This window comes from Macaca mulatta, chromosome 3, assembly GCF_049350105.2.
Source record: "Macaca mulatta isolate MMU2019108-1 chromosome 3, T2T-MMU8v2.0, whole genome shotgun sequence".
In the NCBI taxonomy this organism is placed as follows: Eukaryota; Metazoa; Chordata; class Mammalia; order Primates; family Cercopithecidae; genus Macaca; species Macaca mulatta.
In genome coordinates this window covers 73,189,606-73,261,219 of record NC_133408.1, presented here as the reverse complement: position 1 = coordinate 73,261,219, position 71,614 = coordinate 73,189,606, and the positions used below count along the sequence as shown (strand labels likewise).

General features: G+C 45.3%; 1 protein-coding gene, 2 long non-coding RNA genes and 1 pseudogene across 3 annotated transcripts; 1 reads left to right on the top strand and 3 right to left on the bottom strand.

Moving 5' to 3' along the window:
• Nucleotides 1–21,459: 21,459 nt before the first annotated feature.
• Nucleotides 21,460–28,084, top strand: LOC144339841 (uncharacterized). The gene is made up of 2 exons (XR_013415346.1): nt 21,460–25,366; nt 26,893–28,084. It is a non-coding gene; the product is annotated as an uncharacterized LOC144339841 (long non-coding RNA).
• Nucleotides 28,085–29,844: 1,760 nt separating this feature from the next.
• On the bottom strand, nt 29,845–37,589 carry LOC144340147 (uncharacterized). The gene is made up of 2 exons (XM_077997978.1): nt 37,234–37,589; nt 29,845–32,112 (listed from the first exon to the last, which is right to left on the bottom strand). The coding sequence occupies exons 1-2, from the start codon at nt 37,477–37,479 to the stop codon at nt 31,246–31,248; spliced, it is 1,113 nt and encodes a 370-aa protein (XP_077854104.1). The 5' UTR covers nt 37,480–37,589; the 3' UTR covers nt 29,845–31,245.
• Nucleotides 37,590–38,075: 486 nt separating this feature from the next.
• On the bottom strand, nt 38,076–41,185 carry LOC114677113 (uncharacterized; annotated as a pseudogene).
• Nucleotides 41,186–48,560: 7,375 nt separating this feature from the next.
• LOC144339840 (uncharacterized) lies at nt 48,561–51,058 on the bottom strand. Its single transcript, XR_013415345.1, has 2 exons — nt 49,151–51,058; nt 48,561–49,020 (listed from the first exon to the last, which is right to left on the bottom strand). It is a non-coding gene; the product is annotated as an uncharacterized LOC144339840 (long non-coding RNA).
• Between the last annotated feature and the right edge of the window lie 20,556 nt (nt 51,059–71,614).

The window sequence follows — 71,614 nt, the reverse complement described above, 5'->3', positions numbered from 1 at the left end:
TTCTTCAAAAAACCAGCTCCAGACAGCCATGGTGGCTCATGCTGGTAATCCCAGCACTTTCGGAGACCAAGGCAGGTGGATCACCTCAGGCCAGGAGTTCAAGACCAGCCTGGCCAAGATGGCTAAACCACATCTCTACTAAAAGTACAAAAAGTAGCCAGGTGTGGTGGTGGGCATCTGTAATCCCAGTTACCTGGGAGGCTGAGACAGGAGAATTGCTTGAACTCAGGAGGGGAGGTTGCAGTTAGCTGAGATCAGGCCACTGCACTCCAACCTAGGTGACAGAGCAAGACTTTGTCTCAAAAAAAAAAAAAAAAAAAAAAAAAAAAAAACCAGCTCCTGGATTTGCCTGGATTTGTTTTTTGTTGTTGTTTTTTGTTTTTTTGTTTTTTGTTTTTCTTTTGAAGGGTTTCTCATGTCTCTATCTCCTTCAGTTCTTCAGTTCTGCTAGATCTTGGCTATTTCTTCTCTTTTGCAAGCTTTCAGGTTTGTTTGCTCTCAGTTCTCTAGTTCTTTTAGTTGTGATGTTAGGTTGTTGGTTTGAGATCTTTCTAGCTTTTTGATTTGGGCATTTAGTGCTATAAACTTTCCTGGTAACACTGCTTTAGCAGTGTCCCAGAGATTTTGCTACACCCTCTCTTTGTTCTCCTTAGTTTCAAAGAACTTCTTGATTTCTGCTTTAATTTCATTATCTACCCAGGAGTCATTCAGGAGCAGATCGTTCAATTTGCATGTAGTCGTGTAGTGTTGAGTGAGTTTCTTAATCTTGAGTTCTAATTTGATTGCACTGTGGTCTGAGAGACTGTTATGATTTCAGTTCTTTTGCATTTGCTGAGGAGTGTTTTACTTCCAATTATGTGATCAGTTTTAGAGTAAGTGTCATGTGGTGATATAAACAATGCATTCTCTGTTGTTTTGTTGGGGAAAGTTTTATGAACATCTATCAGGTCCACTTGATCCAGAGCTGAGTTCAGGTACTGAATATCTTTGTTAATTTTCTGTCTCAATGATCTGTCTGATATTGTGGGCAGGGTGTCAAAGTCTCTCATTGTTATTGCATGAGTCTAAGTCTCTTTGACTGTCTAAGAACTTGCTTGATGAATTTGGGTACTCCAAATATGAATTGGTGCATATATATTTAGGTTAGCTGCTCTTGTTGAATTGAACCCTTTACCATTATGTAATTCCCTTCTTTGTCTTTTTTTGACCTTTGTTGGTTTAAAGTCTGTTTTGTCACAACTAGGATTGCAACCTGTGCTTTGTTCTGTTTTCCATGTGATGGGTAAATTTTCCTCCATCCCTTTATTTTGAGCCTTCGTGTGTCTTTGTACGTGAGATGGGTCTCTTGAAGACAGCATACCAATGGGTCTTGACTCTATCGAGCTTGCCATTCTGTGTCTTTTAATTGGGGCATTTAGCCCACTTACATTTAAGGTTAATATTATTATGTGTGAACTTGATCCTGTCATGATGATGCTAGCTTGTTATTTTGCAGACCATTTTATGTGGTTGCTTCATAGTGTCACTGGTCTGTGTACTTCAGTGTGGTTTTGTAGTGTCTAGTAATGGTTTTTCCTTTTCATATTTAGTGCTTCCTTCAGGAGCTCTTGCAAGGCAAGCCTGGTGGTGACAAATTCCCTCAGCACTTCCTTGTCTGAAAAGGAATGTACTTCTCCTTTGCTTATGAAGCTTAGTTTGGTCAAATATGAATCTGGGTCAGAAATCATTTTCTAAAAGGAAGTTGAATATTGGCCCCCAAAATCTCCTTTGGCTTGTAAGGTTTCCACTGACAGGTTCACTGTTAGTCTGATGGGCTTCCCTTTGTAGGTGACCTGGCCTTTCTCTCTGGCTGCCCTTAATATTTCTTATTTCATTTCAACCTTGGATAATCCGAAGATTGTGTCTTAGGGATGATCTTCTCATGGAGTATGTTACTGGGGTTCTCTGCACTTCCTGAATTTGAGTGTAGATCTGTCTTGCTAAGTTGCAGAAGTTCTCCTGGATATCCTGAAATATGTTTTCCAACTTGCTTCTGTTCTCCCCATCTCTTTCAAGTACCCCAATCAGTCATAGGTTCAATATTTTTACATAATCTCATATTTCCCAGAGGTTTTGTTCATTCCTTTTCATTCTTAATTCTCTATTCTTGTCTGCCTGTCTTACTTCAGAAAGAGAGTCTTCAAGCTCTGAGATTCTTTCCTCCACTTGGTTTATTCTACTCTTCTATTGATACTTGTGTCTCCATTGTGACATTCTCGTGTTGTGTTTTTCAGCCCCATCAGGTCAGTTATTTTGCTCTAAAAACTGGCAATGTGGTTATCAGTTTCTGTATTGCTTTATTATAATTCTTAGCTTCTTTGTGTTAAGTTAGAACATGCTTTTTTAGCTCAGCAAAGTTTATTACTCACCTTCTGAATCCTACTTCTGTCATTTCAGTCATCTCAGCCTCAGCCCAGTTCTGTGCCCTTCCTGGAGAGGCGCTGCAGTCATTTGGAGAAAAGACACTCTAACTTTTTGAGTTCTCAGCATTTTTGCATTGATTCCTTCTCATCGTTGTGAGCATATCTACCTTCAATCTTTGAGGTTACTGACATTTGAATGGAGCCTTTTTTGTTGTTGATGTTGTTGAACTTTCTGTTTGTTTTTCTTTTAACAGTCAGGCCACTTTTCCATAGGGCTGCTGTGGTTTGCTGGGGGTCTACTCCAGACCTAGTTGCCTCAGTCCCTCCTGCACCTGGAGGTATCACCAGCGAAGGCAGCAAAACAGCAAATATGACAGCCTGCTCCTTCCTCTGGGAGCCCTGTCTCAGGGGGGCCCAACATGATGCTGGCCCAGACACTCTTGTAGGAGGTGTCTGGAGACCCTTCTTGTGGGGGTCTCACCCAGTCAGGAGGTACAGGATCAGGGACCCACTTAAAGAAGCAGTCTGGCCACCCCTTGGCAGAACAGGTGCACTGTGCTGAAGGGAACCTCCCTCATGCAGACTGTCTGGACTCTCTAGAGCCAGGAGGCTGAAAAACTAAGAGTTGGCTGAATGGCAGAGACAGAGGCTGCTCCTCCCCCTGGGGGCTCCATCCCAGGGAGATCAGAGTTCTGTCCATATAACCCTGGCTAGAGTTGCTGAAATTCCCAGAGAGGCCCTGCCCAGTGAGGAGGGATGGACAGGGGTCCCACTTAAAGAAGCAGTCTGGCCACAGTCTGGCACAGCAGTTGTGCTGCATTGTGGGGAACTCCCCTCAGTCTGAACCACCCAGACACCCCAGAACCAGGAGGCTAGAACAGCCAACTCAAACCACAGAGATGGTGGCTGCCACTCACCCCAGGGAACTCAGTCCATCTTAGGCAATCTCCAGCTTGCTGCCACTAGCTGTCTAGAATGTCAAGCCAGTGGGTCTTAAATTGTGAGGTGCAGCAGTGGGGCCACAGAATGATGCCACTTGACTCCCTACATTTAGCCCCCTTCCTAGGGGAATTCTGCCTAGGCAGAATTATCAGGGCTGGAGTATGCAAAACTCCTGGGTCTCCACATGTGCGTGAGTGCCACTCCACTGAGACTCCACACAGCTCTGTGCGTCGGACCTAAGGCCCCAGTGGAATGGGCTCACGAGGGGATCTCCTGATCTGCAGGTTGCAAAGATCCATGGGAAAAACGTGGCTTCCTAGACAGGTTCACACAATGACTCACCACCTCCCTTGGCTGGGTTGGGGGCTCCCCTGACTCTGTGCCACTCTCAGGAGACTCATACCCCACCCTGCTCTGCCTTGTTCTCTGTGGGTTGAGCACTCCACTTCGTCAGTTCCAATCAGTCCCAGTGTGAGAACCTGGATGCATCAGTTGAAGGTGGAGAATTCACTCCTTTTATTTATTTTCATTTTTCAAGACAGTCTTGCTCTATTGCCCAGGGTGGAGTGGCAGATCTCAGCTCACTGCCTCCTGGGCTCAAGTGATCCCCTCACTTCTACCTCCCAAGTGTCTGGGACTACAGGCAGTTACCACCACGCTCAGCTAATTTTTGCAGTTTTTGTAAAGACAGGGCCTCCTTACGTTGCCCAGGCTGGTCTTGAACTCCTGAGCTCAAACAATCCTCCCATCTCAACCTCCCAAAGTGCTAGGATTACAGTTCTGAGCCACTGTCCCCAGCCTTGTCTTTTTATTGACTTATAAAAGTTCTTTATTTATTCTGGATTTTCATTTTTAATTTTCTTATCAGATGGATTAAACGTTGTAAATATTATCTTTGGTGAAATGTAATTTTAAATTTTTTACATCAACTTTATTTTTTGATAAATGTGATGCTTTGTACATCTTGCTTTAGAAGGCTCTTATTTTCCCCATAGACATAAATGTTCTCCCATATTCTCGCCTAGCTCCAGGGCACTTTCATTTTCGACTTCATGACTCCAACAGAAGACTGCCTCTGGCTGCCCCCAATGTGGCTGCTTCTCTCATTCCAGGCCCAATCCTCAGTCGGCATTTCCAGGCCCAAGTCCCAGGCTGCCAGGCCTGCCATCCTCATTGCCATCTGCTCATGTCCACCCTCATAATCGCCTATTGCTCCCAGCATCTCAGCATGTGATGAAAGGTGGATGGAAGCATTCCCAGTGCCCCCACAGCCTTCAGAGTGCAGGCCCTGACTTTCTAGCTCTGGTGAAGAAACGCCTTCTACCACCCATGGCGCCTGGAGCCCGAGGAGCAACCTGGGTCTTGACAGGTGGGAGATGCATGCAATCCCTGGACAGCTCTAAAAGATGCTTCTCTGGTGCTCCCAGGTAGAGCTATGTGTCCCCACAGGAACTAGCAGCAGCGGTTGCTTGCAAGGGTCTGGAAAATCTTGGCAGGCTGGGTCACAGCCTGCACAATCTTTCCCAGAGAATTGCCACAGCCCTGTTGGAAGAACCAGCCCCACGCCCAGGCCTCTCTTCTTCCAGGGTCAGCTCCCTCACCAACCACGGGCCTGGGAACCCCCTTAGGACTCCCCACTTCTCTGGAGCCTGGGCAGGCCTCTTACTACTGCCCCTTTTCCACAGGAGAAAACTTTTCCCTCTGTCCTTGTCTGTCCTTGCTGCGCATCTGTCACGTTCACCTGGGCTGCATCTTGAGGAACACTGTGCCTAAGTCCCAGGTCAACAAGGAAGGGAGAAGGTCACTTAGGAATGAGTCTGGCACAAATCACAGAAAACAATGTGATTCCAAAATGTTCACGCTTTAAACAAAAAGGGGTTAATTTCCTTATTTAGGATAAGCCCCGAGGGAGACAGCCCAGGGCAGATGGAAAGGCTCAGCATCGCCCGGAGGCACCGCCCTGACTGTGCCAGCTTTCATCATCGTACCAGCTTGCAAGGTTGCTGCTGCCCCTCAGCTGACAAGTTAGAATTCCAGGCAGGAAGATGAGGGACGGGGAGAGAGGAATGGCAACTGAACCCAGCCCCCTTGGATCAGGAAACCTAGACGCCTGGTTGTGTATCATCTGCCAGGTCAATGGCCCCAGGTAGTGAGAGCTGCGTGAGTTTCATAGGGCAGCTGCATTCCTCCAAACTGGGCTGAGGAGGTCACCCTCCCAGGATTTAGGGTTTCCACCAACAACCCTAACACCCGGGGCTACTGTTAGCACAAAATAAGACGGAAGAAATGTAGCTGGGCAGACAGTACCCAGTGCACACACAGGAGAAACCCAAGGGAGAACAGCCCACTCTCTAGGGTGGAGGTCGGGGCCCCACCACAGCCTCTGTGAGGCAAGGTGGGAAATGGAGGCTGAACATGAGCGTGCACAGTGGAGTCAGGGTGCATTTCCAGGCTTCTGGGGATGCCAAGGATGTCGCACTCCCGCAGTTCTGTGGAGCAGAACCCCAGTGGGGTATTGGGGGCCCAGAGAGTAGAGTCCAACCCATCAGGAAGGCCCTGGGAAACCGGAGCAGGAGGGTGAGGAGCCGGCCTAGAGAGCAGCCTCGGGAGGAAACTCACAGGCACGGGGCAGCCCAGGAAGGGCTCCAGGCGGAGATAACCAAACCCAGGGTCCACTACTCGCTGCTCGAATCCAAACACACGAGAGAACTGGTGGGAGGAAAAGAGTGCCAGCAAGCCAAGAAGATGGCCAACTAGCATCCTACAGCACCACCTCAAGTCGCTACAAACTTTAGGCTCTTTTATGTTAAGGGCAGGGGACAGAGGAGGGGGTTGGGATCAAGAGGTAATGGAGGACCGCAGACATCTGGGAGCCAGCACGGGTCCAAGAAGGTGAAGAATGGCTTTGTCACAGTGCTCTTGGTCAGGTCACGGTGCTCTTGGAAATCTTTCACAAAACATAGTTGTTTTCATACTTATCCTTTAGTCCCAAAGCTAGTTTTTAAAACTATATGATATGATTGCTGTTAATTTTCTCTGTACTCTAAAATTATCCTCTCCTATGTGCAGGAATGGGTAAAGACCCCTTAAAAATGGAATTAGTTGTGTTCTTTTGCTGTTTCACTGTGACAGCATTACAGAGGAAAGCCGTAACTTTGTAGACATAGAGGGGCTCCGCATTGCTCCCAGGTGCGCCCCAAGAGTGCTGGGAACAAGATCAGTGCGGGAAGGCCGATTCCAGACCCCACACCCGGCGGGAGCGAGCGCTGCCCTTGCCGGAAGTGACCAGGTTGCGGGTTGCGGTTGCAGCTGACCTGCACTGAGGCAGCGCGGCCGCAGAGGGAGCGCCTGGGAAGTGCGGGTAATGCAGTCCTCAGGCCTCCTCCTCACCCCACTTCAGTCATGCAAACCCCCAACCCTGCGGGGCTCTGTGCCAGCGGCTTCAGGCCTGCCCTGGCTCTAGCGGGAAGACTCACCATGACCCCCCGCCCAGCCTCCTGATTTGGGTTTGATTTTCTCCATTGTACCAGACTTGGGCACTCTCTGGCTTAATTATGCATCGTTGCCTCCACTCCATGTGGGAGCGCCGCACTCACAGGGGCAGCCTGGGGCGTGGAAGGACTGAGAGCCCTGCAGACCTCTCATGCTTCAGGCCCCACGGCCAGGACCTGGAACTCCTTCGCTTTTTCCCCACCCCCTTCTTCCCACCTAGAATTCTAACGTTTGCCTGGAGGTGCAGCAGCCATCTTGCAAGTGGGAGGGATGCCAAGCACCCAGTGTATTCGTTTGGTTACCTGGAGCCTTTCCTTAAGACTCCTTAGTCCTTCCCAGCTTGCTCTGTTTCCACTCTTTTCCCCCTCAGTCTCTCCAGCTCCTCCCTCTGGTAGCACACAACAGTGAATAATCACGGTGGTCATTCGCTGCAGAACAAGAAATAACAAGGTGCCAAGCGGCACAGAGCCTCATTTACTTTGGAGTTTTTAATTCCTAAACAAGATAGAATTCAGTATCCTCTTGCTAGTAAATTATCTGAAATCATTGGCATAATGCATCTTGCTTAATAAAGACTGCAAGGCTGCTACAAAGTCAGAAGTTCTGTCCAGAAGTTTGGCATCTTCTTTCTTGCCTACTTTTTAAACTCCCCCCCCCCAATTTACAACCACCACCAATTTTCTGTGCCTCTCCTACACAGCATCCCCCCCCCCGCAGCCCTCTAAACATGGCCACTATCCCAAATTGGGTGTCTATCATGTTTTTGCTTTTAAAAAACAGTTTTATCACAAATGAATGCATTTCTAAACAACATGTTGTTTCATTTTGTTTGATTTTTGTTAATTCTTAGTGTGCGTGGTCACCTTTTTCCACTTGAGACTATGCTGGTAAGATTACCCATGTTTTGTCAAAGTATATTGAATCCATTTCCTGGGCTGTAGTTTCGTTTGCATTTCAAACAAAAGATGATGAGAATTACAGGCCCCCTTCCTCCTGCTTTAGCCTAAGTGGCATTCTGTCCTCCATGGTGAATTTTGCAGATGGCTCACATCATCACAGACACAGTGTCAGGCCTCACTCAAGGATCGTTTTCTCCGACATCAAGGTAGTTCCCCTGCGAGGGAAGCGAGGACTGCCACAGATGTGAAGGCTGCTTAGTGAGATGGGAGCGATTTTAATAGCTCATAAAAAGTGTTATTGCTTCTCTGACTTGGAATTGCTCTGCAGAAAACAGAAACGATCATTTTATTTCTCAGGAATGCATTTCGTTAGTTCTAAAGTGATATCGTCATATCAACATAGCCTGTACTGCTAAGAGAGAGGGTGACCCCACGATTTGCTCAGTGGTCCAACACAGAAGGATCTTGTGGTCAACTGCATTTCTCTTGGTCCTGAATGCATGTAACTTCAGCCTCAAATAGCTTTCCATACGGTCTCAATAAACAAAATTCAGCAAAAAAAAAAAAAAAAAAAAATGAGTGCCCTAAGCACTGCAGGCACTAAGCATCCTCTGGAGCAAGAGCTGTGAGATCTGGCCTGGTCCTAGGTTTGTGAGCCATTCGCAATGTGCCCTGGAGTGGCCCTTCCCCTCTGGCCTCAGTTAGCTCATCTGTAAAATGAGGACACTGGACCAGATGGTCTTCACTAACGTCCCTTCCAGCTCCACAATTCCAGAATCTTTCAACTTAGAAAGAAACCCAGAGAGTAGAAACGTGACTGGCGAATTCCAGGGTGGGAAAAGCGTTCCAGCCGGCGGCCTGCGCTGCATGCATATTCATGGTGCTCGCAGCAGCCAGAGATGCCCCATCGCTTTATTAATCTGCTTCACTGAGCCCAAGTTTGGGTTGGAGGTAGACCAAGACTAACTGGCAGGTGATGGAACGTCAGTTTTCCTTTCTCCCTAACAAAACAACAAGATCCACTGCCTGGTCCAGCCTGCCCACATGCATTCTGCAATAACAAAGACTCTCTGAGACAGCTTCGAAAGCAGGAGTTATGCAGACTCTCCAGATTCTAAAGTTAGAAGGTGAAAACAATCGTCCGCACCTGTCCTGGGATTGAGCATGGCCTCATCTCATAGGAGGACAGGACCACAGCCCCTCCTCCTGATCCGAGGCCGGGGTTGAGCACAGCTTCCTCTCACAGAGGACAGGAGCACGCCCCCTCCTCCTGATCCAAGGAACTCATCCGTGCTCTGCTACTCGCTAACGGATAGGACCTTGGCAAATCCTCCATCCCCATACGGTGAGATGTGGGATGAGAGGGTCCATAAGGCTACCCCATCTCTGATGGATTGAGATCAAACAACCTGTCTATAATAAAAGAAACACACATAGATGCCTATTCAGAGAGATATAAATGTATATATAGGAAAAGAACTTGGAATCCAGATGCTGCCTTCCTCTATGTCTGGGGTATTCATCAAGCACCAGCTCTGTGCTGAACTCAGGCTTTGTGTCCTTCAAACGCTATGCCAAAGTCAGGCAGGCGGTAATATTATAAAACATATGGAATATGCAAATATTCCATTTCACAGATGAGGAAACTGCATCTTAAAGACAGTAGAAACTTTCTTAATAACACGTGTATTAGTCACATAAATACAAAATGTCAATGTTAGGAATTGAACCGGGGCCTGACCCAAAGTACAAGCTACATAAACAGTAGATCTTGGATGTTTTTGCTTGGTGGAAAACACCATGTGAAGAAACTGCTGAGCTCCTCACGGTGGGGCACCACCCGCAGTACCGCCCACAGTCTAGGTGGAGCATGTGCTCTGGGCTCACATCTCCCAGCAAGCCAGCTTCTCTCTCAGCATCCCCCGTCTAAACACTGTAATTAGGAGGAAAAAGACGGACAAGTAACTCAGTTATGGCTGCACTTCTGTGATGAGTTGCACACAGAAGGTGAAAAGAAGCCGTTCTGCTTACTTTTGAATTTTTCTGAAAAAACAAGGAGCAGAGGTGCATGAAGCCTGCAGAAGCACTTCCTGGCACTGCAAGTTTCCAATTCACCACTGGAGCGATTTTTACACACCCACATGAAATAAAGCCCACACGGTTGGGGTGGCTTCGTCACATAGAAAAATCTGTAATGATCCTGTGGAAATTAGCTTAATAATCTTTAAATAACTCATCTAGAAGGAAATTGGACTTTTTAATATGCAGGCACAGCTTTGTTCTCATCAATTCAAGGTAAATATTTTATAGAATGCCCACAGTGCTCTCACCTGTTCCCAAACATTAGAAAAACCATAAACCATAAGGGTTCCCCAATGCCATGCACAGTATTATGTAAAATGCGAGTCTCCTTTATAAGTGGGAAAGAAGCACAAGCTGAAAAGACATGCAGCTGTTTGGATTTCAGTTTGGGGAGCCAAATGTATCTGCCTCATAGGATAACTCAGATTCTGGTGAAAAGCGATAACCATGTTATGGCAGCAAAACAAGGGGCCAGAAGAGAGAAAAAGAAAATGCAGTGGCTGCCTGTGTCTTCCCTCCCTTCCTTCTCCCTCGGTCCACTTGGTCAAGGAGTGGAGAGCAGGTGTCATGAGCAGTGCAGGGTTAGAAATAACCAGGTCCAGGCACGTTTGTGTCTTTCCACAATGTCAGGCTTCTACTGATGCTATTTCAGTCACTAAAGCCAGGAGCTCCATGAAGTACCTAAGGAGGCATTCTCCTTAGTACATCTTGTCCACTCAGCAGTCTGAGCCACGGGCACACAGGCTCAAGCCACTCCACAAGTCAGACAATATTGCAAACCATACATAATAGTATACTTCATCAATCTATAAATGTTATAGGTTCAACATTCTGCAAAAAACAAAGTAACATTTAACAGCAAGAGGAAAATGAAATAATAAAAAGGGTTAATGAACCAGTCCAGGGGAAGTGAAGAAGACAAAAAAGAGTCCTGTTCTGGGCCAAGTGGTCCATCAGTCTTGGAAGGAAGAGTCTCAGAGGTGGCAGAGCCTTCAGTGGCAGATGCCAAGTTCTCACCACGAGTGACTGCAAGACAGTGTCAGTTAAGATGATCATTTGGAGCTGCCAAAGGCTTAGTGTTTGTGCCCTTATCTGGTTGGATGCAGTCTTTATTTTTTAATTTGTGTATTCATGTTTTTGTTTTATTTATTTATGTTGTTTTATTGTCTGTTTTTTATTTGTTTATTTAGACAAAACATCCTTGCTGGCAGAGTGTTTGTGAAGTATGAAATGGAGTGTTTTCTAGGCTGGAGTTAGTTATGTCAGGGATGCTGTATATAGCAGCGGGGAAGAAGCGGATGTCAGGCCAAGTGCCTTCCCAGGACAGCACTAAGCCACTGGCTTCCAGGGTGGTGCTAGACCAGCCACCTAGGGTTCCAGCTGAGACTGTGGAACAAGGTTGAGCTTTATTAGCAGATTTTCTGGAGTCAGAAATGTCTCGGCAAGGTGACAGGAGAGCCAGGTGGCTCTGTCCATGGAGATGCGGGGGGTAGGGAGGGAGCCGCAGGTGTTCAGTCTTGCTGGACGGATGCCAGGCTTGCGCTCGTTGTGCTGTGAAGAATTGAGAAGCCCAACGTCAACAGATCAATCTGCTCGGCCCTCCTGTTGCAAGCCTGAAACAGAGTAAATCATGAAATGCCAGGCAGAGACGCGTGCTGAAGCCTTTTACAGCACCACACCTGAATTCGTGGATGAGGAAGATCCTTTTCTTCACTGATGAAGGCAAAGAAGAGAGACATGACTTCTGGCAATTTCTGGCCAGTCACCCAGACCCCCTCATTTTCATGTTTTCTTGATTGTTCCTCTTCGTCTTCCCTGCCACACCTGCTCAGGTCTTTCTCCTTCTGCCTCTTCTTTTCAGTTTTTCTCTCTTTTAAATATATCTTCACTGGCGTGATCCAGTGAGAATGCTGGCCTTGGGCACACATGGGCTGGAATCCTGACTCAACCTGAGGCAGTCCTGTGATCACAGACAATTGACTTACCCTGATGCATTGTGGTTTTCTCATGTATGAAATGAAGATAATGCCACCAAGGATTGGCGTGACAGACTGCAGGAGATGTGTGAGAGACATTACTGGCTGCGTCACCACAGGGCTGCCACTTGCACCTCCTCAGTCACTGGTGCTACAGCAGCCAGTTCCCCACCGAAAGCCACCGCCCTGTCTTTTGCTCAGGGAGTTAGCCCTAAGTGGTTGTAAGGAGGGGTCTCGGGCACACACCTCGCAGGTTCACAGTGAACACCGAGTAAGAGAGAGTGTGACAAGGCCAGCATGAGGCCTGATCCCAGTGAGTGCTGGTCGGTAGTGCTGTCGCTTCCCTATTGTCATTACTTCTTTGTCCTTGTCCATTCAGATGTCAGTGAGGAATACATAACAAAAAACAAACAAACAAAAAAGGCAAAATCAGAACAAAATGCATGAATCCAATGTTTTCCTCTTCATGTGGATCTACTGTATCTCTTGTCCAACTTACAACTTGGACTCCACAAAGACAGAGACTGCCCTTCTGGCTTGGCAGCTATAGCAGTCAATATATTATCAATGCCCTGTCCAACGTCAGTGCCAAGGAGACTTAAGGAGTGACCCTGAGAGTCCTGCCAGAGAGTGTCTTCTAGACATGCATCTACATTTCTGTTGAGTCTGTGGAAACAACTTTTGAAACAACTTTTCAGTAGCACATGGGCCAAAATTGTATAATATTATAAATATTGTTGAATGTCCTGAAATGAAAATATTGCACTGTGTTACAAACTCATCCCATTCCAGTCAGAGACCAAATGAAACTGAAGGCAGAGAAAATGCCAAGTGAGGAGCAGGACCTCTTCCCTCATGGCTCGGTTTTTCCAGGCTGGGTGCAAGGGGGGCTAGCGGCAGGCCCAGCTACCATATAGCCCTGTGGCTTCAGAGCCTGACACCCGGGTAGGAGCCAGCTGGTGACAGGCACAGGAGGCCTGTCTGTAGCCAGAGGCAGAAACATGGGGCGGAAAGCAGCAGACAAGGGCGAGCTTCACAGGACTTTCTGGCCAAATTCATAACAATCTGAAGAGCCAAATAAATGATGATGGCAAAAGATTATAACCCAGTGCGTAAACAGGATTCATGAGTCCATAGCGACAAACAAATGAAAGTGAAAGCACTTCCTTCAAGTTGAATGCCAACTAGTAATTACAGAATAAAGGGTGGAAAGGTCTCATGTTGCCCCTTACCCTGATGGGCCAGGCCACCAGGGCCTCCGCACAAGTCAGGGCCTCGGTGCCGCTGTTCTGATGGGCACTGCACTCTTCACCACACACGCACCATAGTCAACAATCAGATAGCAACAACAATAGTAAAGAAGCTCAGTCCACTGAAGAATGTTCTTGACAAAGGGCTAAAAATCATTAATTTCATTGTCTTATTTTAAACCATTTTATGGAGGGCTGATGGACTTGTGCAAAGCTGCGCATATTTCATGTGTACATTGCAGTGAGTCTGGGGACATGCCTGCAGCCTAGAAACCATCACTTCCACCAAGGCCATAAATGCATCCATCCCCTCCCCAAGTTCCTCCCGCCCCTTTGCTATTATTATTACTGTTTTGTTGGGGATTTCTTTGTGACAAGACCACTTAATGTAAGATCTACTCTCGTAGTGAATTTTCAGTACTCAGTACAGAGCTATTAGAGAGAGGCACCTTGCTGTAAATTAGATCTCCAGAATTTACACAGCCAGCACAGCAGAAACTGTGTGCCTTTGACCATCTCACCCTCACCCAGTCCCAGTAACCACCATTCTACTCTCTGCTTCTATGAGTCTCACCACTTTAGACTGTGAGATCATATAGAATTTGTCTTTCTGTGCCTGGCTTATTTCACTTAATATAATGCACTCCAGGCTCATCTGTGTTGTCACAAAAGACAGGATTTTCTTCTCCTGAAGGATGAGTCACATCCTCTCTCACGTATGTGCACCACATTTTCCTTTTCCACTCTTCCATTGGTGGACACAGGTGGATGCCGTATCTTTGCTGTTCTAAGTAGTGCTGCAGTGACCGTGGGAGTGCAGGTGTCTCTGAACACACTGATTCCATTTCCTTTGGGTGTAGTAGCAGGATTGCTGCATCACATGGCAGTTCTATTTTTAATATTTGGGGAACCTCCATGATGTTTCCACAATGGCTGGACCAAATGTATTTCCACCAACAAAGTAAAGAAGTTCTCTTGTGCTGCGTGCTTGCAGCACTTACCTTTGTTGTTTGTTTTTTTTAATACTAGACATCTGACAGGTGTGAGGTGATAGTTCCTTGTGGTTTTGATTTGCATTTCCCTGGTGGTCAGTGATGCTGAGCATCTTTTCATATACTCCTTGGCCATTTGTATATCATCTTTGGAAACACATGCAAAAAGTACTTCTACTGAATGCTGAGCCATGACAGTCATCCCAAGGAAAAGTGCTTGTGCTAAATTTTTTTTTTTTTTTTAGATAGAGTCTCACTCTGTCACCAGGCTGGAGTGCAATGGCTCAATCTTGGCTCAGTACAACCTCCACCTCCCGGGTTCAAGTGATTCTCTTGTCTCAGCCTCCCAAGTAGCTGGGACTACAGGCACGTGCCACCACGCCCAGCTAATTGTTGTATTTTAAGTAGAGACAGGCTTTCACCATGTTGGCCAGGATGGTCTCGATATCTTGACCTCGTGATCCACCCACCTCGGCCTCCCAAAATGCTGGGATTACAGGTGTGAACCACCGCTCCCGGCCGCTAAATTTGATTTACAAGCGAAGCTAGCCAGCTTTTTCATGAATTTCCACCAAATTCACTTAATGAATGACAGACAAATATGTTATTTACACTTGGATATTAGGCAGACGTGCTCAGAAATGAACAAACTGGGCCTGTTGCTTTAAAGAAAATAACTCTAGTTCCCAATGAGAAAATTCAAGCTTTTTAACGAACACTAAAATTTTGGAAAACCTGCAGTTCACTAGAGATTCAAGGATCAGAGGCAGCCTCAGGCCAAATTTAGTTTGATTTAACAATTCTCACCCCTTGGAGACTCCCAACTTATTAACAAATTAATGTTTTTGAAGAAACTGGCAAGAAGAAAACAAATGTTTTCCTCCAAGCATACTTGTCCAACGCAGCAATTCTTAAACTGTTTTATTGCAAGATCCCTGTTCATTTTTTTAAATTATTATATGAAGGAGGATGAGAGATTCCAGCAAGAGAAAAGGGCATTGTGTCTGGGATTTGTAGCAGCCAGTAGCCGGAAGGAGCAGAAATTGGATCTGAAGGCAGAAAGCCAGTCCTGATTCAGAAAGAAAGAAACTCAGGGCACGGAAGAAACATCTGTGGATTGTTTCAGAACTTTGCCAAGCAATTCCTCAAAGTATCCCACTATGCTCCTCTGCTTACTCAGATTGTTCTCCATGGCAAGACCCCCGAGAATCATTCCTTATCCCATATTTATCTGGACCAAGGAAAAACCTGAGTGCAGAGATCACAGATGAGGTCCTTCCCGTTTAGACACACTCTGCTCCCGGTGTCTGTCCGCTTGAGTCACCACAAGCCCATCACCCTCTCATAAGGGGTCTGCTTCATCATTCCCCAGCTGCTGCTCTTGTTGGGTTAAGGGATGAAGACCACACAGGCTGTCGAGTTCTCCTCCAGGATACTCACCACCTCCCAGGTGGCCTATTGTATCAACACATGCAGCATGGTCAGCCCTGAGACACTGCCAGGAAGTGAGAGGCCACCGTAGAAGTGTCACGCTAACAGCCAACACAGAGGCCCCCACAAAGCCTGACGCTTGGCATCCCTGGAGAATGGGTCACACTTTCACCTCATCACATAGCCATAGTCTTTGCCACCACAGCCTTCATTTTCTCACTTTTTCTATCAATGCCCAAGAAAAGCATGTTTTTCCATGCAAAACCCAGCAAAGAAGTAAAGAAGTCCCCAAGCCTGTGTTCCAGGTTAAAGGACCCTCATCAGAGTGAAGCACTAGACTGTGAAGGGGAGAAACCCATTTGGGAAAAGCCCACCACTTCAGGGAACCTGGATGACGGCCAGCAGAGCATAGTGCCACAAAGAGTGACTCTGAAAGTTTGTGTTCCATGGTTCCAAGATTTGAAGTATTTCTACTCCTCAGAGGCCTTTGTTCCTAATACCTATGGTGGACTTTTTCCACCACAGGTTTTAACCTCGCTTTGAACTATGTTCAAGTCCTATGAGGTTGCAAAGCACCACCCCAATATTCTTATACCCATAATGGGGCAGAGAAGCTACTGCAGCATTTGGTAGGGCTGTGGCTATCTGCGCAGTGGGATATGTGAAAATCAACTGGAGTCTCCTGGAGAGTGGGCTCTGGAAGTCTTCTCAGTCATCAATGCAGGCTCTTGACCTCTCACGTACTGCATGACCAATGTCTGCGCAGGCTATGTGGGCTATTTGCGATTCAAGTCCAACTATGTGCTGCTTCCAACCCAGGCAGTATTCCAGACTGCAGTCAAGCTGAGCGTGGAATGTGTATCCTGGTGTCCGGATTCCACACCTCACTGCCTTGGTGATTCAGCAGACCCTCATCACTGTGCCTGCAGTTCATCAGAGAGGGCTCAGCCTATGATCAGCATTCAGTTTGTAGTTTACAGGAGTTATTTTGCAGTCATTTCTAGAATTTTCCTAAGAAGAAGAATATCTAATACCTATCAGCCAAATGCCAAGAGGAAGGAGTTCAGAGTCCTGCTATGAGTCTGAACCCAGATGGGCCGCACCCAAAGGAGCTGAGCAGTATCACGCAAACAAAGTTCTAACCCTACAACATCAGCTACTGCAATGCTTTGCAAAGTTACTGAAAGAAAATGCAGGGTTTTGAGATGGATGGCATATGTTTTGCCATAAGTTGACATGCTTTGCAAGTCTGGATTCTAATGAATCTTTTTTTTTTTTTTTTTTTTTTTGAGGGGGAGTCTCTCTCTGTTGTCCAGGCTGAAGTGCAGTGGCACAATTTCGGCCCACTGCAATCTTTGCCTCCCGGGTTCAAGCGACTCTCCTGCCTCAGACTCCCAAGTAACTGAGATTACAGGCATGCACCACCACACCTAGCTAATTTTTGTATTTTTAGTAGAGACAGGGTTTCACCATGTTGGCCAGGATGATCTCAAACTCCTGACCCCAGGCGATCTGCCCACCTCGGCCTCCTAAAATGTTGAGATTACAGGTGTGAGCCACCATGCCCAACCTGGATTTTAATGAACCTTTGCAAAACCACAAAAAAAAAATCTCAGTTTTAGACCAGACAGCTATGTGCCCACCTGAACTAAACTCAGTTGACAGGGCCTATTATCACAATTCAACAACTCATGTTGGGGACCCTATGAAGAGCAGTAACAACAATAATAGTTGTGATGACTTGCAAGGGCATGCTAATGGCACAGAAACCAACCATGAGAAAACTCCAGCGCTCCTGGAGTTGACATTCCCCACCTGTCAGCACAAGTACGAACTGGACTAACCCTGTTGCTTGGTTTCTACACTTGTTTGATCTTACCAGAGTAGGCAACACATGGACATTTTTGTCTCATGAGCCATTTTCCTCTGTTGAACTTATGGTTCTCTGAGAACCTGAAAATTACAATAACAGCATTATTTACAAGCTGTGATTTGATAAGGTGCCACTTAATGTTTTACATGATTATTTTGCATTTTGTGCTTTGCCGAGCTTTGTTGCTGAAGCTCCATGTCAAGAATAGCTCCACACACCTCTGTGTGTCTGCAAAATGACAGCCCCTGCAGTTTCCTGAGGCCCAGGAGGGACAATGAGCCTTCTCCCCACATGACCCCAGATGGGGGTTTCAATGCTATGTCAGTGCAATATGTCTACAGGAAGACGCATACAAGGAATTTCCAGAGGTTTCTAGGAGTATTTGTAAGTAAAACAGTAATAGAGGTGAGGATGGTGGGAATAAAACACCTAATTTTTAAATGGCAGAGATCGTGCTAAATAAAATGTATTCAAAAAATTATTAAAGACTCCAAAGAGCTTTGGTTATGTGGTTTAAATCTATCAGTACTCACTGAAGTAGAAATTAAAGGTAAGAAACTTTTCAAGTATTTATTAATTCATTTAAAATAACAATAATAAACTAATTACATGTTAACATAAATGAAAAAATTATTTTAAAAAACAATGATTTTCAAATGAAAATTTAGTAAGGATAGCGGCACTTTTATGTTTTCACAAAAATCTTTAATCTGTTGTGGTATGCTATCATGGTTGAAATATTTGCAGAAAATCCAGAAAAGGGAAGAGTATTTATCTTTTTTGGGTAATTGTGGGTATTCTTTTTGATATTACACCAAAACTCAAAAATAGTAGTTTATCAAAAGTTCCTTGCAATGTGGAATGTGAAACTATGCCAATTAAGGCTTCTTATTCTGTCACATTCATATCCATTACAGCTTGCAAAGATCTTTTACTCAAGCAGCATTTTGTAGCAAAATGCACTGGTCCTTTGGAAAATACTGGATCCTTGAGTTAAGAATTTTTCAAACGTTGTCACATTTCATTATACGATACTCCAAATCATCTGTTCATGCCACTGCTTATCTCATCAGAGAAGTCATTAGGTATCGGGAAACTGTCAAGCTCATGCGGGCAGACATAAGTTTTCCAAAATTGAATTTATTTATTTATAAAATATAATCACTGATGTTTATTTATTAATCAAAGTCAAAATGGGAAATAAAATATTTACCACATTACTGCACTAATCCCTTTTCTGCTCTGATTCATAATTTAGGATTCCTAGCTGTCAGAGATAGCAGGCAGCCAGCTGGGGTCAGGTTTCCTTCCCGTCTTAGCAGCTCTGTGCTGAACAATGTAGTTTCTTTTCATGGTGTGACCTTTTTATGAGTCCTAAGTATAGACTGGCCATTTGTAGTTGAGCTTCTGTATGGGAGCCTTCTGGTATCTTCAGATACCTGTGTTGTGTGTTTGGGGAAAGAGCTTTCCTTTTCCCACATTGAGGAAAACTCGCTGCTTCCTAGGACTGGTGCATTACTGTCTTCCAGGAACTTCTCTTCAGAGCTCCCTTGGTTTGGATCCACTAGTTCCTGCATCGCACAGCTTTTTAAAATTTGCTATTTGTTTTTGCCAGGTTACAGCCTTGCAGTTTTCAAGAAGTTTACAAGTTTTCTAAAAAGATACAGAGGAGTAAAGGCAGAGGTTTCAAGGCCCTCACTTGCATGGGTAGCTTCCAAGCCCTTGGCCTTAAATTAACATGATGAATATTTTTGTCAAATTTGCAAAAATAAAACCATTCCTTTTCTACACTATCAATAAGAAATAAAATTTGGGGTTGGGCACAGTGGCTCGTGCCTGTAATCCCAGCACTTCAGGAGGCCGAGGCAGGTGGATCACAAGAGGTCAGGAGCTCGAGACCAGTCTACCAACATAGTGAAATCACCTCTCTACTAAAAATACAAAAATTAGCCGGGCATGGTGGCGGGCACCTGTAGTCTCAGCTACTCAGGAGGCTGAGGCAGAAGAATCGCTTGAACCTGGGAGGTGGAGGTTGCAGTGAGCCGAAATTGCGCCACTGCACTCCAGCCTGGGCGACAGAGCGAGACTCCATCTCAAAAAAAAAAAGAAACAAAATTTTGGTTAACCTTAGTAAAGAAAGGACCGAATATTTCTACTCTATAAAAATATTATGGGCCGGGCGCGGTGGCTCAAGCCTGTAATCCCAGCACTTTGGGAGGCCGAGACGGGCGGATCACGAGGTCAGGAGATCAAGACCATCCTGGCTGACACGGTGAAACCCCGTCTCTACTAAAAAATACAAAAAACTAGCCGGGCGAGGTGGCGGGCGCCTGTAATCCCAGCTACTCGGGAGGCTGAGGCAGGAGAATGGCGTGAACCCGGGAGGCGGAGCTTGCAGTGAGCTGAGATCTGGCCACTGCACTCCAGCCTGGGCGGCAGAGCGAGACTCCGTCTCAAAAAAAAAAAAAAAAAAAATATTATGAAGTGTCATTCTATCAAAAGCAATCAAAGTGTGTGGGAGGAAAATGCTGGCTGCCCTTTTTGGTGGAGTGGGGTTGGCACAGCAGGGCAGGATCTCAGCTGGCCCACACCACATCATCGCTGCACCTGCCGGCCAAGTGCGGAAGGTCTTCTGCACGTCCTTCCCTTGTGGTCTCCTTTGCACTCACCAGCAGGATTTGGGTACTTCCTTCCTAAATGGTCTTTGCATTTTCCTCTTTCGTCTGCACACAGATGCCTACATGCCACTTTTGTTTTCTGGAATTATACAGAATTATCCTTTGCATACCCTGTGGTGTTCGAAGCCCCATCTGATTTCTAGTTTTGTGTGATGACATCCACCACCATCATCACTCTTCATGCATCTCATACCCCAATATCTGCTTGGCTATTTCCAGAAGCTGTTTCTGCTGCCCATAGGACTGGCTCACAACCCCTCCTTCTCTATAAAGCTTCCACAGACCCAAGCATCCTCCTCCTCCCAACCAAACTAGCCACACACCGCCGAACTCTGTGGTAGCTACTGCCCTTACATTCACTCACGTGACTGTCTCTCTGTAGGTCATGAGCTTCTGCAGACAATAAGCTCTTTACCCTAGGCAACTAGCACAATGGTTTGTAATTAAATAATATTTATCATTTAACTAGAGAGATTAGCAAGAGATAGATATGGTTCTGTGAAAAGGACCTCCTTGGGTAGAAAGATCAAGAAAAGCCAGAGAACCAGAACTAAGCAGATTTTTTCCTAGGAAAGCTCAATTATATTTTGAGTTTGCTGAGACTTTGCATCTTTGAATTTCAGAATACTGGAGGAGGAGAAACTAGAGCAGTAGGAGCCTTTCCTCTGGTTTCATCATTAAGAGTGACACAGAGCTGCCTCCTTCAGACGAGGACCCGAGTTTCAGGTTAAGTGAGGAGGTTCCAGCAAAGCGATCTCTCCACATTCCTCTGAGAGAGGACTGCACAGATTGCAAAGGCAGGAGGCATGCCTGGCCATCTGAGAGCCGTGACTACAGCTCCCTCCGGATGATTTCCAGTGGAGCAGGCTTCATAATGTGGAGGTCGGCATATAGTAGTCTGCCTCCCCGACCCCAGCTCCCACTCCTGCAGCCAAAGAGCCTGCTGGACCTGGGCTCTGAGCCCCCTCCAAGGATGAGAAGCAGAAGCAGCACTTTAGGTTTTTGTCCAGGTTTGATCATGAATGAGTAGAAGGCCCAGTAACTACATTCCCCCTAAACAAAAACATTGTATTGGCTCCTCAAAAAGCAGGAATAGGCCGGGCGTGGTGGCTCAAGCCTGTAATCCCAGCACTTTGGGAGGCCGAGACGGGCGGATCACGAGGTCAGGAGATCGAGAGACGATCCCGGCTAACACGGTGAAACCCCGTCTCTACTAAAAAATACAAAAAAAATAGCCGGGCGAGGTGGCGGGCGCCTGTAGTCCCAGCTACTCAGGAGGCTGAGGCAGGAGAATGGCGTAAACCCGGGAGGCGGAGCTTGCAGTGAGCTGAGATCCGGCCACTGCACTCCAGCCTGGGTGACAGAGCAAGACTCCGTCTCAAAAAAAAAAAAAAAAAAAAAAAAAAAAGCAGGAATATAGGAGGAACTGACTCTTCTCTACCAACACCACCCTTTCACTCCCCTCATTTTGTCTCCTTTGCTCTTCACATGTTGCAGTGAAGGGAAATCCTAGGGTCAAATAGTTTGCAGGAGAGCAGGGCCAGTAGATGCAAAGCTCAGTAAGACTTGAAGACCTAGAGAGAAAAAATCAGGCGCAAATCAGGGGCCCAAATGGGATCTCTGCTGCCAGCATTCCAACCTTCTATTGTCAAAACTGTAAAATATTTTCAGAATCAATTATTTTATTTTTTCTGTGATAGGAGAAAATCATGGAAGTCGATAGAGTAAAATTTAAAATAAGTCTCAAATGGTGGAATTTTTTATGGATGGTAAAACTAATGCATGTAGAAAAAAATACAACACAGAAAACTTGGAAACATTTTTTTCAGTTGAAATAAAAGGTTGAATCATCCATCAGGGGCCCATGTTCTTTCTCTCTACTTTCACTTTGAGGCTCAGGCACAGAGCTTCAGCACACAGCCTCTGGGGGGCTGTCCTGATTCTAACCACAGTATTCCCGGAGAAAGGAGGCAAGGGCTGAGAAAGAGTGTGTCGTCCCCACTCTTCAGAGCCCTTCTTGGAGGTGGTGTCCATAAGTCACTCGTGTCCCATTGGAGTGCTCACACGGTCACACCTCACGGGGAAGTAGAGTCTACTCTGGGTGGTTGTTCACCCAACTAAAAATTCCAAATGCATTATTGTAGAGAGAAGGGAGGGCAGGCATGGGAGAGTGCCAGTGGCCTCCAACTCAGGGTCAAATCCCAAGGACAATCTATGTTAGGCCAGCAGCAAATGAGAATGAAGACGCAAATGGGAGAGACTAAGAGGAACTGTGCAGGGAAGTCAGGGGCTGCAGCAGCCCAGCCAGAGAGGCCCGGACACAAAGACTCTCAGGAGGAAAACACGGCTGCTGACTCCAGGAGAGAATTCAGGGGAAAAGATATATTTGGAAGATTTTTAAGTGAAGTTATACCATAGGGTTTGCAGCATAAACCCTCTACACTGAACACCTACAAAATCCCTGATAAAGGCCTCATGGCTTGTTAATATGGTTTGGAGTGGACCTGTTTGGGTAAAGATTTGGGGAGGCCCATGTCAGGGTGGGCTGAATCGTTGTGCTTAAAACACACTGGAGATTGCATATTGTATTGCAGCGGGTGATTGGTGGGTGAAAGAAAGATGCACTCATTCATCTCTGAGTGGAGAGATCTCTCTGGGCTGGTCACAGTGTATGAAAACAGGGCATGAAGAATGTCTCCAGCCCACATGGGCTGCATTCTTGCTGGTTGGGAATGTGTCCCCATGTTCTCCACCTTCCTCATGGGCCTCCTGTACTGGTTAAGAAGGAAGAGCCAGGTGCGGTGGCTCGTGACTGTAATCCCAGATATGCAGGAGGATGGCCTGAGGCCACGAGTTCCAGACCAGCCTGGGAGACATAATGAGACCCCCATCTCTAAAGGTGGTTTGTGCCTGTAGTTCCAGCTACTCAGGAGGCTGAGGTACACTTGACGATTGGTTACCATTCACAGTGACATCAGCGAAAGTTTCCCTGGAGATTGGGGTGTGGTTGTCTTTTGCTTCACCCTACTTTGCCATTGCCCATGTTTGTCTTTCCTTGATTCCGTGGTTTTCTGTGGAAACTGAGGGAAGCATGAGTTTGTGCTGCTGTTTGGCATCACAGTGGTCTGAGGTCTGAAAAGGTAGTCAACCTGAGAAATTGTCGGGCGATGAGGAGGGCATTCTAGGCAGAAACAACGACATGAAAAAAATAGAGTTAGGAGCACAAAGCCACAAATCAGAAATCAAGAGTAAAGGGAGCCAGAGAAGGCAGGATGGAATAAAAACATGTCTAGAAAGATCTAGGGTTCAGTGGGTCAGTGCATCTCCTCTGAGGCATCAGCTCCAGTCAGCTGGGAACTGCAGCCTGGAGGGGGGGCCTCTGGCACATTGGAAAGAGCACCTGGATTAGTCAATGAGGTTTGCCTCCAGGGGCTGGCCCTATTTAGGAAGACCAGCAGACACAAAGATAACTCATCACAAGTCTAAGTTAAGGGCATAGAGGGCCTGGGACGCCACTAAGAAGTCTGAGGTCTGTCTAAAGGGGCTCGTTTCATAACTGAATGCCAAACACATTCAGTGATCTCAGGGTCCCAAGACCTGCTCTTGACTAAAAATTAAGCTGAGACACCCTCTATTAAAAGCTGGCCAGAGAAGATGATGGGTTGCATGTGGTTCCTGGGCCAAGTTTGCCTCTGGAACAGCAGTGCAGAGCAGCAGGGACAGGAAGAGCCCCAGGGACGTGCAGGCTGGGAGAAGAGGCTTCCAGCTGCCTCTGAAAGGGAGCTTTCCTCTTTCCAATGTGCTGTTCTTTCTGTGAAAAGTCCTTCTAGAGCTGGGCTGATGGCATGTGAGTGTCACCATGTGTCATTCCGCAAGTGCTCTGCAAATTCCCAGAGATTCTCCCTCACGCCCCAGGGGAAAAGCAATTTTTATTGTCCCACTGTGATCCACGAATCTTATCCCCAGTGTCTATGAATCCTGACTGTTGGACTTCAAACCCTCTGGGCCCTTTCTCAAAGAGCTCCATGGAAAGCGAGCTCCTGATGGCTGCACGGACGTCTCAAACTTCCTGAAGTGTCTACTCAAAATAGTCCCTAACCTAATGGCATGACTTTGGAAATGTATGTTTTAAGCTTCCACATGTCAAATTCCCCCATCCACCCAAAACAATTTCCTAAGGGCTAGCTTCCTGGGACCCGCATATTCCCCATCTTTCTGCCTAAGCCCCCATCTGGACATGGCTTGGTTCATTGCTCACAAACGCTCCTACCCTCTCTCCCCACCACCCCCTCATTTGGGCCACGCATCTGTGTCATCTTCCAGGAGCTCCTGGATCTGCCATTAATCAGCTGTTTAGGTTACTATTCCCTCCATGCCCATGATGCCATTGTGTTTTGTGCTTCTTCATGTGAAGTTAAAGGAGAAGATATCTAAGAACATAACCTTGAGAGCACTAGCAACCACAGGTGGACTGTGAGGAGGAAGCCAATGAAACATATTGAGGAGAAATAAGCAGAGAAGCAAGCAGGTGGCTTTGCAGGAGTCAAGAGGAGAGAAACATTGCGAGGAGTGCACGGTCTGGGTCAAACACCAGAGGGATGGCATGGAAGACAAGGACTGAAAAGTGTCTACTGGATAATTCTATCAAGCAGGGCAGCTGGGCACAACCACAGAAGAACTGGCTCAAGGGGAAATTGTGCAGCTAGTAGTCAGGTAGAATCCAGATGTCAGTAGGACCTAGTGGAAGGGGCTTCAATTTTTGAATCGCTCAAGCTTGGCCAGAAGCTGACTCTATGGTTTACTAGCTCTGTGATCTTGGACAAATAACGACTTCTCTGAGCCTGTTTCTCTTCTGTAAAATGGACATAAAACACCTTCCTTGCAGAATGTGATGGTTAATACTGAGTGTCAACTTGATTGGATTGAAGGATACAAAGTACTGTTCTGGGTGTGTCTGTGAGGGTGTTGCCAAAGGAGATCAGCATTTGAGTCAGTGGACTGGGAGAGGCAGACCCACCCTCAACTGGGTGGGCACCATCTAATCAGCTGCCAGCGCAGCTAGGATAACAGCAGGCAGAGGAATGTGGAAGGACTAGACTGGCTGACTCTTCCCGCCTCCATCTTTCTTCCAAGCTGGATGCTTCCTGCCCTCAAACACTGGACTCCAAGTTCTTCAGCTTTTGGACTCTTGGGCTTACACCAGTAGTTTGCCAGGCGTTCCCGGGCCTTCAGCCACAGACTGAAGACTGCACTGTCAGCTTCCCTACTTCTGAGGTTTGGGGACTCCGACTGGCTTCCTTGTTCCTCAGCTTGCAGAGAGCCTACTGTGGGACTTCACCTTGTGATCGTGTGAGTCAATATTCCTTAATAAACTTCCCTTCATATATAGGTCTATCCTATTAGTCCTGTCTCTCTAGAGAACCCTAACACACAGAAGAGTTGTGAAAATGACCGTTGGTCTGCCCTCACCCTTTCCCTTCTGCTCCTTTAACCGCATGCGCTCAGTGTTACCTTCTGTGGCACCTGCTCACCGTCATCCCGTGGTGACTCATGTGGGTAACTTCATCAGAGAAGACCCTCCCTGCCTGTCACCTCAGGTACAGCCCACTAAGTGAGGTGGCTGCAAGCGCAGATCCTGCACCTGCCAAAAGTGAAACGAATCCGTTCCCGGAGCCTGAGGTGCAAAGGGCAGGAAGCTCCCTGCGCACCCCTGCGGCCCCGGTGCAGCTCTCCCAGTCCCGCAGCCTCCCACTCCGAGTCTCTGCCGTCTGGGACCCGCTCCACCTCCCGGCTCCCCTCCCACTCCCTGGCCCTCGGGGCATCCTGTCTCCATTCGCGGCCCAGTGCCCTCCACTCCCACGGCCTCGGGCACAGCTTCCACAGGGAAAACACCCACATCTCTATCTCTTGCCCCGTTCCCCGTCCTGAGGGCGACGCGTGGCCACTGAGCACACAGACCCAGCACAGCGACCCTCGCCTTCTTCGCGCCCCGAGCAGAGGATGAGCCCCAGGCCAGCCCTGTAGCTCGCGCCGGCAGCCCTGGGCTGGCTCCGCACCCGCGCCTCGTGCTTCCACGGTGGACCCAGGAGACACCCCCCTAGCCCAGCCCAGCTTCCCTGCCAGACTGAGAACGAGGAGGAGGGAGGGGTTGGGGAGCGAAGGCGGAGGGAGAGCTGGGCGGAGGGAGGAGGCGGGACCGCGGCACCAGCGGGCTGGAGCGGCAGGGTCCCGCGGAGACCCAGCGGATGGAGTGGCGGAGCGCGCCCCCTGCCGGCCGAGGCCTCCCCCCGCTCACAGCGCCCCCAACCCACCAGCCGCAACATGCCCCTGAGTGGCCGGGAAGGCTGGACCTCCGTTCCCTGCCCCGATAGCCCGCGGATCAGCCCGGCCCCGCACGCATCGGCCACGCAGGGCCAGGTCCCTGACTCCAGGCCCACTCGCAAACGTCCTGGCGGCTGCGGCCCGACCACCATCCAGGCCTCGCCCGCCGGCAGTTGCCCAGGTTCACACAGGAACGAGCTCCGACGTCCCCGCTGCGTCCCGCCTGAGCTTCGCCCGGGCCCAGGGGACCCCACGCTGCACGGGGACAGAGCCGCTCCGTGTGACAATGCAAGAAAGGGTGAGCTCTTTTCCACCTGTCTCATCTCAATGTGAACCGCGGCCCGGATAACAACTGTTCAGGGACTTCTGAGGAGCTCAGCCAACGCTCATGCCTGCCTACATTTTCTCCAAATCTGCCTTCAAACAAACTTCCTCTTGTCACAGACGAACCCATCTCCACGTTAGAGTGCATCGTGGGGTTTCATAAAAGCCAGTGCTCTGGAATCGTCAGTCTGGTTTTACACTGAGTGTAACGGACTTCTGTTAAATCTCAGGAAACACTCGCGCGCCAGAGACGCCCGCGCCCTGGAACGCGGCGGACCGCCAGTGCCCTCTGCGGGTGGCGCGCGGCCTACGCAGCGCAGCGATCAGGCCCTCAAGTCCCGAAGCCCCAGCGCCCGCCTCCTAAGAGCTGGCCCCGCAGGAAGGAGCCCAGCTCCTGCCCACTGCCTTCCGACGTCCTGTAAGTGGACCCCGCTGCCCGGGCCTCAGTGGTCTGGCCTGGAATGAAGAGTCTGAGCCAGGTGGTCCCAAGCACTGCCCGGCTCTCGCATTTTCTGACAAGGAAGTAATCAGTCACGTGCCCTTGCCAAGGTTTGGGCACCAGACTCTTTGACACCTGGTGTAGACTCAGCAAAATCCCATGAACCACTATGCCCTTCAGATCAATAGACTACCACCTACTTCATTCGGAATGAAACCTGGGACAGAGCCAGCTGACCGAGATTCCCGTTCCTGCATTTGAAGGCTGGAGGGTATGGAGAGTGCCTAGACAGTGGCACTCACCCCTGCCACGCCCTGTGCTGCAGGTTGTACACGATATAAAACATGACACTGACTGCCCGTGAGGATCTTGACAAGTTGTTCTGAAGACGGCACTTTGGTAAGTCCCTGAGAGTCACAGGGCCTCAAAGCGGATGGCGGCATGGCGTGGCTGGTTCTGCCACATGCCAGCCGTGTGACCTCTGAGTCTCCACTTCTTCAGTGCTGACAATAAAGGAGTTTTACTAAGGGCCAAACAAGATAATGAATGTGAAACTGCTCAACGAACCCCAAAGAATTATGCATAGATGCGATCATTAAGATGCAAAGCCATCAAGTTACCACCTGGCATGCTTAAACTGTAAAGAGTGAGTCAAAGTAAACTGAAGAGGAAAATCCAAAGTTATGCAAAAAAGAAATAAAGAGGTCTTACGTAGCAATACCAAACTTATGTCAGGCACTATTTCTCAAAACACAACTCCACTGAGATGCACCAAGGAAAGAAAGGATTTTGTGGGCAAAAGCTTTATGACCCTCTAGGGTACTCACAATGCTCGTCAGCACACAGAGCTACAAAGAGTTCAGATTTTGCCACCCAATTTGTTACTAAAAACACTCAATTTTCAGCGCTGCTTTGGATTTCAGAATTGCAGATTCAAAACATGGTAAACCCTGTATTAAAATCCATTAAAAGTTCCTGAGTTGCTCCTGTCTCTGGTCTCTCCAGAAGAATTTATCTTTCTTTTTTGGACAATCGTTCTTTTATAAGAATTGGTCTTTCAGCCTACTTTGAGTTCACCTAGTTGTTGGAAATTTAGTAGAAAAAATAACCTTGCCTTTTAGGGTTGACTTAGGTTAAAATGTCTAATGTATATAAAGTGTTTATCATGTAACAAGGCACACGAGGGTTTATTATGTGGGATACTCCTACCACCTGTGGTGGAAGGGGTTTCTTGTGGCCTCAGGTCATGCTGGAGGGATGCCACCCCACAACTGCTCCAAAAAAAGCACCCATGCCACCACCTCACGCCAATATTCTGAACCCCACGATAGTGACCTAACAAGTGTAAGTAATAGTGAAAATCACAGGACAGACTAGTTGAACTCAGGACTGACCTAGAACATATGATATGCCAGATGACAATGAGAGATGTAGATAGATGACATGAGAAAATTAGATCAATTATCTAATAGTTGATTCATCCTTAAATGCCAGATTTTTATCTGCCATATAATTCTTACTGATTATATAGGCTGAAAGGCAGAGGGGGGATGATGAGTCTATCCAATGAATATAGAGAATGGCTCCAAATTTTAACTCTCTAAAACATCACCACGTGCTGTGTCTTTTCCTAAAAATCAGGATCTTTTTTCAACCAGTACATACCTCCTTGACCTGACAACACTTAACACAGGACAAAAAAAAAAAAAAAACCACCGTTCCCAAGTTGAGTATAATCTATTTATATTTATATCCATAATCACAAGGATAACCACTGTTCCCAAATTAGGTGTACTCATGTAATAGCAGGCCCAGTTCTGGGCTCTCTATGCTTTTCCTTTTATCTGTTTGTTGGTCTTCATGCCTGTGCCACACTGTCTTGATCGCTGTAGGTTTATTGGCTTTCTATAAGTTTTGAAAGCTGGCAATGTAAGCCTGCCAACTTCTTTTTCCTTTTTTTCAAGATGGCTGTGCAGACTCTAGGTGATTTGCATTTCCATATAGATTTTAATATTTTGTCAGTTCCTACAAAAAGTCCTGCTGGGCTTTTATACACATCTATTTGGGAAGAATTGCTATCTTAGTAATACTGACTCTTATAATCCATAAACATGGTATATCTTTCCATTTATTTAAGTCTTCTTTAATATTTTCACCACCATTGTGTAGTTTTCAGTATAGAGATCTTACATATTTTTGTTGATGTATTGCAAAACATTGCATGTTTCTGTTGTTATAGTAAACATAATTTTTAAAATTTCATTTTCTAATTCTCTACCGTTAGTATACTAAATTTACATTGATTTTTGCTTATTAATCATATAGACTGCAACTTTTTATTAGCTCTAGTGGTCATTCTGTAGATTCCTTAGAATTTTCTTTTTAAGTTAATGGTCTTTTTATTGGGGAAAAACTAGCATTTACAACTTGGAATGGAAGTAAACTGTAACTTGTTGAACAGCAATGTTGATGACTGTGCTGAAGCCCACAGCCACAGCCTACTCTGCTGGCTCAAAGTCATGGTTCAGAGGGTTTTAAAAACAGAGTCCAAAGATGCTCCCTTGGTAAAAGTTTCTTGTTAAAAAATTTGTGTGAACAGTGACAGCCATTTCACTCTAGAACAATGCAGACAACACTAAACCAACATATATCCCGGCCCACGGGATAGTCAGTGTAGGCCCTGGAGGAGGGGGTGGGAATTTGGGGAACAAGAGACACGAGAAATGGAGACAAGACAGTACTCTGATCAAGTCTCGTTTAATGGCGGTAATGCACTGCCTTATATACACTTGGAAGGGAAGGGGTTGGGCTAAGGCGGAAATGATCTCATTGCCGAGGGCGTGGCCAGGTTAGTTTCCGTTTCTCCGGTCGGACGTCATGTTGCGTTTGCGCTATTAAGTAACAATTTTCCCGGGCGCAGGAAAAGTGAGTGAAGAAGCAGCAGGAAGAGCGCCATCTTTAACGAGGTATTAGTACAGGGGAAAAAAGGCAAAGATAGGGAGGAGGTAGAAGGTGGAAATGAATAGAGCTCAGGCGTTTAATCCCTAATTATTATTCGCTATGGCCGGGGTGTGCAGCTCTGGACAGGTCCCCCTTTTTATATTTTTATGATAAGAAAACCCCTCGGGAACTGCACCTGTCTTAGGTTGGGTCAACTCACCCCCACCTTCTAGGCCCGTCATGGGATAAGGCAGCAGCAAAGGCGGCCCTCCTGTCTTAGGCTCCGATGGAGATAGTGTCCTCTTACCCGTCATTGACTGTCCAGTTCAGCACACAGGGGAGGTGGTCTCATTAAGGTAAATAAGACTCACCATTTTCAGTCATCTCAAGGCAATAATGAACCTGTATAGGTTTGGCCTGGAAGGCCTCAATTTGTTGTCTGACAAATGCCATAAGCTTATTAAGGATTATAGGCCCGAGAGTGAGGAAGAGTAAAAGAGTGAGTAAAGGACCAAGAAATGGCAGGAGATAGGGGAGAAGTCCATCGAGTCCAGTCCATAGTGGATTGGCGGCCAGGCCTTTTCTGCGCTTTTCTAGTTCTTCTTGCAAAGTTTTTATCTTATCTCTGATGATTCCGGATTTGTTGGCGTAAAAACAGCACTTTTCCTGTAAAGCCAAACATATCCCTCCCTGTTCTGCCGTTAACAAATCTAGACCTCTTCTATTCTGGAGAACTACTTCAGCTAACGAGTCTACTTGGTCTTGTAAATCTTGTATAGTACTGGATAAGGTCTGTACATCTGAAATTACTTGATTGGATAATTTAGTATATTGGGTTAGTGAGACTCCTAGGCCTGTGGCTCCTGTAGTAAAAGCAGTGGTGATTCCTAGTCCAGCCAATAAGGGAATAAATTGTATGGCTCGTTTCGGTCTATAAATAAAAGGTTCAATAGCGGGGATGGGGATAGGTTCATCTCCAGGGATGATATCAATGTCGGGGAGAAGAGAGGCCAGAACACAAAGCCCTGTCCAATTTGTAGGTAGATACGTATATGCCATGTTGTTTCCACAAACGAAGACCGAGCCATTTATAGCACACAAAGGGTTGGTGGCATTGATTATGGAGGTACAGTTGCCAAACACAACATAGCCTAAATCAATTTCTTTAGTGTTATTATATGATGGTGAAAAGAGGCAAGAGGAATTAGAAAATATCATCGGTTGAACTAAGGGGGGGGGTAATAGGACAGGAATTATTTACTAAGGATTCATTTGAGTAATTGACATAGGACAATGAAAGGTTAGGTATGGCTAGAGGAATAGGGGGGCCCATTTTAAGACAAAGCCAACAATCGTGGGCCAGGCTTGTATTGGACATTTGAAGTAAATTGTAAGTAGCATTGAGGATATCAAAGGTTTGGGCATCGAGCCTAAAATTATCTCTAAGCTCAGGCAGGGCTAAAGGGTGATATTGAAGTTCAGGATATGAAGCTTTATGAATTTCTTCTAATTTTTTCTGGACGGTTTTAATTCTTGCAATATCTAATGGGCCTCCTCCATCAGAAATGTGAATGGGGGCGGTAGTGCTCCAACAAACAGGCTTTCCTTTTTGACCGTTACAAGGAGATTGTACAAGTTTATTAGTGGATCCTAATACTTGTACGTCATTGATGCCTCCAGTTTGTGTTTTTAGTAACGTGGCCGTATAATATGTTCTATTGCCTGATTTGCATTGTTGATAGGAGGTATAACAGGAACTATGTACAGAAGATTGGAAAGAGCTACAAGGGCATTCTAGGAGCGGCCCGTTAGGTGAGGTATCTCTTGGGGTAGACTTACATTTCCATAACTGGTTTGGCATTAGGTAAGCTGTCTTGCCCGTGCAGGTCACCTGGGTGATTCTATCTGACGGAGGTTCAGATATTTGTCCCCCTCTGCAGTCACAAGGCTGGCCGTATTGTTTTCGTAATAATTCTCTTGCCTTACGAGGGTCACCAAAACCTGCATAGACTGTCACTATGTTATATAGAGCGATTATTCTCCAAAGGAATTTCATGTTAGGCTTCATTTTCTGAAAAACAAGAAGGAAAGAACTTCTCAGGGAGATTTATCTTCCCTGGACTGACAATGGTTATGATTTATTTGTCTTACCAATCTTTCAGGCAGCCATCTGGCTGCATCATTTTTTTGTGAGAAGATGCATACTGAGCCTCTTCCCCAAATTAAAACTGGATCGGGGCCATGCCATGAACTATCAAGTGGATCTTTCCATTTTACCATTGCAAACTGTTTTTGAGATTCAGGATGCCAGAAACAGTCGGCAGCCGATTTTCCATGACTGTCCAAATTTTAAAAATTAAGGATAAACAGGGCATGATTATGTTTCTGGGGGTACCCTTCACGGGGTACCAGCTCCCCCCTTTTAATTTTGTGATAATAGTTTTTAATGACAGATGAGCTCTTTCTACTATACCTTGTCCTTGGGGATTATAGGGAATGCCTGTGGTATGTTTAATTTGTAGGGTATTACAAAATTGTAAGAAGGTTTTGGCTATATAACCGGGGCCATTATCTGTTTTGATTTGTATGGATATTCCTAAAATAGAAAAGCAGTGTAATAAATGAGCTATGACATGTTTGGTGGCCTCTCCTGTTTGGAGAGTTGCACTGATGAATCCACTATAGGTGTCTATGCATACATGGATATATTTTAGTTGACCGAATTCTAAGTGGTGAGTAACATCCATTTGCCAAATTTCGTTAGGGATGAGTCCTCGGGGGTTAACTCCTAGATGGGGAACAGGTAAATATGTTATGCAGTTGGCGCATTGTTTAACTATTTGTCGAGCTTGTTCTCTGGTAAGTTTAAACATAAGTCTTAAGGTTTGGGCGTTTAAATGATGTAAGGCATGTGCTTTTTGCGCTTGTTGCAAATTGTCTGTAGTGACTGTGGCTATAGTTTTTGTTGCCGTGTCAGCTGTTGCATTACCTTGTGTTAAAGGTCCCGGTAATCCTGAATGTGCTCTAATATGCCCAAGAAAAAAGGGAGTAGTCCTTTTTCGGATAAGTTGTTGACATTGTAAAAATAGGTTAGCTGTGTCTGAAATATGTTTAATTTGAGACACGGTCTCTAAGAGGGGTATTGAATGAGCCAGGTAGGCGCTGTCTGTATAAATGTTAAGTGGCTGACAAGGAAAAGCTGATAGTGCTGCAATTATAGCTTGCAATTCGACCAGCTGAGCTGATGTATAAGTGGTCTGGAATTTAACGACTACATTATTGTAAGTGTAAGCGGCAAGTCCTGTGGAAGACCCATCAGTGAAAATTAGTAATGCGTCATTGAGAGGTTCTTTACTGGTAATATGGGGAAATACAAATGCATGAAGTTTACAAAATTGAATGAGTTTGTTAGGTGGGTAATGGTTGTCAATCGCGCCAGTATAAGAAGCGCAAGCAATTGGCCAAGCTTCCGTATTTTGTAACAGCCAATGGATGCGTGATTGAGTGTAGGGCTGTATAATGGTAGAGGGTTCTATTCCAAAGTATTTTCTACTGTTTTCTCTTCCCAAGATAATTAGATCAGCTATGGCATCATAATAAGGCAACAAAACCTTTTTAGGGGAGGAGGGTAGGTGTACCCACATAATGGGATTGTTCTGCCAAAATAGGCCAGTAGGGGTTATTGTTGTGTTAAAAATAAGGAATATTAATGGCTGAGAATAATCAATACCGGTAACAAATTGTGTTGCAATGGCATGTTCTACCTGTTGGAGTGTTATTAATGCTTCTTTAGTAATGGACCTGGGGGATTTTGGATTAGAGTCTCCTTTTAATATATCGAAAAGAGGTTTTAACTCTCCTGTGGTGAGCTTTAAGTACGGTCGAAGCCAATTTATGTCTCCCAGTAATTTTTGGAAATCATTTAAAGTTTTTAAATGATCACAACGTATAACGGCCTTTTGATTAATGATTTTGGGTCCGTTAATTTGGAAACCAAGATAAGTGTATGGATCTTGTAATTGTACTTTTTCTGGGGCTATTTGTAGTCCGGCTGCTGTTAACTCTTGTTTGAGTTGGGCGAAGCACTGTAAGACTTGTTCGCCAATTTCTCCTGCTATTAAAATATCATCCATATAATGTATAATATACATTTGTGCCCATGTTTTTCTGACTGGCTCTATAGCGGCAGCTACATATTTTTGACACAAGGTAGGACTACTGGCCATACCCTGAGGTAAGACTTTCCATTGATAGTGCTTCATTGGTTGTTTAAAATTTGTAGATGGAAGACTAAAGGCAAATCTTTTCTGGTCAGCAGGGTGAAGGGGAATTGTAAAAAAGCAATCTTTAAGGTCAATAATGATTTTAAAATATTTTTGAGGAATCGCAACCGGTGAAGGCAATCCTGGTTGTAAGGCACCCATAAGGATCATAGTGATATTTACTGCTCTTAAATCTTGTAAGAGGCTCCATTTACCAGACTTCTTTTTAATAACAAAAATAGGTGTATTCCAAGGGGAATTACTTTCCTCAATATGTCCTGCTGCTAGTTGTTCCTGCACTAACTGTTGGGCAGCATTTAGTTTATCATTGAGTAAAGGCCACTGATCAACCCAAACGGGCTCATCTGACTTCCAAGTAATGGGGTCAGTGCACCTTTGGGGTGCAGGTATGTCAGTGGCCTGAGCTAAAAATTTCCAAACCCCTTTTTATCAAGTTGTCCTGAAACCAGTATAGGCTGTGGGATACCGTTCTCTCCTTTTCCAAGACCTTTACCAGGGGTGTATCCTTGAGTTAACATTTGTGCAGTAACTATATCATTTGGACTACACATTATAATTTTCATTTGAGAGAGCAGATCTCGCCCCCAAAGGTTAACAGGTAGGTAAGGGATGACAAATGGCTTAATGAGGCCTGAATTGTTTTCTCTATCTGTCCATGTCAGGTATTTAGAACTTTGTTTAGGATTACTGCTTTGTCCAATTCCTCTCAAGTGAGTTAAAGTTTCTGTAGTAGACCAATGAGAAGGCCAATCTTCCTGTTTAATGATAGTTACATCAGCCCCTGTGTCTATTAGTCCAGTGAATGCCTTCCCGTCTAACCATAAGGTTAGAGAGGGTTTTTGATTTGTAATTGGTTGCACCCAATATATATCTGATGATCCGAAACCTTTTATATTTCTATTAGAGTATTGGATATTATTATCTGTTTTAACCAAAGGTAGCAGGAGTAACTGAGCTATTCTAACTCCTTGAGGGACAGTAATAATACTATCAATAGCTCTGGCCATAATTTTAATTTTTCCTTCATAATCATTATCGATAACTCCAGGGAGGACTTGTAAGCCCCTCATGGTGACACTACTTCTTCCTAAAAGTAGCCCAAAAGTGTTAGGTGGTAAGGGTCCATATATTCCGGTATTTAAGGTTTGCGGTCCCATTTCGGGTATTAGTATTGTGTGGGAGGTGGAACTGAGGTCCAATCCTGCACTTCCTGGGGTTGCTCTACTAAGTTTTGAAATGGATTGCTGTTGCTGGCTGCAACAAAGCTGACTGCCCCATATGCTTGTTTCGGGGCCTGAGGCTGGCCCCTCATCCCGTTTCCCTGCCTGGGGGGTAAAGGACTTCCTTGACTGTCAGTTTTAGATTTACATTCGTTTGTCCAGTGCCTTCCTCTTTTACACCTTGGGCAAAGGCCTGGGATTTTTGCTTCTGGACTCTTATTTTGGTTTTCACAGCAATCTTTTGCAAAGTGTCCCCTTTTACCGCATCTAAAACATCCCCCTTTATCTTTACCTTTGTTAATGAGGAAATCTCTTACTGTTTGGCCGCTAAAAGCGGCGGCCATTGCTAGGCCTTGTTGATATGAGGGCCCAATATCTGAACAAAGGCGAATGTATCCTGTTAAATCTGTTTTCTTTCGATAAGGTCTGATTGCCGCTTGGCAGGCGGGGTTAGCATTTTCATAAGCTAACTGTTTAACATAATCTACACCCGTTTCTGCATTTCCAAAGATTCTACCTGCCGTGGTCATAAGTCTATGCACAAAGTCTGAAAATGGCTCATCGGGGCCTTGTTTAACCGCTGTGAGCGAGGCCCCTGGATCTCCTTTAACGGGAAGTTTTCTCCAGGCTTTTGTAGCAGCAGCCTGGATTTGTGAGAACAGTCCAGGGTCATAGGCAGCAGTCTTTAACTCTTTTATAATAGTAAAATCAAATCCAGTATGATGCCTCCAAGCCTGTCCCTGTTCATCTATGGTTTCAGTGACCGGAAAAACGTCTTTTGGGGAGGAGTCTTCTCTATGTCGGCTAGCAACTAACCCCCCTCTTGGAACATGTTGTCCAGGCCGCTGAAGTGCGTGCAAGGAACCCTCCATAGCGTCTGAGTTAGGTATTTTATCATTTCCTGTTTTTAGCTTTTGGAGCCTAATTATCAATGATTGATGTAACTCTTCAAGTTTAATCTGTTCTTCTAGTTGAGCAATTTTTTGCTTTAATTCTTCCTTGGGATCTATTGCTGCCATAACAATGGGCACAGAAGCCTCATTATGTGTCTTATTATATGGGGGTGGGTATGAAGTAAAGGGAGGCAAATCAGGGTTGTGATATTTAGCCGCCTCTTCCTCTAAATCATCCCAATTTATATCCGATTGATTAGGCTTATTAATTTCCTCCTCCTTTTGAAGCATCTGTAAAATTGGGTATTTTTTTGGTTTGTTTTCGTGTGGTATTTCTTTATCTGTTACAGAAGGAGACTTAATTTCCTCATGATCACTTTCGAGGGAAATGAGATCCTCCTCCGTATCTTGCGGAGGCTTTGTGAGGTTAGAGCGGGAGCTAACCTTTAAAATATGCTCTGTCTGAGTGACTGCAGCCATGACTTGCAGATTGGCCTCCTTCTTATCTATTAAATCTCTAATGAGGTTCCAATAAGAGAAGGCGGTTACAGGAATTTTTTCTGGCCCAAAAGTATTATAATAGTCCTGAAGACAATCCCCTACTCTATGCCACCTTTTAATAATCAATAGTTCCTTCCTGTGGGAACCAAGGGCAAGTGTCTTTTACAAAATCAAAAAATTTAAACAAATCATTACCTTTAACCTTTACTCCTCGTATCTTTAAAGCCTCTTTTAATTGTCCTACATATATTTGATGTTGGCTTAATTCTTGTCCCATTTCGGACGCGTCACTTACCTTCGATTCTGACGCGGCAGGTTCCCGCGGTGATCGGAAGAGTTTGACTCCTTTTGTCTTTGTTAGCGGTCGACCGTCCTTTGGCGTCCTCTTCCTCACGGAGTCCCTCGTTTCCAGGTCCCTGTTCGGGCGCCACGTATCCCGGCCCACGGGATAGTCAGTGTAGGCCCTGGAGGAGGGGGTGGGAATTTGGGGAACAAGAGACACGAGAAATGGAGACAAGACAGTGCTCTGATCAAGTCTCATTTAATGGCGGTAATGCACTGCCTTATATACACTTGGAAGGGAAGGGGTTGGGCTAAGGCGGAAATGATCTCATTGCCGAGGGCATGGCCAGGTTAGTTTCGGTTTCTCCGGTCGGACGTCATGTTGCGCTTGCGCTATTAAGTAACAATTTTCCCGGGCGCGGGAAAAGTGAGTGAAGAAGCAGCAGGAAGAGCGCCATCTTTAACGAGGTATTAGTACAGGGGAAAAAAGGCAAAGATAGGGAGGAGGTAGAAGGTGGAAATGAATAGAGCTCAGGCGTTTAATCCCTAATTATTATTCGCTATGGCCAGGGCGTGCAGCTCCGGACAAACATACATGGGCATGCCACCAGGGTATGTCATCACCACCATGGATCACGGCACACAGAAGTACAAGACGACCATCCCACTAGTCGGGCTATGTCTCAAGAGTTTATCCTTCACCCCATTTTTCTGTACATCATCCTAAGATAAACCAATTTTAAATGTTTGTTTTCAGTAAATCAGTTATGACAATTTATACTAAACAAATTGAACCAGAAACCATTTGAATAGGTTTAGATTTTTTTTTTTTTAAATGCAAATGGCTGACTGCTGTCAGTTGTCCAGCTGTATGCATGAAAAACTGGCCAGCCCAAACAGTGTATTAATCATGACTAAATGGAACTTTAAGGAGTCCTTATTATTAAGGTAGTACATGTACTTACATTGTAAAACTGATGTGTAGCTTGGTCTTTAGGGGACAGGATCACCAACAAATACATGCAGATTTTGTGTGTGTGGATAGAAGGTACTTTTGACATTCAGTTTTGCTATATAGAAACAGAATGAATCAGCTGGGCACAGTGGCTCACGCTTGTAATCCCAGCATTTTCGGAAGCTAAGCTGGTCAGATCACTTGACTCCAGGAGATTGAGACCAGCCTAGCCAACATAGCAAAACCCCGTCTCTACTAAAAATACACAAAAATTAGCTGAATGTAGTGGCACACGCCTGTAATCCCAGCTAATTGGGAGGCTGAGGTATGAGAATCGCTTGAACCCAGGAAGCAAAGGTTGCAGTGAGTCAAGATCATACCACTGCACTCCAGCCTGGGTGACAGAGCAAGATTCTGTCTTAAAAAAAAAAAAAAAAAAAAGAAAAGAATAAAAAAAAGAAAAGAAAGAAACAGAAACAGAAAATTATAAACTTTTTTTTTTTTTTTTTTGCAAGAGGTAAGTAAAAGATTCCATTTGATTCTTCTAGAACAGGGAAAAGGGGCTGGAAGTAGGTCTTCATTTTTGCAGTCATAATCTGTATTAATTCTTCATAGTCAACTTGTCTGTCTCCATCAATATCTGCTTCTCTGATCATTTTATCTACTTCTTCATCTGTTAGTTTTTCTTCTGTTTGTCATGACATGATGCAGTTCTGCTGCACTGATGTAATCATTGCCACTATCGTCAAAGACTTGGAATACCTCATTATTTCTTCCTCACTATATGTGTCTTTCATTTTTCTAGCCATCATGGTCAAAAATTCGGGGAACTAAATGGTGCCATTGCCATCATCATCCACTTCATTGATCATGTCCTGCAATTCAGATTCTGTTAAGTTCTGACCCAGTGACCTCATGATGGTTCCAAGTTCCTTTGCTGTGATGGTGCCATTACCATCTTTATAAGATAGGGAGAAAGCTTCCTTGAATTCAGCAATCTGTTCTTTGGTCAGCTGATCAGCCGTGGTGCCAGCAAAGGGAGGAAGAGCAGAAGGGGCGAGGTGGCAGCATTGGCCCAGAGGCTGGGACTGCGGGGAGCCTCCTCTGCTGCTGCTGCTGCTAAGGGCATGCTGTGCACTGTGCACTGTGCCACCACCTGCATCCCCACCTACTGTGAGTAATGGCACCTCATCCATGACATTCCCAGCATCACTGCACAGGATTTTTTAATATAAGCAATAACAAGTCATGACTATAGATGACTAAAACCCAGGCCAAGCTGTACCCACAAAATTGTGTCTCTCTGTGGAATGTGTGGACCCTGAAGAAATGAAAGGGGGGAAAAACTTAAGATGTTTCATTAAGGCACTAAAACTGTATGTTTACATGACTAACAGAAATGAATACAATAACACAAAGAAGGGTGAACCAGATTAGCAAAGTTTTTGCCTCTTGATTGCTATTTCCTTTGATTTCAGGGGAGAGGGATTGATAGAGAGGATGAATCCCATTCCATCTACATTTGGATAAACCATCTACTCCTTAAACAGTGTTACTATAAGTAAAAATATTCAAAAGGTCAGTCAGTCTCCCAAGCAAGATGGTGGAACAGGATTTTCCATGGCCGTCCCTTCTCAGAAACATCCATTTGAACAACTATTCATGTGTGAAAATACCTTCATAAGAGCAAAGGAATCCAAGGGATAGATTTAAGTACCTGGGTGCAGCAGAGAAATAGAAAAGAGGGCAGGAAGGACAGTTTCAGATGACCCACATCACTCGTCCCCCACACCCAGGCAATGCAGCCTGGAAAGAGATACCCTCCATGTGGGGAAGGGAGAGTTAAGTGAGCACCCAATTTTGCTGTGGACCTTAGCAGTAAAACCTGGTGCCAAGTCAGACCCCAAAGTCCAAGGCTCCAGGCTGACCCTGCAAATTAAGGCTTCAGGCCCACCTCAGATTCTGGACTGGCCCCAGCACCAGACCTACTCCCATAGTCCCAGACTTCAGGAATGCCCCAGTGATCAGCTCCTCCAGTGCCAGATCCCAGGGGCCCCTCACCATGACCCTAGGCTCCATGTTTTCTCCAACACCAGGTGGACCCCTCTGTGGGAAGGAAACTTAAGATGTAGCCCTCAGGCTACAGACTCCAGTGGACTCAAGATCCAGGCCCTCCCCTATAAACCCTAACACCAGGCCAGTCACTGTAGACTTAGGTTCCAGGGCCACTCCCATGGAACTAGGCTCCAGGCTGGCCCCAGTGGACCCAGGCTCCAGGACCATGCCTAGGGATGCAGTCTCCTGGCCCATCCCCATGGTTTCAGACACCAGACCTGCCCCCATGGGCCAGATGCCAGGTTCTCCCAAGTTAACCCTAGTGTGAGGCCAGCCCCCACAGATTCAGGACCAGGTTAATCTCCATGGACACAGACACCCGGTCCCCCAGCACCAAGTCATCCCTTTGCAGACTCATGCTTAAGTTCCACTCCAGTACCGGATCCTCTCCTCTGGACCTAGGTTCCAGCCAGGCCCTGCAGATATGGGTTCCAAGTCTGCTCCTGAAAACTCAGTCAAAAAGCCCACTGTAGTGGACCCTGGCACCAGGCAATTCCCCTGTAAATCCAAGAAACAGGCTCACCCACCTGATGACCCAGAACCAGGTCAAACTGCCTGAAGACTCCAGCAACAAGACTATCCACAGATCCCCACAAGGTGGCCCACCCAAAATCTCTAGATGGGCTGACTGGTGAACGGTTTTCACTGTCAAAGCCAGGATGTAAAGGTTAGAAGAAGTACCTACTTCTTCAAAGCACAGACACCAATGCAAGGCAAATATCACAAGTAATCAGGGAAACATTACACCACCAAAGGAAAAAAATAAGTAACTGACTCTAAAGATATGGAGATCTACTAACTGCCTGACAAAAATCTCAAAATAATCATGCTAAAGAAGCTGAGTGAACTATGGAGAACACAAATTAACAACTAAACCAAATCAGAAAAACAGTACATGAACAAAATTGTAAGTTAAATAAAGACATAGAAACCATTTTAAAAAAAACTGAAATTCTGGACCTAAAGAACAAAAAGAACAAAAAACAATTAACAAAATGACAATAGTAATGCCATACCTAATCAATAATTATTTTAAAGGTAAATGAATTAAAATCTCTAATTAAAAGATGTGGAATACCAAATGAGTAAAAAAAAAAGATATAACACTATACTGCTTATAAGAGATTCAGTTTAGCTTTAAAAACACACAGAGGTGAAAAGCAAAGAATGGAAAAAGATATTACATGCAAAAGGTGACCAAAAGAGAGAGCAGAGTGGCTATATTTAGACAAAATATACTTTTAAGTTAAAAACTCTCATAAGAGACAAAGAAGTTTATCATATAATGATAAAGTCATCAATTTATTAAGATACTATAACAATTATAAATATGTACTCAACATTGGACCACCTGAGTATATAAAGCAAATATTAGTAGAATTGAAGGGATAAATACCCAGCAATACAATAATAGTAAGAGACTTTAACAACTCACTTTCAACAATGAACAGACAATTCAGACAGAAAATCAATAAGGAAACACTCGACTTGAACAATACTGTAGACCAAATAAATCTAACCAACATACACAAACGTTATCTCCGACAACAGCAAAATGTACATTTTTTTCAGGTGTACGTGTAACATTTTCCAGGAAAGATTGTATATCAGGCCACAAAACAAGTCTTAACAAATTTAAGAAGACTGAAATCATAATAAGTATATTTTCTAACCGTAATGGTATGAGAGTAAAAAATCAATAACAAAAGGAAAACCAGAAAATTCATTTATAGATGGAAATTAAACACACCCCTGAACAATCAATGGGTCAAATACAAAATTTAAAGAGAAATTAAAAATATTTTGAGACAAATGAAAATGAAAACACAACATAACCAAAATTTATGGGATGCAGCAAAAACAGTTTTAAGATGGATGTTTGTAGCAATGAATGTCTACGTCAGAAAAATCTCAAATAAACAACCTAAGGTTGCATCCCAAGGAACTAGGAAAAGAAGAAAAAACTAAGTCCAAACTTAGCAGAAGGAAAAAATAACAAAGATCAGAACAGAAATTAATGAAATCAAGACTAGAAAAACAATAGACAAGTTCAATTGCAGTAAGAGTTACTTTTTTGCAAATATAAAATTGACAAACCCTTAGATAGTCTAACTAAAAAAAAAGAGAAAAGACTCAAATAAATAAAAAATTATAAATGAGAAAGGAGACATTACAGTGGATACCACAGAAATAAAAAAGATTGTAAGAGACTATTAAAAATTGTACTTCAACAAATTGGATAACTTAGAAGAAATGGACCCACTGCTAGAAATGTAACAGCCTACCAAGACTAAATAACGAAGAAACTGAAAAATCTTAACAGACTAATGATAAGTAAGAAAATTGAATCAGTAATCAAAACCCTCCCATCAAAGAAAAGCCCTAAACTAGATGGCTTCATGGGTGAATTATACCAAACAGTTAAAGAAAAATTAACGTCAATCCTTCTCCAACTATTCCAAAAAAAAACTGAAGAAGACAGACTACATCTAAACTAATTTTACAAGTCCAGCATTACCCCAATACCAAGACCATTCAAGGACACTATAAGAAAAGAAAATTACAGGCCGGGCGCGGTGGCTCAAGCCTGTAATCCCAGCACTTTGGGAGGCCGAGACGGGTGGATCACGAGGTCAGGAGATCGAGACCATCCTGGTGAACACAGTGAAACCCCGTCTCTACTAAAACTACAAAAAACTAGCCGAGCGAGGTGGCGGGCGCCTGTAGTCCCAGCTACTCGGGAGGCTGAGGCAGGAGAATGGAGTGAACCCGGGAGGCGGAGCTTGCAGTGAGCTGAGATCCGGCCACTGCACTCCAGCCTGGGCGACAGAGCGAGACTCCGTCTCAAAAAAAAAAAAAAAAAAAAAAGAAAAGAAAATTACAGGCCAATATTCCTGATGAACACAGATGCAAAATCCCTCAACAAAATGCTAGCAAATGGAATTTTACAGTACACACATGTACCATGATCAAGTGAGTTTCACCCCATGGATGGAAAGATGGTTCAACATACACAAATCAATAAATGTCACACACCACATTAATAGAATAAAGGATAAAAAGTACATGATTATCTATATAGACGCAGAGAAAACATTTGACAAAATTCAGTATGTTTTTTCGATTTTTTTTTTTTTTTCTTGAGATGGAGTCTTGCTCTGTTACCCAGGCTGGAGTGCAGTGGCGCAATCTCAGCTCACTGCAACCTCCATCTCCCAGGTTGAAGCAATTTTCTTCCCTCAGCCTCCCTAGTAGCTGGGATTACAGGAATGTGCCACCACACCTGGCTAATTTTTATATTTTTAGTAGAGACAAGGTTTTACCATGTTGGCCAGCCTGGTCTCGAACTCCTGACCTCGAGTGATCCATCCGCCTTGGGATTACAGGCGTGAGCCACCTTGGGATTACAGGCGTGAGCCACCATGCCCAGCTCAGTATCTTTTCATGATAAAAAATGCTCAGCAAATTAGATATAGAAGGAACGCATCTCAATATAATAAAAACCATATATGGCAAACTCACAACACATCATACTCAAGGGTGAAAAGCTGAAAGCTTTTTCTCTTAGATCAGGAGCAAGACAAGGAGACCCACTCTCACCACTTCTGCTCCATATAGCACTGGATTTCCTAGCCAGAATAATTAGGCTAAATAAATGAATAAATAAAAGGCATTCAAATCAGGAATGAAGAAGTAAAATTTTCTCCATTTGATGTCATGATCTTATATATAGAAAATCTTAAATACTCCACCAAAAAAATTGTTAGAACTAATAAACAAGTTCAGTAAAGTTACAGGATACAAAATCAACATACAAAATTTAGTAGGGTTTCTAATACCAATCACAAACTAAGAAGAAAACAAGAAAAAAGCCCATTTACAATAGCTACAAAAAAAATAAAATACTTGAGAAAATTTCACTAAGGAAGGAGGTGAAAGAGCTGAACGCTAAAGACTATAACACACTGATGAGAGAAATGAAAGAAAATGCAAATCAATGGGAAGGTATTTCATGTTCATGAATTATTAGAATTAGTATTGTCAAAATGTAGTATCCAAAGTGATCTACAATACAATTCCTATCAAAATTCAAATTTCATTTTTCAAAGAAATAGATAATCCTAAAATTTGCATGGAGCCACAAAAGATGCTACACAACTAAAATAATCTTGAGCAAAAATAACAGAGCTAGAAACATACTACCTGATTTCAAAATATACTACAAAGCTTTGGAAATTGAAATAACATGGTGGTCACTTAAAAAAAGAAATATAGACTAATTGGCCAGGCAAGGTGGCTCACACCTGTAATCCCAGAACTCTGGAAGGCCGAGACGGGTGGATCGCTTGAGGTCAGGAGTTTGAGATCAGCCTGGCCAACATGGCAAAACTCCACCTTTACTAAAAATACAAAAATTAGCCAGGCTGTGGCAGGCACCCGTAATCCCAGCTACCTGGGAGGCTGAGGTAGGAGAATTGCTTGAACCTGGGAGGGAGATGTTGCAGTGAGCCAAGATGCACTCCAGTGGTGCACTGCACTCCAGCCTGGGTGACAGAGCAAGACTCCGTCTCAAAACAAAAAGAAAAAAAAGAAAGAAATATAGATCAATGGAACAGAGCAGAGTCCAGAAGAAAATCCATGCATTCACAGTTGATTGATCTGCAGCAAATATGCCCAGAACCCACATCGGAAAAAGAACAGTCTCTTCAATAAATGCTGTTAGGAAAACTGGATGTCCACAAGCAGAAGAATGAAATTAGACCTTTATGTCATACCAAATACAAAAATAAACTCAAAATGAACTAAAGTCTTAAATGCAATACTTGAAACTGTAAAAGTCTTAGAAGAAAACAGGAAAAAGCTTCTTGACATTGGTCTGGGCAATTACTTTTATGATATGTTGGCAAAAGCACAAGCAACAAAAGCAAACATAGACAAATGGGATTGCATCCAACTAAAAAGATTTCGCATAGCAAAGGAAACAAACAACAGAGTGAAGAGACAACCTGTGAAATGGGAGGAAAATATTTGCAAACCATGCAGTTGATAAGGGGTTAACATCCAAAATATACAAGGAACACAACTTAATAGCAAGAAAACACATAACCTGATCTAAAAACAAGCAAAGGATATGAAAAGACGTTTCTCAAAAAAAGCCATTAAGTGTGTTTACCCATTGGCTCAGAAATCTGCCTTGGACTAGAATAAAAGAACTGCAGGAAAATAATTGAGAAGAATACTGTTTATCTTTACCAACAGATTTTCTCCATGATTTTGCTTTTATGTAAGCAAGTTGTATAACCTTGTGAAAATTACTTGACCTCTGTTGGCTTTTGTTTCTTTATCTGAGAAAGTAAGAAGCAAAGAAGATGATTCAGTCTGAAGGCTGCTTTCTGATCCGTTTCCCATGGGTCACACCAGGGTGTGTGCAAGGTCCTTTACCTCCCTGAATGAACCACTGTCATCAAAACCATGCAGATACTGACAACCTCGAATATTTGAATCAAATGAGATGAATGTAAACATCCTTCAAACATAACAGAGCAGGGGTCGGAGAGGACAGGAGAGAGACGCCGACCAACCTGGAGATACTACTCTCCTTGCTTTCAGAGGGAGGGATGGGCCATGAGCCAAGGGATTACATGTGACCTCCAGAAAGTGGAAAAGGCAAAGAAATGGATCCTCTTCTGATGCCTCCAGAAGAAACCAGCCCTGCTGGCACCTTGATTTTAGCTCCATGAGACTTCTGACCTCCAGAACTCTAAGGTAATAAGTTTGTGTTGTTTTAAGCCATCAGGTTTACGGTAACTTCTTATAGCAGCAATAGGAAAAAACTAATACAATCTCCCATTCTGGAAGTATTTTGGAAGCTGTGAAAATTAGGGAATAGTCAGAATAATGAGAAACTAAGGAAAAGTTGGAGATCAAAGGAACATGCGAAAGGAAATAAGTGAGAAAAGGACACAAAAAGAAATCAAGAAATGTGAGGAGAGAGACTGATAAGACATTCTGAAAGTGCCTTATTCCCTGTAAAGGATGTACACAGGCCTGGGGAAAACTACGATGTTAGAGAATTTAAAATGCAAAGCACATAATATGATGCCATTGGTTGTGGGCCCTGAACCTCTAGAAAAGGAGTCTAGCAATCCATTCAACAAATATTTCCACCATGTCATCTGACTGCACTGATGTGCCAAAGCCCCCTAGGTAGAGCTACCATGGAAAGACCACATGAGGCCAGAGTCAGCCAGATCTGGAGATGGCCCAGGGTGTGCATGCCAAGCAGCCACTGAAATGGGCAGGGCTTAGTTCTAAGACAGTCCAGGTGAATAATCTGGTCATCGTCAGGTGGGAGAGACAACAATAGCTACTTTTTAGGGAGTGCTTACTATGGCCGAGCACTTCAGAGACTGAGTACACAAATGCACAATGGCCAGAACATCTGTAAGAGTAGAACTCCCACCCAACCCCTGCAGCAGCCAGCCCAGGAGGCCAAGCCGACATCTACAGGAACCAGCCTGGGAGGCCAAGCCATCATCTACAGGAATCAGCCCAGGAGGCCAAGCTGTCATCTACAGGAAGCAACCCAGTAGGCCAAGCCGACATCTACAGGAACCAGTCCAGGAGGCCAGCCTGCTCTATGCAAGGCTTGTAAGAATTCAGATTGCTATCTCTAGAAATAATACAGGAAATTAAACAATACATTCTCTAACAATCAGACCCAATGGGCCAGGACTTGATTAATAACTGACAGTTTTCCTAGTTTTTGTCCCTGCTTCCAATCTAGGACCAACCAGAGAAAGCCCAGTATGTCCCCTAGCTAATCTCATGGGATGCCCACTTCTCACCAGTCGCCTCTGGCTTCCCCAGGCCCACAGCCTCCACCAGGCCTCCGAAGCCTCCCCTTTTCCATGATGAAGCTTTTCCACTCCTCACCTGCCTGTGAGTCTGTCAGGACACAAGTGATGGCCGCGGACCCCCTCGCTATAGCAGCTCTGTATAAACAGCCTTTGTTCTCATTTGGGTGGTCTTCGTTTATTTCCACCCACTAAGGAAACCGCTTAGGAGACACTCACTCAGAGCTGCCCCTGTGCTAGTAACTTACAAGACAGGTGACTGCGGAAGCTAGAGGACCACTCTGGCTCCTGAGCTCTGCTCTTAGTCATCTGACACTTGGGTCTCGGAGAAGTTTGGTGAAATTATTCTTCCAAAGCCTACCACCAACCAAGTTTGGAAAAGACTGAGCTAGAGTTTAGAAAACAAAGCTGTAATCTGGGAGCCAGAAAAATCAATTGTTGAATGCCAGAACCGAAGGATTAAACTGGGGAAAACCACAGACTGTTCCCACAGACCCACTCTGCAGGGGTATTCCTTTCCAGCAATGAATATGCTTCAAAATGTGCCCAGGCTCTCCTGAGAGTTCCTCCGGGGTCTGGTCTCAGGCTGCCCAACACACTCCAAGCCTCCATGCCAGCACTAGACCCTCCTGGCCCTCAGGACCCCCAAGACCATAGCCCCCCAGGCTGGGCACACATGACACCACCAGCCTGTCCTTGGGTCTGACTGACTCTGGACCCCACACCTGACCATGAGGCCCTGCCTCAGGATGCTGTGCAGCTGCATGGGGGATGAGACCCCCGTCCATCCCCCAGGGACCACTTTCCCACCTTGGGCCTTGACTGCCTCCGTGAGGCATCCCCACACCCTATAAAAGATGACATAGGCTTCCCAAACTTCAGAGGCTGGAACAAACACCCCACCCCTGGGAGATGAGGGCTTTGTCCTCACTACTGTCTTGGGATCACTTCCCGCGCCCTGCTTCTTGTCCCAGCATTAATGGCATCTTGGGATGAGGGACAATGGGAACTCCCTCTCCCACCACCATCCCCAAAGACCACCAACCCATAGTCTAACGTGGTGACATCTCCCATGGTCCTCTTATTGAAATTGGAACAAACAGCTTTTAAATCAATTCCACAACTACCACTCCTACACTACAGCACCCTCCAGTGGAGGAGAATGCCACCGGGAGGCCCTGGGTTTCCATCCAAAGAGCAAAAAATATTTAAAGCCTACAAACCTCCCCTCAAGCTCCACAAAGCCAAGGACACAACTTTAAGGAAACTAAGCCATAGCAGCTGCCATCCCCACCTCTCCTGGCCCCTCCTTGCCGGCTTGCATGGAGCCTGAAGGGGGTGAGGACATGCTGGAGAAAAAAATCACAATAGAAAAAAAAAACACACACACACAGGCAAGACAAGGAAGACTTGCCAGAAAGTTAAAAGCATGTTGACAGAAGGCCGCCTTGGGATGGGCCAAAGAGCCATATGATTATGGCCAACAAGCACCTCAGGCAAGAAGAGGCCAGGCGTGGGACACCAGTTCCCCTGTGTGGCCCCATGTTCGTGACCATGCTGATCAGCCTGCAAAGACAGCGATGGGGCTGGGAGGAGCGTGCTGCACGGGAGGAAGACCACAGCTGAACAGAGGCAGCCACAGCATGCTGGGACCTGGGAATGGGAGGCACGTGGTCCAGTTGTCCTGACAGCAGAAGGTTCCTGATGCTCTCTTCTGAGTGTGGGCAATATGGCCGAGCCTGCACCTCAGATGCACGCCGTGGAGAGGCTGAGGAGCAGGCAAACTTGCACTTGTGTCCACACACAGCTTCCTCATGGAGACTCCAGCACCAGACACAGTGCTGCCAGGCTGGCGACCCAGGGCCACAGACTCCTGCATGACAAGACAGGCCAATCAGGGTGCCCCATGCCTCCAGACCCCACAGAACAGGATCCAAGCAAAGCAACCAGAATGTTCATGAATAGGAGTAAAGACATTTGAGGACAAAATTCTCCTTCCTTACCCAATTGTCAACTGCAGGAATCGTGTGCACCTGGAGCGCTGGAGTTCTTTTCCACAGCAGGGAAGGTCCAGTCAGGGCAGAGCAGAGCTGAGAGAGGGCGGCAGGCTGACTCCTGGCAGGCATTGACAGCCTGACCCCATTGCTGCTGAAGAAACTCACTGAACTAGTTCTGAGAGTCAGGAAGGACCCTTTTGTTCCTGACCTGATTGTATTTGGGCTTCTATCATTAGTCCTAGCTAGAACACAGCGAAATCTGCCCATCTTACATCTAAAATTAGGACATATATTGAGCACGGCCCCCCAGCTCCCACCCCCTTCCCCAGAGTTCACATGAAACAGCGACCCTGGGGGCAGCAGAGAGAGCGCCGTCACGAGGCCTGGTGCTATGCCAGATGGGCTGGGCCACTGGGGCAGGGAGGAGAAGGTGCCGCCTCACATGGGGCACATCAGGTGCCTCGGGCAGCCTCATGGTGCCAAGACAGCCAGAGAAGCAGAAACGCCAGAAATGCCATTTCCCTCCAAAAGGACTGGGGCCTCAGAATCAGGAACATCAGCCCTTTATCCCAGGCTCCTCACTCCAGACAGCAGGACATGCCTGCTCTGAGGTGCCGCCCTCAGAAATCCAGCCATCCAGAAGTACAACCAAATATTGCTGGACAGAGCCTGTGTGGGACTCTGTAAGGGGTTTCTTGCGCCCAGGTGGAGCTATAGGACTGCTATGGGCTGAACTGTGTCTCCCAGAACTCCACCTGCTGAAGCCCTAACTCCTCACGTGACTGTATTGGAGACCGGGCCTGTCACCAGATGATTAAGGTTAACTGAGGTCATGAGGGTAAGCCATGATCCAATAGGGCTGGTGTCCTTATAAAAGAGGAGGAGATGTCAGAGCTCTCTCTCCCTCTCTACCATGTGAGAACGCAGCAAAAAGGCGGCAGTCTGCCTGCCAGGAAGAGAGCCCTCACCAGAACCAAACCCTGCTGGAACCTTGATCTTGGACTATTCCAACCTCCAGGACTATGAGAAAATGTCAGTTGTTTAAGCCACCCAGTCTATTAGGTTTTGTCACGGAAGCCTGAACAGAATGCAGTGAGGACGGCGAAGATCTCTGGGTAAGTATCTCCCAGGGTGATGCCCTCCTGGTACTCGGATTTTCTGGACCTGAGAGAACACACCAGTAGCCTGAACTCTATATGCTAAAAGAAGAGAGCCTGCTGCACCTGCCGCTGGCTGCCTGTCAGACACCCCAGCATCAGATGGGATCGGCATGGAAGGTCAGGCCCCTGCTACATGACACTTGCAGACCTGCAAGGTGGGTTTTACGACCAGGAGCCCATCTTCCCTCACTGAAGAAGTCAGGGCTGCTGGCACCAACCTTGAAGAAAATCATCAGGCAAGGTCCTGGCTCAGGACCCACTTTGTCAACTGGGCCATGATTTGGGCACCTCAAGTGTGCGGAATGAAAAGAGTCTTCCAATTCCAAATACCCAGGAGTGTGAGAGGCTGGGCTGCAGCCGGGAACCTTCCTTGAACAGCCAGTCAGCAGGGGAGCCACCCGGGAGAAGTTCACGGAAAGCAGCCTGACCCCGCTCGAGCTCCAGGAAGGTGCGGACTGTGTCTGGCTTGGTTCACTGTTTTCCTCTCGTACTGGCGCAGGAGGCTGCCCCGGCTGCTGCCTTCCCTGAGCAGGGGAAATCCTGGGCCCTTGGACAGTTCCTGGCTGCCTTCCTGCCATTGCCATCACTGCAGCTGGGCTCCAGGCAAGTGACGGGGATGCTCCATGTGTTCATACACACAGGACATCTTCTTGGCCACTCGGTGTGATTTCCCGTCCTGTAGCTCTCTTCCGGGTTGTTAGGATGAAGGTCAATTCTCACCTGTTCTGGGTGATTCCTTCTCAGGAAAGCCATCCTGTCAGGGAGAGAGGGACTCAGCACCAAACGGAATTCATCAGGGGCTGCTGGTGCTGGCAGCCTCACTGGCTGGATAACCATAAATCCCAAGGCCCGCCCGCCTGCCCAGTGACCCTCCGTATTTCTAGAATCCATTTGCTCTCCCTTCCCCTGAAGATTTTTTTCACAACTGCTCACTGCTCAAAATCCCCAGGCCCTTCCCTTCTCCTCACTCTCCAACCACGGCATCACCTCTTACGTTGCTGAGTGTGCACAGGCAATGATCTTCCACTGCCGCCACCTCTGCAGGACGTCCAGCACCTGGGCCTGGTGAGCCCCTGCCCACCCTGTGGCCGCTGGTGAAAGCCCCTTGCTCCTTCCTCAGGCAGCCCATCCCACTCTTGTCAACTCAAGGACTGTGCGCCTATAATTATCTCCTCTCCCTTGGACATCATCAGTCCCCCATCTGCTGACACCACTCCAATTATTACCATAAACACACACGGTGTTCTCGCATCTCCCACCTTTCTAGACCACATCCCCCTGAGCTGCTGCACTCTCCATGGCAGCTCGCTGCTAGACCCTTTGCCGGCCCTCCCCTCTATCTCGTCCACGACCCACCCCTGATGTGAATGAGAGCCAAATGTTCAGATCGTTAAATATCTATTTCCAGCCCCAACATCTTCCCTGAAATCCAAATTCAAATATCCCAATGCCTACTTAGATGTCTAGTAGGTGTCTCAAACTTAGAAAAATCAAAACAACCTCTTACCAAATACCTTAAGCCTGTTCCCTCAGCCAACCCCATTTCAGCAGATTACACCTATATTTTCCCTATTGTCTATGGGGAAATCTTTATTAACTATTCTCTTTCCCATACATGCTGAAATTCTTGCTGGAATTCAGCAGCAAGTCACGCTCACTCTTCCTTCATGAATTCCGGACCCACAACCCCTTCTCCCAGCCTACAGCCGAACAGGCCAGGCATGCGGCTGCCTCTCTGAGCCCTCCACCGTGAACACCACAGATCCCAGAGCAGACAGACAATGAAGGATACACAGGAGCAAGAACCAGTCCCACCCGGCTGCCTCGCTCAGTATGCAGGGTCAAAAAAACTAATAGCTCGCCCTAAATCATGAGAGTAACTAGAAGACACAGGGCTTGAACCTGGGAAGTCTGGCTCTCAACCACTACACTGAAATGCACGCAAGGGCAGGACACAGAGAGGGTTCAGAACATAGAGTACTCCCCAGCTCATCTGCGAAACTTTTATTCTCCAAATGGAAAGGGTCAGGGGTACTCAAATCCCTTTCCCTTCCCACCACACAGCCCCATGTCCTGGCGGCCACACACGGTTGCTGGCCATATGTGGTTGTGACAGGAGAGGAACACAGGCGTGGCCAGATAAGGAACAAGGGGTACAATGGCTGCTCCTGAACAAACACCAGGCCCCTCTTCTGGACTGCAGGGTTCCCCTAATGTGGCCCGGCCCATGGGAGAAGCCGCCAAAGAGGACTCCACCTGCTCAGACACAGAGTGCCAAAATTCTACAGTTATAGATTCCCATGTGATCACCGACACTGCTTTAAGAACCTTTTAAAATACAGATTTCTAGGCCTGATTGAATCAGAGCATCGCAAGTAGCATCTGGGAATCTCTGCTCTTAGAAGTTTCTCATAGGATTCTATTGGTGCAGAGAGCAGATCTGAGGGAGGTGACTGGGGCCTGGTGGAAGGGTCAGCTTCCAAGATGACCCCCAGGGATTCCCACCACCAGATAGCCATGCCCCTGAGGAGCCCCCACCACAGTGAATACCCCTGGTCTGTGTACCAATTGGATCTTGCAAAAATGATAGTGTGTGGGTTATGAGGTCAGGTCATAAAAGGACACTGCAGCTTTCCCCTCTGTCTCTCTGGATTGCAAGCTCTGACACACCACGTTGTGGGGAAACTCAGCAACCCTGTGCTGAGTCCATGGTGAGGCACCAAAGCTGCCTGCCAACAGCGAGTATCAACATGTCAGACACGTGTGTGCCCCACCATGGAGATGTCTCCCTCAGCCCCAGTCGGGTCATCAGGTGTCTACACTCCTCCTTGACATCTGAATGGCAACTCTAACTCACAGCCACCCAAGCTAAGCCCTCCTTAATTCCTGACCCACAAAATGGGATGAAACAATCCATGTTTATTGCTGTTTTAACCTTCTGAGTTTTGCAATAATTTGTAGTGCAGCAAAAGACAACTGATACACCTGGAATGATCAGAAGACCCTTTCCAAAGGAAACGGGTGCCGGGTCTGATAAGAAGAGAGGAGGGCATTAAGTAAAAGAACAAGCTGATGCGGGTATGACATACTTCACTGACACGAAATAGAGAAGAGTAAATATATCCCTGTGCCCAAATTTCTATTTCCCCTGTAAGAGTGCCAGTGCCCCTCCAGAGAGGGGGTGCTGGCATCACTGCGCCTGGTGGTGGGGGAGGCTCCCCTTCTACAGCATGGTGGGCCTGAGCCTCACCCACTCTCTCCATCATTCTCTAGCTGGGCTGCACATTCAGATCCCTGGACAGCTTTGAAACATATTGATTTCCGGGCCACACTCACGAAGATTATGATTTAACTGGTCTGGGTTGTAACCTAGGCATAAGAATTCTGAAAATCTGCCTGAGTGATTCTAATAAGCAGCTTCGGCTGAGAACCATGGCTACAGACAAAGAACTTCAGGCTCTGATTGTCGCTGAGGCTAAGCGTAAGCCTGGTGAAGGGACACAATGTTACAGCCCTTTCTTTCAATGCAGGCAGGCATGCAGGGATGCAGGGACCATTCCCACTCAAGCCAGGGTATGGCAGAAAGGGCCTTAGCTAAACAAACAGCCAGTGGAGATTGCTGATTTAGGTATCTATGACCATGGAGCATAAACCATAATAATCATTTGTTATAATTATGACCCACATGCAGCTCTGGGGCTTGGCTGGACTCTGTCATGGGGTTCTTACATAGACTCTGTCACGTGATCAGGCAATGGCTGGGGCTGGAATCCTCTCTTAGGCTTCTTTCCTACACACCTCACTGGTGGGTGATGCTGGCTGTCAGCTGGGTCTTCTGCTGGGGCTGTTGGTGGGACATCTGTCCACAGACTCTCAGTGAGGCCTGGGCTTCCTCACAGCATGGCTGCTGGGTTCCGTGAGTGAGTGTCCCAAGAGACACCATTAGGACCTCATTTAGGCCACACTTGGAAGGCAGGTAGCACCATATGGTTAGACTTCGTGAGCCCACTCAGATCTCACCTTGAATTGTAATCTCCATAATCCTCACATGTCAAGGGAGAGACCAGGTGGAGGTGACTGAATCACGCGGGTGGTTTCCCCCATGCTGTTCTTGTGAGAGTGAGTTCTCACGAGTTCTGATGGTTTTATAAGGGGCTCTTCCTCCTTCACTCAGCATTTCTCCTTCCTGCTGCCTTCAACTTACAAAGAGGGTGCCTTGCTTCCCCTTTGTCTTCTGCTATGATTGTAAGTTTCCTGAGGCCTCCCCAGCCATGCTGAACTGTGAATCAATTAAACCTCTTACCTTTATTAATTACCCAGTCTCAGTAGTTCTTTACAGCAATGTGAACAGCAACTCATACACAGCATCACCACATTTTACTCATAGAGGGAACTGCAAAGGCTCAAGGTGCTATGGACTGAGGTGTGTCCACGAAATTCACATGCTAAAGACCTGACCCCTGATGTGATGATGTCTGGAGATGACGTCTTTGGGGTTTAGGTTTGGATGAGGTCATGAGGGTGAGGCCATCATGACATCCCACATCATGGGATCAGTGCCCTTAAAAAGAGATGCCACAGAGCTTGCTCCCTCTCTCTCTCAGCCATGTGAGAAAAAAGTGAGAAGCCACTGTCTGCAAGCCAGGAAGGGCCCACGCCAGAATCTGACCACGCTGGTGTGACTTTCACCCTCCAGAACTTACTTTCACTCTCCATAACTGCGAGAAATTTCCACTGTTGAAGCCACTCCATCCTTGGTACTTTTTCTGGCAGCCCCAGCTAACCAAGTCACAGAGGAGGAGACATAGGCCTCCCTTCTTGATAGGAGTGTCAAAGAATTCTCAGACATGTTTAAAAACCACCGGAACTAAAAAGGACATATAAACTCCACCTCTTGGATACAGAAAGACTTATGCCAGTGAGCCTGAAGCTGTAAAGTTTTCCAGGTATTTAATAGATGATCAGTGGCAAAATTATTTTGTAATCCATTGAGTTTCTAAAAGTGTAGCTCCTAGACCTTTTCACGCAGAAAGGGGAGACGGAGATCGACTTGGCAGTCTCACCAGCAAAGGAACAGAGTAGATTCTCACTTATTTTTAAAATCCCATAACATAGCACTATGCCTGGCACATGGGAGGTGCTGTGTAAACATATTATACCCTGACTCACTCAACTCCCAATGCCTGTTTCCGTGGCGGCCTCAGCAACCCATGCAGAAGATTCTGGGCTCCGTGACCTCTATCCTATGTCTGGTATTACTCTGCCTGCAGGAAACAGATGACAGTGTGTGGACAAGGTGTGCACCTGCAGCCAGGTGACACAGATGGGAACTGGGGGCAGAGGCTGAGACTGTCTGGAAGCAGGTATTGGAGTTGACTTCCACTCTGAGGGCACAGCGTGGGTGTCTGTGGGGGGATTGGCTGTGGCTGAGAGACTGGGATTCATTTCAGGTGTGAACGACAGGGCTCAGTGGGAATGGAATGCAGCCTAACCTCCAGGGCTGCTCCAGCCCCTGTGTAGCCGGGTCCTGGCCATGTGGTGGGTGTTAGCCACTCACTGAAAGACTGATGGGGCACTGCTCCCAGGGTCCCCTCTAGTCAGCTAGAGTCTATAATGCAGGTAGAATATCCACAAGCCCTTCTGGAGAGAGGGGAAGGCAGCATTTGGAGGAGCCCCAGGGAGGGCTTGCCCTGGGACCTCAGGGGTGGCTGAGGAGCTGAAAGGAGGCCACGTTCCCCAGGGCAGCAGTGCACTGAGGAATGGACGAAAGGGCCATCGAGATGCCCCGGTGCCAGAGCGCTGTTGGCCTGAGGGATTTGCTAACCTAGTGGAAAGAGTGGAAGGGCCACAGGGAGGCTACCTGAGATGGAATGGGAAGAAGTCCCCAGGACAAGGAGGCTGTCTCCATGTAGACCCTCAAAAACAAAGAACCAGCCCAAGTGACGACTGCTAACATTTGTTAAGTGGTTGCCATGCACCTGGCAGAAAGTGAGAGCCTTCCACCATCTAGCAGCTGTGGCCCGGCTGTGGGAGGTGACTTCCCAGTCATTCATGAAATACCGCATGGCTTTGTCGCCAGCAGCTCCAAGGTGGTGCTAGCCCCATTCTGCTTCTCAGGAAACTAGGTGTATTTGTTTCCACTGCTGCTCTAACAAACTACCATAAACCCATGGCTTAAAACGCAGACATGTATTCCGTCAGGGTTCTGGAGACCAAGAGCTCCAAATCAAGGCATTAGCAGGGCCCTGTCTCCTCTCAAGGTTCCAGGGAAGAATCCTCCCTTGCCTCTTCTGAGATTCCGGTGGCTCCCAGCAGTATCTGGGCTCCTCGGCTTGTGGAGGCATCACTCCAGCCCCTCCTCCACTATCACACGGGCTTCCCTTCTGTGTGTCTCTGCATCTCTTTCCCTCATCTTATAAATCACATTTCAGGGCCCACGCAAATCCAGGATGAACTCAACTAATTATATCTGCAAAGACCTTATTTCCAAATACGGCAATCTGTCACATTCTGAGGTCCTGGGTGGAGATGGATTTTGGGAGTCATTATTTACCCTGTTTTTTTTTTATTATACTTTAAGTTCTAGGGCACATGTTCACAACATGCAGTTTTGTTACATATGTATACATGTGCCATGTTGGTGTGCTGCACCCATCAACTTGTCAGCACCCATCAACTCATCATTTACATCAGGTATAACTCCCAATGCCATCCCTCCCCCCATTCTCCCTCCCCATAATAGGCCCCGGTGTGTGATGTTCTCCTTCCCGTGTCCAAGTGATCTCATTGTTCAATTGTCACCTATAAGTGAGAACATGCGGTGTTTGGTTTTCTGTTCTTGCAATAGTTTGCTGAGAATGATGGTTTCCAGTTGCATCCATGTCCCTACAAAGGACACGAACTCATCCTTTTTTATGGCTGCATAGTATTCCGTGGTGTATATGTGCCACATTTTCTTAATCCAGTCTGTCACTGATGGACATTTGGGTTGATTCCAAGTCTTTGCTATTGCGAATAGTGCCACAATAAATATACGTGTGCATGTGTCGTTATAGCAGCACGATTTATAATCCTTTGGGTATATACCCAGTAATGGGATGGCTGGGTCATATGGTATTTCTAGTTCTAGATCCTTGAGGAATCGCCACACTGTTTTCCACAATGGTTGAACTAGTTTACAATCCCACCAACAGTGTAAGTGTTCCTATTTCTCCACATCCTCTCCAGCACCTGTTGTTTCCTGACTTTTTAATGACTGCCATTCTAACTGGCATGAGATGGTATCTCATTGTGGTTTTGATTTGCATTTCTCTGATGGCAAGTGATGACGAGCATTTTTTCATGTGTCTGTTGGCTGTATGAATGTCTTCTTTTAAGAAACGTCTGTTCATATCTTTTGCCCACTTTTTGATGGGGTTGTTTTTTCTTGTAAATTTGAGTTCTTTGTAGATTCTGGATATTAGCCCTTTGTTAGATGAGTAGATTGCAAAAATTTTCTCCCATTCTGTAGGTTGCCTGTTCACTCAGATGGTAGTTTCTTTTGCCGTGCAGAAGCTCTTTGGTTTAATTAGATCCCATTTGTCAATTACACTGAGTCTTTGGAAAGTTTAAGAAATTACCTAAGTTTCCACAACAAATAAAAAGGTGGCTGAAATGGGGTTTGAACCCCCGGAGTGAAGCTGCCCCTGTAGCCCACAGTGGTGTCAGCAGCCCGAGGGCTGAACAGCTCTAACCTCATCCCCCCACCCAAGAAACTGCCCCACCACTGCCATCATTTTTAAGTCAGAGACACAGAACCCAGTAGAGAACACAGGGCAGGTCTCAGAAGAACGCTGGCTGGAATACAGGGCAGGTCTCAGAGCAGGGCCCAGGCTAGAACATAGGGCGAGTCTCGGAGCAGGGCCCAGGCTGGAACACAGAGCAGGTCTCAGAGAAGAACCCAGGTTGGAATACAGGGCGGGTCTCAGAGCAGGGCCCAGGCTGGAACGCAGGGCAGGTCTCGGAGTAGGGCCCAGGCTGGGACACGGGGCAGGTCTCAGAGAAGAACCCGGACTGGGTCTTGGAGCAGGGCCCAGACTGGAACACAGGGTGGGTCTCAGAGAAGGGCCCAGGCTGGAACACGGGGCAAGTCTCAGAGCAGGGTCCTGGGGACAGCAGCACCAATGGCTCTTCCCGAGTGGACTAAGTGAGCTAGGAGGGCTCTTTTAACTCTGCAAGCCTCAGGTCCGTCTTGAGACTCGTGGGAGATTCCGTACACCTCCTAGGCATCCCAAGAAGTGTTTTCCCCAGATACTTGTTTCTTCATTAACCCTACATTTGCTGCCACCCTCTAATTAATGTGATCTATCAAGAAAATTTATCTTCAGTCTTCTCTCTGGACTCCCCACTTCCTCTGGCAGTCCCGAGCCATTCTAAATTAGATTTCATAATCCTTCCCCAGATGTTTAATTCTCCTAATGAGCATTTTCTAGCTCAGGCCTGCACTGCTCTGGCCTGTAGGGTCCCTAAGGTGTGCCCATGGGGAAGGCGGTACTCTTCAGGGCTTGGAGTGGATTTTAATATTTAAATCTTCACAGCACTGCAGACACTAGATGGCAGTGGTTCCTAATTATTGGTGGCTCCAGGCACACTCACCTTCTTCCTGTGCTGTCCAGGGAGGTCAGACACCGGTGTGGAGGTGGGAAGTGGAGCATCCCTAACCCACCAACCCCATCCTGCAGACCCAGACCCAGAGAGCTCAGCCCAGGCGAGGAAGAAAGGAAAGGATTAAGGGAAGCACTGAGAGGGAAGCTGTGAAGCAATGAATTTGACGAGAGGTGCCGATTTCCTCTCCAAGTGCCTCAGACAGATCCACCCCTGAGAGGCCCTTACAGAATGATCCTCTCCAGGGGAGGCTCAGAAGCTGTGGCCATTGCCTGGCAAGGTTTTAGGAGCCTGCCCTACCTCGCCCCCACCCCTTATCCCCCACAGGTAGGAAAGTCCTTGGGAAAGGCAACTCAGCAGGGTTCATCAAAAGCCCCCAAAATGTCATATGATCACTTTATATGTAGGAATTTGTTGTAAGATTAGAAGTCAATAAGAATATATGTTTGGGAAACCAAGGCAGGCAGATTGTTTGAGCTCAGGAGTTTGAGACCAGCCTGGACAACATGGCAAAACCCAGTCCCTACAAAAAATACAAAAGTTAGCCAGGTGTGGTGGTGCTTGCCTGTAGTCCTAATTACTTGGGGGCTGAGGTAAGATGATCACTTGAGCCCAGAAAGTCAAGGCTGCAGTGAGATGAGATCACACCACTGCACTCTAGCCTGGGTGATAGAGTGAGATTTAAAGGGAAAGAGAAAGAAAAAAGAAAACAGACTATTCATTGTAGAGTTATTTACAGTAGTGCGAATTTGGAAACTGTGTAAATTATACAACTGTTAAAAGAAAAACTTCAGTCAATTAAATTTAAAGGAGTTTATCTGAGAAATGAACCTTTCACAAATTGGGCAGTCCCCAGAATCACAGCAGGTTCAGAGAGACCCCAGGGCTGCCTTGTGGTCAGAAAAAAATTATAGACAAAAAAGGGAAATGACGTACAGAGATCAGCAGTGAGGTACAGAACAGCGGGATTGGTTGCAGGTTGGTGTTTGCCTTGTTTGAACACGGTTTGAACACTCAGCAGTGCATGAATGGTTGAAGAACGGCTGCTGCGATTGGCCAGGTCTCAGCTATTGTTACAGGTGCATACACTTAGGTAGACAAGATTGAGAACCTAACTTACTAAGTTAGGTTACAGTTCATCCACAAGGACTCAAATATAGAAGTGCAGAGTCCTTCTCAGGCCGTATTTCATTAACCTTAACACTTCTCCCCTTTTAGTCATTTTCTCAATTTTCAGCGATTGACCAAAACTTTAGTCATTGATGTCATTATCACCAAGGTAAATGTACTATTCGGCCTTGAAGCCCACTGGGGAACAATAGAACCGGGAGTTTTGCAAAGGTGGGAACAAGGACTGAGTAGAGGGTAGCTCCTTATGCTGGAACGTCCCGTTTACAGAGAAAAACAAAACCTGGTCTGTTACAGGACCTATGTGTTTCCTTAAAATCTTAGTTTGATCATGTCACATTTAGCACAAGTGACTCCATTTTTGTTTGGTTTGGTCTGTTGGAGCCTAGTGCATAAGCTCCAAAACAATGGCTTCTCATCATTTTGTTTAAAATTTTTACTGAAATTCTCACTTAGGTAAGAGTGTGACTAAAACTTGGGCCTTAGTGCCACTCTGTTACCATCATTTTTGGTTTCTCATCTCAGCACTTCATTCATAGCTTATGGTATCCCCATGGTTGCAGATTCCTTTCAGCTCTTGTCATTCCAGTTGAAGACAGACCATTTGGCATTCTAGAGATGGCTGCATGCAAACATTTAAAACCTTTGAGGGAATGAAGCGCACCAGGAATATTACTATTACGGCTATCCGGAGGATAATACCGAGAGTTTGGAGAATGCTCCTTACCCAGGGTCCCCATAAACTAAACCACCTAAAATTAAACAGATCAAAGAATGAGCTAGATAGTCTACTTGCCTAACTAAGCAGTCTTTTCATTAAACCCCTACAACTGAATCTCTGTAATACCCGATGTTTTCTCCATAGACCATAGTGCCAGCAGCTTCACAGATACTGCTATTTAGCCAGTAAGTAATCTAGAGCAATTCTATTGTTTAGCGTAACTTTCATAAAAGAGTTTAAAGTCTGTTGTGTAACCATAGCCTTTACAGTAGCATTTGCTATAGAGCTTATTAAGAGGGATACATTTCTAATCATTGCCTCTTTTACAAAACTCCCGGTTCTATTGTTCCCCAGTGGGCTTCAAGGCCGAATAGTACATTTACTATTTTTACTTCTATTATTCATAGAGGCATAAGCAAGGAAAAAAAAATATTTGAAGATAAGAGTCTTGATCCATGATCTTGGGAAAAACTGTTCACATCAAGGATGCCATCTTCTTCTGGGGAGAAACTTCCCTGGTTAGATTTACCTTAAGGGTTCTAATGGGTATACAGTTCCACAAGTGTGAAGAAAGCCTTCTCAGCTGTGAGATTACGAACCCAAGTTTCAAGGACCCAAAATTTTGTTTCAGTGTGGACGGTAAGGGCAGTCTTTCTCTGATGTTCTCAGAAGATCCAATCTTCAGGTTCTAGACTGTGAATGGGTTGATTGTCCTCAGTGAACCATAAAAAGCTTTCTTTACCTGGTGAAAACACACTGTGGCATAATAAGCTACTGTTGTAACATCAGCCCTCTTACATGGGAACGTATTTATACAAACAGAAAACAGGCATTGAAAATGACAATTGAATGAAATCCCTTTATAAATGTTTAAATGGCCCATCAAATAGCAGAATATACCTAAAGTTTTGGTTGTCTTCCAAGGAATATGGTTTTTATATTTGTCAAAATAAACATTTTGACAATGTTTAGTGACAACTAAACATTGTTCATAAACTATGTTAGCAATTTAGAAGTCATCACACCAATATATATTTAATGTGGATCATTCTCTCTTTTCCATAATGAGTCTTGGAATACAGAACTTTTTTTTTTTTTAAGACTGAGTTTCACTCTTGTCACCCAGGCTAGAGTGCATGGCACGATCTCAGCTCAATGTAACCTCCATCTCCCAGTGATTCTCCTGCCTCAGCCTCCCAAGTAGCTGAGATTACAGGCACCTGCCACCGCACCCAGTTCATTATTGTACTTTCAGTACAGATGGGGTTTCACCATGTTGGCCAGGCTGGTCTTGAACTATTGACCTCAGGCGATCCACCTGCCTTGGCCTCCCAAAGTGGTGGCATTACAGGTGTGAGTCACCGTGCCTAGCCACTGAAAAGCTGGAAGACAAAAACGAACCTCCAAAATTAAGGGTCCCATATTTATACCAGATCCTAGATCCCAAAAAAGAGGAAATCAGCCCATCTCCCATGGGAGCCTTCTTTCTCAGTGAGGGGTGGGGACGTTGCCGCATCTTCCAGGTGGCCAAGAGCTTGCTTCTCTAATTCAAACATGCGAAGAACTGAGTATCCCTGCCATAACTGCCATCAGCCATCACTAAAGTAGATTTCCTACCTCATTATTACACACCAAAGTTCTCTCATAATGCAAAGTAGTTTCTGATACCTCCCAAAAGTCAAAACTGTCAGATAACGTAATGCAAAATGAACAAAGCCTTAGATTTTTAAAAGGGATCTATCCGTTTTCAATTCCTGGGGTTCTATGAGAATAACACATTTTTCCCAAAATGGATTATGTAGCTAGCACCTCCTGTTTTCCCAAGGAGTCCAGGTTATTAGAAGTTATCTCAGGGCCTCTCATGTGTGCATTGAGAATGGCAAGACAAAATAGAGAAAAATAATTCCAGTCAACTGAGAAGAAAAAAACCTTTTTCCAGAAAAACAAGATCCAAGAGAAAAACAAAAAGGCCTTTTAAATATACCTATAGCTTCGATATCCACTTTCAATTAAGCTGACGTTTAACCATAGCGCACTTAAAAAAATTCTTTTAAATCTCTTATTACCCAACTTTAGCCATGCCAAGTGGCCAATATTTCTGGCTTTTAAACTTTACCAAAGTTAACCTTCCAGGTGCTCAGAGAAAGGAAAATTCACCAGGCACAGTGGCTCAGACCTGTAATGCCAGTACTTTGGGAGGCCGAGGCAAGCAGATCACCTGAGGTCAGGAGTTCAAGACCAGCCTGGCTAACATGGTGAAACCCGGTTTCTACTAAAAATACAAAAAATTAGCCGGGTGTGGTGGCACACACCTGTAATCCCAGCTACTCAGGAGGCTAAGTCAGGAGAATCACTTGAACCCAGGAGGCGGAGGCTGCAGTGTACCGAGATCACGCCATTGCACTCCAGCTTGGGCAACAAGAATGAAATGCTGTCTCAAATAAATAATAAATAAATAAATGGAAAATTCAAGAAGGGAAACCAGAAGTTGTTCAGGGAGGAGAAGAGAATAAATGAATGGTAAAAGTCATGCAGGTATCAAACCAGGAAGGACTCATTCCCTAAATGAGGATTGAACCTGGGCTGCCATATGTAAACTGACAAAGCCTTAGCTGCTGAGCTACAGCACCGGGCAGTATTCGTTGCTCTTCCCAGAAGGAGTCTAGAACAGTTAATTTTAAGCTTGCAAAGGCTTTTACCTACTCAAGATAATTTTAGTGCTAACTACGACACGAACCCCAAAATTCTTATTCCCCGGAAGGTGAAGACCAAGAGAAAGTATCACCACGTGGTTACAAGGTCAAGCTCCCAAGGACATAAAACAAGATGGAGACCTCATCCAAGTTTGTGGTTTTGTTTTTTTTTTCCTTCAGAGACCTGCAGCAAAGTTTGTAACTGACCAGTTTGCCGGGCTGGCCCAAATAGCAGGCCTACGGGGTCCTAAGCCCATGTTCTAGCCTGAGGTACTCCTCTTTATGACAGAACCATACAGAAAGACACACAAAGCGCAGCAGATTCGCTACAGCTTACGAATAGCCTTAGAATCCTTTTTTGCTTTAATCAAAACTTTATAGAGGATATAAACAGGGATTTTTACCATTCATTCAACCAGTCTGCAAAGAGAGAGAGAGGCCAGAAGCCTGCCTGGTAAGAAATTCGTTCCCTTTTGCCAACATGCCAGGCTTCTGGGTTCCCTTTCCCTGGGCAGCCCTAGTGACCCAGCTTGCCATACCACAGCCCTAGGGACCAAGTCATAACACAAAAAATAGTTATCTTTTTCCTTTGTGGCCAGAGTAAAATACATGTGACAAAACATAGACACTAGCCACTCTGCTTAGCACCCAATTTCACACCAGAAAGGCTCAAACTTGCCCCCAGAGGGTCCTGTCATCTCTGAATCTTTTTAGAAGCTTCCACATATTAATAGACACCCCTAGGTGAGATGAATTTGGGGGCCTTCATTTTTAAATGCGTTTCAGTGTGTTGTTGTTCATTTGGAACATTCCACTGTAAGTTATCTTTAGTAAGATTTCGCTATTTCTGTAAGGCTTCACTGCTTCCCTGCTTCCCTGGCCTAACACTTATGCATGTATAAGCTGGAAGGAACTTGTCTTCCAGAAATTAAAGATCCCATTTTTACCTAAAACATTGGCTTTGCTCTCACATTCCCTTGATCAATTAAGCCAGTGATTTTTCCTACCTTAGCATGCAAGAAAAATGAAACAAAGGGATAGAACACAAAAGTCCCTATGAAATTTTAAAAAGTCAAATTTTACAAACATTACCATTTACTATCAGTTTCTTTCTGACCCAGTCAGATGTAAGAGGCCTCAACTAGATCCAAGCCACCGTTTCTGTCAAGACTTCCAAACCCAGTTTTGATCAGAAATTTGCTCAAAGAAACTCAGAGAGTTCAAAACACAAATCCATGGAGCTCCGAAATCCAAGAGAGAATTACTCACAATTACCAGCCACTCCGAGAGATCAGTGGACACAAGTGGGACTAGCAGGCACCTTGCTTGTTCACTCAGCACTCCTGGGGTCATCAAAGCTCTAACTCGAATCCCACTTCTGACACCATCTGTTAAAAGAAGAACTTCCACCCCATTAAATTTAAAGGCGTTTAATTGAGAAATGAATCATTTGTGAATTGGGTAGCCCCCAAAATCACAGCAGATTTGAGAGATTCCAGGGATGCCTGGTGGTCAGAACAAATTTATAGACAAAAAAAGGGAAGTGGTGTATAGAAATCAGAGGTGAGGTACAGAACAGCCAGATTGGCTACAGGTTGGCATTTGCCTTATTTAAACACAGTTTGAACACTCAGCAATGTATGAGTGGTTGAAGTATGGCTACTGGGATTGGCCAAGACTCGGTGATTGTGACCGCTGCATACTCCTAGGTTAGGTTTTCAATCTTGCCTACCTATTAAGTTAGGTTCCAATTTGTCCACAAGGACTCAAATATAGAAGTATGAAGTCCTTCTCAGGCCATATTTAATTCACTTTAACACAATAAAATATTATACAGCCATTAAAACTTATCTAGAGGAATAATGTGTTTACATAGTAAGGTATCTAATGTATATATATGGTTAAGTAAAAAACCAGCTCCAAAGAGTGTGTATCATACAATCATACTGTGCATAATTTAAAGGAAACAAAATGAGGCAGGGAAGGACAGAAACAAGGATCAGATGAAGGAATGAAGGAAAGACTGTTAACAGTGATTCATTCTAGTTTGTGCAATTATGTGTACTTTGATTTTTATCATGTATATATAATAAGATTAAGAAGTCTTTGTTCATAAAAAAGAAAAAGATCTAAACAAATTAGTGGAAAATAATTTTGTGTGTTGGATATATTTTAAAGGCAGAAAGTCAAAAATTTAGCTTAGAAATTTAAATTTCCTATAAAGAGATGAGGTGTTTTGAGGAAGTCGAGTTTGCCTTTCTGATATCCACAAATCTCTGTGTTTCTTAATTTGAAGTCTTAAGTTATTAGTTCTCTTAAATGTAAGAGAACTTACATTTTATCTATAACACTGACCTACAAGTTCTAAATATCTAGTTTAGGAATTCTTCTACTTTAGATACTCAATTTACCACCTTTTAAAATTGTTAGCAAAACTACTCACAAAAACTCCTGCACAGGCCAACTGCAGTGGCTCATGCCTGTAACCCCAATACTTTGGGAGGCCAACGCCACGGGTGAATCATGAAGTCAGGAGTTTGAGACACCATCCTGGCCAACATGGTGAAACCCTGTCTCTACTAAAAATACAAAATTAGCCAAGCATGGAGGCGCATTCCTGTAATCCTAGCTACTCGGAAGGCTGAGGCAAGAGAACTGCTTGAACCCAGGAGGCAGAGGTTGCAGTGAGCTAAGATCACACCACTGCACGCCAGCCTGGGCAACAGAGCAAGACTACATCTAAAAACAAACAAACAAACAAAACAAAAAACAACTCTAGCACAAGGATTCCACCCACAACCCCAAGGAAGCAATAGAGATGCTGGGAAATAACTGGAGACAGCTAAGGAGTGACAGATTGTTCCTAGGAGACTAGAGAGCAAATGGTTGGCTGAGAGGCCCTCTGGCTCTGGTGTGCAGCTGCTGTCTTGGCAGACACTTGTTTGAGGTCTTCTGTTTCCTCCCACATCTCCTGCAAACCACTCCACTCCACCTTAACTCTGGAAGAATGGGGCATCTTCTCAGGTGATGCCTTGGACTCCCGAAAAGTTTTCTCTAGTTCGTCCCAGAGATTGCACTCATTAATAAGCCCATTGTGATTTCAGAGTCCTAATAGAGTAAAAAAAAAAAAAAACCTTCCTGAATGTTGACTGTTAAGCTAGTTCACTGTTAAGTTAGTGACTGAAATTTAAGCATGCTATTGTATGGCAGAAGTAGCAGCAGCAAATCAAGCCTTCTCTTCAGGCTGGGTGTGGTGGCTTATGCCTGTAATCCCAGCACTGTGGGACGCTGAGGCAGGCGGATCACTTCAGGTCAGAAGTTTGAGACCAGCCTGGCCAACATGGCAAAACCCCGTCTCTACTAAAAATACAAAAATTAGGCCGGGCGCGGTGGCTCACGCCTGTAATCCCTGCACTTTGGGAGGCCGAGGCGGGCGGATCACGAGGTCAGGAGATCGAGACCATCCTGGCTAACACGGTGAAACCCCGTCTCTACTAAAATACAAAAAATTAGCCGGGCGCGGTGGCGGGCGCCTGTAGTCCCAGCTACTCCGGAGGCTGAGGCAGGAGAATGGCGCGAACCCGGGAGGCGGAGCTTGCAGTGAGCTGAGATGGTGCCACTGCACTCCAGCCTGGGCAACAGAGTGAAGACTCCGCCTCAAAAAAAAAAAAAAAAAAAAATACAAAAATTAGTCAGGGGTGCTGGTGCGCACCGGTAATCCCAGCTACTCCGGAGGCTGTGGCAGGAGAATCACTTGAACCCAGGAGGTAGAGGTTGCAGTGAACCGAGATTGTGCCATTGCACTCCAGCCTGGATGACAAAGTGAGACTCCGTCTCAAAATTTTAAAAAAAAAAAAAAAAAAGTCATCTCTTGTGTCAATGGGGAACAGAAAAATTCCGAGCACCTAAAGTGGAGGAGGGTGAGCAGGAGAAGAATATAACAGGGCAGGAGAAAGCTGTAGAAAAGCAGTGCTGAAAATACCAGAAGCAAACTTCCGTGTCAATCCTGCCTGGGATTCCAGCCAACTTCCATGGTGTGCAGAGGTATTTTTTCAAGTGACTCACTTGCAGCTTAATGAGCTGCAAGTGACCCTGCTGTGTCGAACTAAATGACAGGTTCTTGTAGTGTGTGACTTATGACGCTGTGTGCTTGTTATCTTACTGTAGCCAACTTTGTCATAGAGGAGCAAACAGCTCCTTGGTTGCATTATCATTAAACTACCAACAGGCAGACTAGTTTCCCACAGAAAGATAAATTTCATTTTATAGCTTAGTAAAAAGCTTTTATAAAAATAATCATTAAGGCCGGGCGCAGTGGCTCAAGCCTGTAATCCCAGCACTTTGGGAGGCCGAGGCGGGCGGATCACGAGGTCAGGAGATCGAGACCATCCTGGCTAACACGGTGAAACCCCGTCTCTACTAAAAATACAAAAAACTAGCCGGGCAAGGTGGCGGGCACCTGTAGTCCCAGCTACTCGGGAGGCTGAGTCAGGAGAATGGCGTAAACCCGGGAGGCACAGCTTGCAGTGAGCTGAGATCCGGCCACTGCACTCCAGCCTGGGTGACAGAGCAAGACTCCGTCTCAAAAAAAAAAAAAAAAAAAAAAAAATCATTAAGTGATTGTAACAAGAAAGTAGTAAAGATACCAAGAAATTTTGTTTTCTAATATCAGTTGCGCCCTGACTAAAGTATTTAGCGTTTTAAAATCAAGTTTAGCCTAAAGCTGCCTCCTTACGTATTTTAAGTTTAGCCTAAAAGTTTTTCTGCACATCACGAGCTATAACAAGCGGAGGTGTCACCAGACACCTCCTTGTGCCTATCATGGAGTTTTGGCCAATCAAATGTAGCCAGCTGTTCGAACCATGTTCAAATAAGGCAAATGACAAGCTGTTTCTGTACCTCACTTCTGTTTTCTGTACATCACTTTCCTTTTTCTGTCATAAATCTTCTTCCACCACAGGGCTGCGCCAAAGTCTGAGCCTATTCTGGCTCAGAAGGCTGCCCCATTTGTGAATCATTCATTGCTCAATTAAACTCCTTTAAATTTAATTTGGCTGAAGTTTTTCTTCTATCAGGGTCTTGATCATGTGTTTTAATGTATACAGAGTCAGATAGAAGTTACAGAGAATACGCAGTGCATACAATTTCAGTTGTACATTAGAAACTCTTTTGAGTGTGAAGTAGTTAAAATACAAAACCCAATCTGCTCACATATTTACTGAGCAGACACTGACAGACAGTGCTACCTTCTATAATTGTACAATTACATGCAGTAACTAACCAGAATGAAAATAGGGCTTGGGAAATGGAGCAGATGGCCACATCATTGCACAAGATGCACTTGAAGCAGAGATTATGATCCAGCATCTCACTATTTTCAGGAGAAGCTATTTGAATGGCAGATGCCTCCCAGAGGTCCTGCTATGTCCTCCCACCTGGGGTGAAGCATCCCTGTGAAGTCTACCACGCTTCCACAGAGCTCATGCCACCGCCTTCAGCAGGATGCGCTGAAAATGGTTTTATAGCTGCTAACTGAAAACAACTGAAGGCAGATATTGAGGCTTTTCTACACTTTATATATTTCTCAGGTCCACGGAAAGAATTGGTTCTGCATGAACCAGAATAGGTCGAGGATTGTGAAAGGAAACTAAAAACTTGGGACCTCAATTCACTATACCAAAAGAAAAAAAATTAAACTGAAAGCTGAGTCTTGCAAGAAGCTGCCTTTCCTCCTGTTCCTAAGCAGAAAGCTACAGATTAAAGGTTAAGTATCTCCATAGGTAGCTACTGTATGTTCACATTATCTTATGTAAAGAGCTGATTTACTGAGCATAAGAATACATGATTGACTATTCCCCTATCTGCTCCTTTCCTCTTACAACACATGCATTCAATAATGTGACCATCCCCTCTCCCTCTCCGCTCCAGCCCACTTTTTGTCTTTAAATACTGAAGCCTTCAGAATCGTCTTTGAAGAAAGGCACAGACCATAGACTGTTTCTGTGATTCCATGTTTATTTCTTCGGGGCATGTCCTTAACTTTGTTAAAATAAACTTCTAAATTGATTGAGACCTGTCTCAGATACTTTCTGATTTAAAGAATCAGTATGAAACACAGAAGATCACCAGAAACCACCACCAGACAAGCAAAATCTACCCCAAGACTAAGGCATTGCTAAAAACTACCCCAAGAGTAAGGCATTGCTAAATTATAAGGTAATTCTGCTTGAGTTTACCAACTCCAAAAATGAGGGATTGGTGTAATCACTCAAGTTTCATTTGCATGAAACTGGAATGACCAGTGATTATGAGCTTTTTCTTATATGTTATTTCTTGTCTTCTGCTAGCTTTTGAATTTATTTGCTCTTGTTTCTGTAGTTCTTTTAATTGTGATGTTAGGATGTCAATTTTAGATCTTTCCTGCTTTCTCTTGTGGGCATTCAGTGCTACAAATTTCCCTCTAAACACTGCTGTAGCTGTGTCCAAGAGATTCTGGTACATTTTATCTTTGTTCTCATTGGTTTTTCATTATTTATTTCTGCCTTAATTTCATTATTTACCCAGTAGTCATTCAGGAGCAGGTTGTTCAATTTCCATGTAGCTGTGTAGTTTCGAGTGAGTTTGTTAATCCTGAGTTCTAATTTGATTGCACTGTGGTCTGAGAGACTGTTTGTTATGATTTCCACTCCTTTGCATTTGCTGAGGAGTGTTTTACTTCCGATTATGTGATCAGTTTTAGAGTAAGTGTGATGTGGTGCTGAGAAGACTGTATATTCTTTTGATTTGGGGTGTAGAGTTCTGTAGATGTCTACTAGGTCCACTTGGTCCAGAGCTAAGTTCAAGTCCTGAATATCCTTGATAATTTTCTGTCTTGTTGATCTAATATTGACAGTGGGGTGTTAACTTCTCCCACTGTTACTGTGTGGGAGTTTAAGTCTCTTTGTAAGTCTCTAAGAACTTGCTTTATGAATCTGCATTCTCCTGTATTGGGTGCTTGTATATTTAAGATAGTAAGCTCTTCTTGCTGCATTGATCCCTTTACCATTATGTAATGCCCGCCCCTTTGTCTTTCTTGATCTTTGTTGGCTTCAAGTCTGTTTTATCAGAGACTAGGATTGCAACCTGTTTCTTTTTGCTTTCCATTTGCTTGGTAAACATTCCTCCACCCCTTTATTTTGAGCCTATGTGTCTTTGCACATGAGATAGGTCTCCTGAATATAGCACACTGATAGGTCTTGACTCTTTATCCAATTTGCCAGTCTGTACCTTTTAATTGGGGCATTTATCCTGTTTACATTTAAGGTTAGTATTATTTAGTGTGAATTTGATCCTATCATTATGCTGGTGGCTGGTTATTTTGCCTGTTAGTTGATGCAGTTTCTTCATAGTGTCGATGGTCTTTACAATTTGGTATGTTTTTGCAGTGGCTGGTACCAGTTTCTCCTTTCCATATTTAGTGCTTTCTTCAGGAGCTCTTGTAAGGCAGGTCTGGTAGTGACAAAATCTCTCAGCATTTGCTTGTCTAGAAAGGATTTTATTTTTCCTTCACTTATGAAACTTAGTTTGGCTGGATATGAAATTCTGGCTTGAAAAATTTGTTTTAAGGATGTTGAATATTGGTCCCCACTCTGTTCTGGCTTATAGGGTTTCTGCAGACAGATCTGCTGTTAGTCTGATCAGCTTCCCTTTGTGGGTAACCTGACCTTTCTCTCTGGCTGCCCTTAACATTTTTTTCCTTCATTTCAATTTTGGTGAATCTGACGATTATGTGTCTTGGGTTTGCTCTTTTCACGGAGTATCTTTGTGGTTTTCTCTTTTTCCTGAATTTGAATGTTGGCCTGTCTTGGTAGGTTGGGGAAGTTCTCGTGGATAATATCCTGAAGACTGTTTTCCAAATTGGTTCCATTCTCCCCTTTACTTTCAGGTACACCAATCAAATGTAGGTTTGGTCTTTTCACATAGTCCTGTATTACTTGAAGGCTTTGTTCTTTCCTTTTCATTCTTTTTTCTTTAACCTTGTCTTCATGCTTCATTTCATTAAGTTGATCTTCAATCTCTGATATCCTTTTTTCCACTTGATTGATTTAGCTATTGATACTTAGGTATGTTTCGCGAAGTTCTCGTG

What these genes read in the sequence shown, in the direction of transcription:
- LOC144340147 (XM_077997978.1), bottom strand. Translation starts at nt 37,479, where the DNA reads ATGAGACTTGATCAGAGCACTGTCTTGTCTCCATTTCTCGTGTCTCTT. An exon ending in CTGCCGCGTCAGAATCGAAG is followed by an intron (nt 32,113 to 37,233) that starts GTAAGTGACGCG and finishes CTTGTTTTTCAG; the next exon opens with AAAATGAAGCCTAACATGAA.